Source organism: Mus musculus, chromosome 1 (genome assembly GCF_000001635.26).
Source record: "Mus musculus strain C57BL/6J chromosome 1, GRCm38.p6 C57BL/6J".
Classification (NCBI taxonomy): Eukaryota; Metazoa; Chordata; class Mammalia; order Rodentia; family Muridae; genus Mus; species Mus musculus.
The window spans coordinates 86,422,242-86,492,855 of record NC_000067.6 but is presented as its reverse complement, the minus strand read 5'-3'; the positions used below and the strand labels follow the sequence as shown (position 1 = coordinate 86,492,855).

General features: G+C 48.1%; 1 protein-coding gene, 3 long non-coding RNA genes and 1 pseudogene across 5 annotated transcripts; 3 read left to right on the top strand and 2 right to left on the bottom strand.

The window, feature by feature from the left end:
• Positions 18,836–19,294, bottom strand: Rpl30-ps6 (ribosomal protein L30, pseudogene 6; annotated as a pseudogene).
• Positions 19,990–27,120, top strand: Gm41907. Of its 2 annotated transcripts, none has more exons than XR_878335.2 (3): positions 19,990–20,272; positions 26,620–26,763; positions 26,872–27,120. It is a non-coding gene; the product is annotated as a predicted gene, 41907 (long non-coding RNA). The 2 variants fall into 2 exon arrangements; XR_878336.2 differs by lacking the exon at positions 19,990–20,272 and adding an exon at positions 25,720–25,885.
• A 1,324-nt stretch (positions 27,121–28,444) lies between these two features.
• Positions 28,445–36,204, top strand: Gm32758. Its single transcript, XR_878334.3, has 5 exons — positions 28,445–28,607; positions 28,763–28,932; positions 29,043–29,128; positions 35,353–35,506; positions 35,608–36,204. It is a non-coding gene; the product is annotated as a predicted gene, 32758 (long non-coding RNA).
• Positions 36,205–51,330: 15,126 nt separating this feature from the next.
• On the top strand, positions 51,331–62,845 carry Gm32700. The gene is made up of 2 exons (XR_387214.2): positions 51,331–51,736; positions 62,661–62,845. It is a non-coding gene; the product is annotated as a predicted gene, 32700 (long non-coding RNA).
• A 1,961-nt stretch (positions 62,846–64,806) lies between these two features.
• Tex44 (testis expressed 44) lies at positions 64,807–66,527 on the bottom strand. The gene has a single exon (NM_027966.1). It carries the CDS (start codon positions 66,483–66,485, stop codon positions 64,893–64,895), a length of 1,593 nt encoding a protein of 530 aa, NP_082242.1. The 5' UTR covers positions 66,486–66,527; the 3' UTR covers positions 64,807–64,892.
• Positions 66,528–70,614: the final 4,087 nt, after the last annotated feature.

Below are 70,614 nucleotides of genomic sequence, written 5' to 3'. Positions count from 1 at the left end.
ACTGTCCTATATCCAGAACAGGCACAGAGAACCTGCAGTGGACAATCCCTTGCTGTGGGATAGAAGTCCTGCTAGCTTTGGCCTCTGGTGTGAAAAGCAGCCGAGGGCTGAAGCTGCAACAGACTTGAACAGAAACAACCACATCTCCATCCACGCAGCGTGCCCCACCCCCGCTTCCCATCTCAGGGGTGCCTGCCCAAGAGTCACCTTGTATCCCCAGTAGCCAAAAGTAGCTTCTGAGGATCTTAAAAAGGAGGTTCTGTTCTGTGCCTGGTGCCGCAGGCCTGAGAGCCTAACAGCCCATTCTCCACCCTGACCCTCTGACAAGACCTGTGGTGTCTGGCTGACCCACAGTCTCAGGAACACACCCACCAACACAGGGAGAAGTTGGTTTGAGAGCCTGGCTAAGCAGTGACCACTTCCTCCTGAAGCCACCTGTGAGGGCTTTAAGAAACCAGCAAGGAAGGCCTTTATCTGCACAGAGGGTGAGGGCCTGATGGGTGGGGCCTCTGCTTCTGTAGGCCAAGGTCACTACAACCATCCAGGGTATGTGCTTATAGCCTTTCTCAGACCCTTGGCTGCAGCCCCAGCCCTCTGAGGCTCCACAAAAGGAAATGTTTGTGTCACTGGCTAGCAGCCTCAGGGCAGACGGTTGACTGCTCTCTCTCTTCTTCCCTCCCTCCAGGCTAAGGAGGTTGGATCCAAGAGGAGTCGCTCAGAGGCCTGAGTAGGGAGGTCAGCCCAGCGTCAGGAAGGCCAATGGTCCTCCAGTCCTTGCTCATAAGCTGCCTGGTCTGACCAAGCTGGCCACTCCAGATCAGATCTCTAAGTTGCCACAGCAGGGATCTTGAGGGTGACCTGGCCGACTATTCCCAGAGGAAATCATCCTCATCCAGCCACATGCAGCCCCCAGAGGCAGAGCCCAGAGCAATGGTTTATTTCTCAGGGTTGCCTTTGAGGCACCCCACTCCCAGCTACTGTTTAAGGAAATGTTAAATATGCTGCCTTCTGTTGGGTGAGGCCAGTCTCCCTCAGGCTGCCTTCCTTCCGGAGTTTCCCATTAAATTATTTACTTACACACACACACACACACACACACACACACACACACACACACACACACAGAGCTTTCAGGGAGCCTGCAGGGACAAGGCAGCATTCATTTTTCAGCGCTCACTCACTCACTGCGAGGACCCTTTCTTCCTTACGCGTAAACGTTGGCAGTGTTGGCAGCAGCTGTGGGGCACCTTCTAGGTCTCTGCAGTTTACTTCTAGGGGCCAGAACAGCCCTTGCCAGGGGGTTCCTGGGCATAGAACCTAGCCCCGGGCAGTAGCTCAGTTGGGGGAACTGGAAAGGACCAAACACTGACTGGGGGGTGGGCACAGAGAAAGCACTAAACCTAATTTTGTGGTTTAAGATGGGGAGAGACAGGACGAGACCACCTAACCTACTTCCCATTGACTTTTGTTTGTTTGTTTGTTTTTTGTTTTGTTTTGTTTTTTCGAGACAGGGTTTCTCTGTATAGCCCTGGCTGTCCTGGAACTCACTTTGTAGACCAGGCTGACCTCGAACTCCAGAAATCCGCCTGCCTTTGCCTCCGGAGTGCTGGGATTAAATGTGTGTGCCACCACACCCGTCCCCATTGACTTTTTAATGTATTTCTTTACTTTGGTTTTTTAGAGACATGGTTTCTTTGTGTGGCCTTGGATATCCTGGATCTTGCTCTGTACACCAGGCTGCTCTCAGACTCATAGAGTCTAGCTGGCCTTGCTGCCTCTGCCTCCCAAATTCTGGGATTAAAGGTATGAGCCATCACAGCTGACCTCTCCACTAGGTTTATAAGTCAGGCTTCATAACTTGGCTTTCTGGGGCCCCAACCTTTGCCCCTGTTTGGTGGGTTCAGAGAGTGGCAAAACCTACTTGATGCCATGCCTGAGTGACATAGGGACCTTGGCCAGCTGGCAGGAAGTTCGACTGTCAATGCTCAACTCCCAGAGCTGCCCAGATTTCCTGAGTAGGATACTCCCACTATAATGGACAGCTGTGGTGGCTTGAGAGCTAGCTGGTGTTCTGGGAGCACGGTCAACATCCAACTTAAAGACACATTGGTGCATGCTCAAATCTGGAGCAACTGTGAAAAGACCAGGAGAGCCGGTTGGTCTATGTACCACTAAGCCATTCCTTTATGTGGAGGAACATCCCACTAGTTCATGCCCCACCCTACTACCTGACCTGGAACTCACTATATAGACCAGGTTGGCCTATAACTCACAGAGAGATCTGCTTGCCTCTGGAGTGCTAGGGTTATTTATTTATTTAAATGTTTGGGGTTTTTTTTTTTTTTGAGATACAGTTTCTCTGTGTAGTCCTGGCTGTTCTGGAACTAGCCCTGTAGACCAGGTTGGCCTCTGTAAGAGAACTGCCTGCCTCTACTCCCCCACAAGTGCGGGAGTTAAAGGGGTGCACCCAGCCCACCCTCCATGTTTTAATTAAGGATACTGAAGACCAGTACAGAGACAGAGACCTGTACTTCCTGCTACTAAGGTTGAGGCTGATGACCATTTGAACCTCTGTGGGAAACAGGGAGCCCAAAGTTTTAGAAGGAAACTTTGGACATGCTGCCTCAGACAGGTCTGATGGCTTACACCCGAAGGCAGGAGAATTGCCAAGAGTTCAAGGCCCAGTTACTTGGTAGGTTCTAGAACAGTCTAGGTAGGCTACAGAGTAGGTTGAAAAAAAAAAAGACAAAAACAAAAACAAAACAAAGCACCTTGGTAACAGAAAAGGATCCTCCCACAAGGTGACACAAAATTGGAGGAAAAAAAAAGCAACCTGAGCTCCCTGGTAACCTTCGTCCACGCCTAACAATCTAAGTCCAATCCCTTAGCCCGACTACAATGGAGAAGCAACCCCTGCCAGTTCTGGTGAATTCTACAGGGACACACACAGTGCATAAATGTTTTCATTTGTTGTTGTTTTTTGTTTTTCGAGACAGGGTTTCTCTGTGTAGCCCTGGCTGTCCTGGAACTCACTTTGTAGACCAGGCTGGCCTCGAACTAAGAATCTGCCTGCCTCTGCCTCTGGAGTGCTGGGATTAAAGACGTGCGCCACCACACCTGGCTTGATGTTTGTTTTTTAATGGAGGTAGGGATGGACAGAGTTGAGAACAGCTCAGCAGTTTGGAGCACTTGCCTTAGGCAGAGGACCCAGGCTCAGTTCCCAGCATCCACATGGTGATCTACGACCATTCCTAACTCCAGTTCCAGGGGATCTGATGCCTTTTTCTGGCCTCCACATGCACTTAGGCATGCAAGTTATGCACACACATATACACATGCAAGCAAAACATACACACCTGTAGAATAATCTTAAAGTAAAACAAAAACACTGGCTAGAGAGATGGCTCAGTGGTTAAGAGCACTGACTGCTCTTCTGGAGGTCCAGAGTTCAATTCCCAGCAACCACATGGTGGCTCACAACCATCTGTGATGGGATCTGATGTCCTCTTCTGGTGTGTCTGAAGACAGTGACCATGTACTCACATACATGATATAAAAAAAATCTTAAAAAACAAAACAAAAACTTCACTGTAGTTGTAAGTGACTGATACAGCCTACAATGGAGTCCTGTCCCTGAGACCTGCTCACACAGGTGCTCCAGGATACATTAGGGCTATCTGTGGACTTGAGACCTGCTCACACAGGCGCTCCAGGATACATTGGAGATATGTGTGGAAAGAAGGCCATCAGTTAGAAGCTACGTGAAAAGTTACACCTTTGTAGACCATTCAGGCTGGAACTCAGAGCTAGGCCTGCCTCAGCCTCCCAGTACTTTGATTCAAAGCATGTGACCCCACACCCATCTGTTTCCGGTCTCTTCTTAGGGTAGCTATTGTTAGGTATATGTGCACTATTTGCTGGGTGTGGTGTAATTCAGCACCCAGGAAGGATCAGCGGGATGCATTCAAGGTTATATTAAGGCTAGGGCTACCAGTGGGGTTAATGTTGAGAGAGAACACACTGTAGTAGTTATTCCTAAGGATGCTGGTCTGGGATGCACTCAATCTCACTTCACCTCTTGAGGCTTCTCTCCTCTGGAGATGCCACAAACCCGTGTCTTTCTCCACACACCCTCTATTCTATGACTGTCCCCACTGCTGGGCCTCCCATTAGATTCTTTCAATCCAAATATACGCTTGGCGACAACAGTCCACAAAAGAGCTTCCTCCAGAACACATTTTTTTGACCTTTTAAAAGAACCCACCTCCTTCCCAGGGTCATTAAGACATCCTTAGTTGAATATTCACCCAGGGGCCACTCTCCTCGTCACTGCATGCCTTTTGTGCAAAAGCTGTACCCAAAGAGAAGCTTAAACATAAGGAGAGGTACATCGGAAGTAGTGGCGCACGTCTTTTCTCGTAGCACTTTGGATACAGAGGCAGGCTGTTGCTATAGTTAGAGGCCAACCTGGGCAATCAGGGGAGACCCTGTCTCAAAAGTTAAAATAGAATCCCACAAGGAATGGGAACCGGGTGGTTAGGTTTTTTTTTATATTAACTCGTCAAGAACGATGGATTCTATGTCTCGAACGAGAGTTTCTCTCAAGACACAGAATAAGGTACCGGTGAATCTAGTCAGCTCCCCGAGACTCAAAAACAAGTTGAGTGCAGACCTTATTATAATCAGCCAGGAGGTGCAACCCAACTGAAGACACACTTAGGTCGAATACATCCTCCCAACGAATTCACACGATACGTGGAAGCCCGTCAGTCTCTACACTTAGAAGAAGAGGGCAAACACGACTCTGGCTGTGCATGTAGGTTAGGAGGGTGCAGGCTTCGAGGATGGACACAACGAGAAGGCGGCTGCGCCAAGGTTCTGCACGCACGGGCTGACTAGCAAACCCATGTCAGAGTGTGCACAGTCGCCCACTTCCCCCGTCCTTGGGTGCCGTGGCCAGAGGCAAGACACGCAGCCCGCGCAGCTCGAGCAACGACGGCTTTTGTTGTACCAGCTTCGAGGCGTCCATCACACAAACGCCGCGAACGTCGGCTCAGGAGAGGCGACGGAACGCGAAATGGCGGGCAGGGGCGGGGCAGAGCAGGGCGCCCATCCTCAAGTACGGGAGGGGCGCGCCTGTTTCTGCGCAGGCGTGCGACCTGCACGCGCCCCCTTTTGCGCAGGCGCCCGGTTGGGGGCGTGTCTTTCTTTGCGCAGGCGCCCAGCTCAGCGCGCGTTCCCGCGTTCCCAGAGGCGCGCGGGGACACAAAGGGCTTTAGGGAAAACGCGGAGCGCGGCCGGGGTTCGTGGAGCGGCTTCAGGTCTTGACGACCTGGAACGGATTTTCGGCGCAGGAGCCGGGCTCGCCGGAACCGCGGGCTTGGTCCCTCCCTACGCTCCCTTCCCTTCCTTTCCCTTTCACCTCCTTTGCCTGTTCTAACGGCCTTACGGGACGCATCGGGTACACAGGGCGCAGGCGCGGGTCGCGCCGGGAGGATGAGCATCCTCCATCTTCTCTCCTGCGACCTAAATGGCGCGGCTGGCAGCGTTTCTGAGCCTGTGGGGACCCGCACGCCTGCTGGGCAGCCCATGGCGCCTCTTGCTTCCCGAGTTCTCTACCTCTCACGGTCCCCTTGAGCACGGAGATGGTAGCTTAACCCTTTGTAAAGTGCCTGTATCGCGATGTGAGACTCCCATGGATAAGGCAAAGGCATAGAAGTTACCGAACTGACCCAACCTTTTGCAAGGTGCTATTTGCAAATTTGATTTGGGAATGCCTTTGAGCAACAGAAATACATTTTCTGTTAAAGAGACATTTCACCGAAGGCGGTGACAAACCATTTTTAAAAGTATTTTAACCATAACCTGTAAGTATTCTTTCTAGCAGTGGAGGCAAGAGAGTTCAGGGTCATTGAACCCTAGTTTAGAAACATGTTCAAAAAAGGAAATAAAAGCGGTCCGGAGAAAGATGGCTCAGTGGTTAAGTGCACTTTTTACTATTGAGGGCTAGCATACTATTCCCAGCACCCACAACCAACCATCTTGTTACTAATCCCAAGGGATCAGAGACTGCCTTCTGTTGTTTCCCTGAGCACCAGGCAAGAAAGTGGTGCATAGATAGGTACCTGTGCAGGGAAAACACCCATACACATAAAATAAAAAACATCTTTTAAAAATAAAATTAGGGGCTGGTGAGATGGCTCAGTGGGTAAGAGCACCCGACTGCTCTTCCGAAGGTCCGGAGTTCAAATCCCAGCAACCACATGGTGGCTCACAACCATCTGTAACAAGATCTGACGCCCTCTTCTGGAGTGTCTGAAGACAGCTACAGTGTACTTACATATAATAAATAAATAAATCTTCAAAAAAAAATAAAATAAAATTAGGCCAGGCAGTGGTAACACGCTCCTTTAATCCCAGTACCCGGCACAGGCAGGTGGATCTCTTAGATCTCGTAGTTCAAGGTTTGGTCTACAGAGAGTGGTCCAAACCTTGTTCAATCCCCCTTACCCCCCAAAAGATACAATTAGCTGGTATGGTTTTGTTTTTTGTTTTTTCCATTAATACAAGCGTTTAGGAAGCAGAGTCAGGTCTCAGGTAGAGGTCAGCTCAAAAGAAATAAAAATTGTTATTAGATACTCCTATAATCCCAGCACTCAGGAGACAGAAGCAGGCAGATCTTGGTGAGTCTGAGGACAACCTGGTCTACACAGCAGGTCTGTACAACCTCTACACACACACACACACACACACACACACACTCCTGGGCTAGTGGTCCTGGGTTGTATAAGAAAGTGGGTTAGGCTGGGCGTGGTGGCGCACGCCTTTAATCCCAGAACTCGGGAGGCAGAGGCAGGGGGATTTCTGAGTTCGAGGTCTGCCTGATCTACAAAGTGAGTTCCAGAACAGCCAGGGCTGTACAGAGAAACCCTGTCTCGAAAAAAAAAAAAAAAAAAAAAAAAAAAGAAAGAAAGAAAGAAAGAGAGGAAGGAAGGAAGGAAGGAAGGAAGGAAGGAAGGAAGGAAGGAAGGAAGGGGGTTAACCGGGCAGCGCATGCCTTTAATCCCAGCACTTGGGAGGCAGAGACAGGCAGATTTCTGAGTTCGAGGCCAGCCTGGTCTACAGAGCAAGTTCCAGGACAGCCAGGGCTACATAGGGAAACCCTGTCTCTAAACAATAGAACTTTAAAAAAGAAAAGGAGCCAGACAATGGTGGCACGCACCTTTCATATTAGTACTTGGGAGACAGAGGCATGTAAATCTCTCAGTTCAAGGCCAGCTTGGGGTACAGAGTAAATTGCAGGACAGCCTGGGCAGCACAGAGACTCCTGTCTCAACAAACAAACAAATCTGAAAAATCAATGACTCAGAACAAAATGAAGGCTCAATGCTATTTTTTTCCTATCAGTTATTTAGTACAGGCTTTCACATGCCATCTGTAGGTCTGAGCACAACTTTTGGGAACTGACCAATCTGTGGGGGTCTCAGTTTTTCAGGGTTAGGGCTCTACCAAGAACCTTTCTTGACTATCTCTGCCATCCTACAGACCCTGGTTTTTGTTTTCATTTTGAGATAGGATCTCTTGTATTCATGCAACTTTGACTGGTCTAGATCCCGTCTCCGTAAAGCAACTACGTGGGAGGAACTAGAAAGATGGTGTGGGGCTGGAGAGATGGCTCAGCGGTTAAGAGCACTGACTGCTCTTCCAAAAGTCCTGAGTTCAATTCCCAGCAACCATATGGTGGCTCACAACCATCTGTAATGTTATCTGACGCCATCTTCTGGTGTGTCTGAAGACAGCTACAGTGTACTCATAAATAAAATAAATCTGAGAAAGAAAGAAAGATGGTGCAATGGTTAAGAGCACTGGCTGTTTGTTCAGAGACCTGGCTTCAGTTCCTAGAACTGATTGACTAAAGTGATTGACTCTGTAGTTAGATCTGAGAGTCCTGACCCCCTCTTCTGGCCTCTGTGAGCAATTCACTAGCATTTGCATATATTTGGGCAAAAATCTCATACACGTAAAATTAAAAAAAAAAAAAAAGCAGCAACTACAGACCAGGCAGTGTCTGTCCCACCGTGCTCCACTTAAATGTGTTCTTTAATTCCCAATTACAGTAAGTAATTTACATTTGTGAATTGTCACTTTGACAATATAAAGGAACCCTAATGCTCATTCATTTTAAAAGTAGTGGGGGGCAGGGGAAGGAGATGTAACCAAAAATGAGAGTTCAAGTCTTATCACCCAGTCCCTTTATTGAATCAGAACTTCTTAATAAGCATCTCTAAGTTTTCCTAGGAAATAAAAATAAAAAGTGTTCTCTACAGCTATAAACGCTATCTAGAAAATTGCCTTTTGTTATATTTTATAAAACCAAATACTCAAACACTTGTTAGCTGGGACTCTGCCAAGTTGCTCATCTGATTTTTTCTATTCATCTGGAAGATTTGGATAATGTCCTGGGCTCAGTTGTAGAACACTTGTCTATCTTGTGTGATGTCCTGGGTTCAAGTTCTAGGACTGTAAAAAGAGGAGAGCGAAGCCAGGCGGTGGTGGCGCACGACTTTAATCCCAGCACTTGGAGGCAGAGGCAGGAGGAGGATTTCTGAGTTCAAGGCCAGCCTGGTCTACAAAGTGAGTTCCAGGACAGCCAGGGCTACACAGAGAAACCCTGTCTCGGAAACAAAAAAAAAAAAAAAAATGAGGAGGTGAAAGCAAGAAGGCCCAACCTTGGCAGAATTTCAGGGGAATGGTTGGAGGTAATCATTGTAAAGTGTCTACATCATAGTAGGTGCTTAGTAAATTAGTGATAGGGATTGTGGCAGCTTCTGAACCATGATGGAAGGAACAGGTCAAGTACTTGGTTGCATTAAGAAAGCCGCACATTCATGTCGATCACTGAAGATACTTACATCCTTGCCCAGTCCACAGAGCAATGAGTTTTGTTTTCTTCTGATGCTGCAATGGATCTCAGAGCAGGGAGCAGGCCCTGTCAAAATGCTTCCTTTTGGGGGGACAGAGTGTTCTCTCTCTCTCTCTCTCTCTCTCTCTCTCTCTCTCTCTAATACAGAGACAGGGTATACTGGCTAGTTTTGTGTCAACTTGACACAGGCTGGAGTTATGCCAGAGAAAGGAGCTTCAGTTGAGGAAATGCCTCCATGAGATCCAACTGTAAGGCATTTTCTCAATTAGTGATCAAGGGGAAAGGCCCCTTGTGGGTGGGACCATCTCTGGGCTGGTAATCTTGGGCTCTATAAGAAAGCAGGCTGAGCAAGCCAGGGGAAGCAAGCCAGTAAAGAACATCCCTCCATGGCCTCTGCTTCAACTCCTGCTTTCTGACCTGCTTGAGTTCTAGTCCTGACTTCCTTGGTGATGAACAGCAATGTGGAAATGTAAACTGAATAAACCCTTTCCTCCCCAACTTGCTTCTTGGTCATGATGTTTGTGCAGGAATAGAAACCCTGACTAAGACACAGGGTCACCCTGATTTTCCTGGAACTTGCTCTGTAGACCAGGCTACCCTTGAGCTCAGAAATCTGCTTGCCTCTGCTTCTGGAGTGCTGAAATCACACAGAACATCTTATAGTCTGCACTGGCCCTCTTCCTGCTGCCTCTAAGTGTTCTGTGTGTTCTGTGTGCTAAACAAGCACTCTACCAATGGTGCTGAGTCCCCAGCCCTGATTTCATGATATTTTTAATTAACATTTATCTTTATGTCACATCTAGTGTTAAGTTTGTCTTTCTTATCCTAGTACAGGAGAAAGGAGGGCCCCTTAACAAAGGGATTTTTTTTTTTTAAGACAGAGTGTCTATAGCTCAACTAGATGGGGGAGGCATACCCAATGAATAGAAACTGTATTGCAAGAACCTGGGGAAACTGGTTTTATGAGCAGGTTGGGAAATTCAGGCTTGTCTAGGCAGCTGAGGCACTTCTTTAAAGGGGAGGGGAGGGCGGGCTGGCAGGGCTGTTCTACCCCACCAGGACCCCTCTGCAGTGCCAGGCTTTGATGAAAAGCTCCCTCTGGGGGTGGGGGTGGGGGTGGGAGACAGGGTAGAGGAGGTTTGCATTAGCAGCTAGTGAGCCTGTCACCAACCCCTGCTCCTCTTAGCTGCAGTGACAAGAATTTAAAGGATTAACTGGTCCAGTTGTGTCTGGCAGCTACATTTTGTTTGTCCTGCTAAGTAGCCTTTTTTTTCCCCTTTTAACTGTATTTTTTGGGTTTTTGTTTGTTTTTTGAGACAGGGTTTCTCTGTGTAGCCCTGGCTGTCGTGGAAATTGCTCTGTAGACCAGCAATCCACCTGCCTCTGCCTCCCAGAATGTTGGAATTAAAGGCGTGCCCCAGCACCATCCAGTTTAAACTGTGTGTGTGGGCGTGTGCTCGAGAGCGCGCACATCTGTGTGTGCGTGCGTGTGCGTGCATGATCACTGCCTGTTCTAGGCCTCCAGCTCACGAAAGTCTGAAGACAATCAACAGGACTTAGTTTTCTCCTTCCATTCTACCATGTGATCCTGAGAGTTAAATTCAGGTCCTAGACTTAGCAGAACGAACCTTTACCTGCTTTGCCTGTGTGTGTGTGTGTGTGTGTGTGTGTGTATGCACCAGTGCATATGGAAACCAGAAATCAGTGTCAGGTTTTTCTATCACCTTTTTTTTTTCTCCACCAGATAGGATCTCTCAGGGCTGGAGAACTCACCCTGTAGACCAGGCTGGCCTTGAACTCAGAAATCCACCTGCCTCTGCCTCCCAAGTGCTGGGATTAAAGGCGTGCGACACCACCGCCTGGCTAGATTGTTTTTTCAGACAGGACTTTACCATATAGTTCAGGTTTGGTTGGCCTAGAACACTAAATGCTTCTGCTCCTTCCTCTTATATCTCACATCTTGGGATTACAAGTCAGGGCAATTATGGCCTACTGGGTACCCACACCTTGATGGACATTCACAGGCCAATCAGAAGGGACAGATTACGAGCTCTTGATGGCATATTCTAGGCACAATCTGATTAGTGAGTCCCAAGAGCCCCACATTTCCCACCAACACTAGTTAGAAATGTCAGGGGACAGGGGGCACAGCTCAGTGAGTACAGACACCTCTGGCCACGCTTGAATTCAGGCCTCTGTAAAAGCTGATCATGCATGCTAGGCAGGTCTGTAATCTGAGCACTCTACAGCGATGGAAGGCAGAGATGGGAGTTCCCAGAAGCTCAAGGCTCACCCCGCCTGGAGTACACAGCGGTAATCAAGAGGCGCCTGCTCTAAGCAAGATGTGAGGCAAGGGTCAATACCGGACATGGTTGTCCTCTTACCTTCTTTGTTCCTCTTACCTTCTTTGTGTGTGTGTGTACACACACACACACACACACACACACACACGACAAATATTAAAAAGAAAAAAGCAGTGCAGTCTCCCACCCCTCTCCAACCCACTGAACCGCCGTTTGTGTTTTAACAAGGGCCTTGACATTCTTTTACCCAATCACACTGAGTTAAGCGCACTGAAAGTGTGGCCCGGAGGAGAACAGACTTCAGTCCTGGAAGTCCAGCAGTTCAGAGTGGGCCAACCCTACTCCAGCCCTTTGTGTATAATGTAGAGTTGCCCTAAGGGGACAGAGCAAGACTGAAGACTGTCTCAGCCACCCTGGACACTTTGCCTTGGTTGGAAGGAGGCCTGTCTGTAGTATACATGGATGGCTGCTCTATCCGGTGCCTCTAAGCCCTTGGGTGATAAAGCCATGCAAGAGTGGCAGACTGGGCTCTTCTCCCAGATGTCCAGGGTCATTTCACATTAGGTGACTGACCATGAGTCCCTGCGATCAGAAAATATCCCAGGGGCCTCATCTTTCAGATTGCTTCACCTGGTGATAGTCAAGAACACCGGAGTGAGCTACCTCCTCCTCCAGGACCTTTGACATATCAAGAAGCCTCCAGCTCTGCTCTGCCCGGACTTATCTCAAGGGGCTGCTCATACTATGTTTTCTTTCTCAGTGTAGTTGGTTTTTGTGTGTGTGTGTGTGTTGTTACACTTTGTTACAAAAAGATTATTTTTATATCTTGAAAATGTATTATTATTGCTGGGCATGGTGGTGCACATCTTTAATCCCAGAACTAGTAATGCAGAGACAGGTGGATCTCTAAGTTCAAGGCTAGCCTAGTCTATAGAGCAAGTTGCAGGTCAGCCAGGGCTACACAGAGAAACCCTGTCTTGAAACCTGCCCCTCCTTAAAAAAAAAAAAAGCCATCAAAACAAAAACAGTTATTATTAAAGATCATTAATGGTGTGCACACATTTCTGTGCGTGAGCGTGTGCATGTGTGTGTTCATGCCACAGCTTGATGGATGAAACTCAGGTTATCAAGCTCGCCCAGGAGGCCTGACCTCCCGAGCCACCTCACTGGGCCCCCTCTTTCTTTTGAGGCAGAATATCACTATTTCAGCCCAGGCTGGCCTTGAACTCCTGATTGTCCTGCCTCGGTTTCTCTTGTGCCGGGATTGCAGGTGTACAGCACCACACCTGACCTATTACAACTCTTTTATTACCAGCTACTCAGGGAGCCAAGATTCAAGAATCACTTAAACTCAGGAGTTAAGGCCAGTCAGGGCAACATAGCAAGACCATGAATTAAATTCAAATTTAATTTGATTAAGGAGCTGGGGAAATAACTCAAGTCAATAAAATGCATGCCACACAAGCATGAGGGTTGTATTTAGATTGCCAGCACCCACATAAAAGCTGGGTATTGATGGTACACATCTGTAACACAGCTGGGGGAGAAGGCAAGAGGTAAGGAGGGGCATGGGAGACAGCCAAATCCTTGGAGCCTGCTGGACATCCAGTTTAGCCAGTTAGTGAGATCTAGGGTCAGTGAGAAACTTATCTCCAAAAAAGTAAGATGTAGGGAACTGGGAAAAACACCTAATATCAGTCTCTGGCTTCGAATTCAAGTGTGCACACATGTGCATACAAATACACTACCTGAACATATACAAAAATAAATAAGAAACAATTGAAAACTAGGAAGAAACTAAAGTACTGGCGGGATCCGATGGCTTGCTCCTGCTATCCCAGCACTGGTGAGGCTGAGACAAAGAATGGCTGAGAGCCCAGGGGTTGGACCAAGGAATAAAATCTAGTCCAACAGGAAAATAAAAACAAAACCCTAAAAAGCAGAAAAGTATTGAAAGGATTCATTAACCCACCTCACCCAGATTTTACAACTTTCAACCTTTGACCACCCCAGGATTTCATGGTTTTCTTGTTCCTCTCAAGAATAACCATTAATTAGCACTGGCCTCTTTTATCCTAAGTCCTAGTTGAACAACTTAATGTCAAGTTGGACCCAAGACCAGTTCTTGCACTTATAGCAATAACATAAAGTAGGAATGCTCTTAAGCACGAGGGCTTACGTTACGCTTTAAGTTCACATTTCTGTTCTTGAAAGATCTCTATACCAGAAATGCCTCTAACCTGCAAGCCCCACTTGCCCAAGGACAGATAACTTCCTGAAATGCTGGGGACTGTTGCTCAATTAAGATAACAAGTCACATGTTTTCGCTTCTGTAAACAAGGCTGGTTGCCCCAACTGCACAGTCTACGCTTGATCACACTTAGGTGGGAGGTGCACAGGCAGGAAGTGTGTCAGGATGGATGCTTGCCCTCCATTGAAGGAGGTGGGAAGTGTGTATGTAGCCTTGTGGGCTTTGCCTTTGTAAACAATGGACTAACATAATTCATGACCGTTCTCTGGGGATCCTGGGAATGGACCTGACCAGTGTCCATTATCCTGGCCAGCATTTAGTAAAGCTTGCTTTAAATTTGGCTCAAGTTTGTGGTAGTGGTCTTATTCTTATCCAGTGGGATTAACATTAAGGACAGCTGTGGATTGATAGATCGAGCTGCAAAAGAGTATTACAGGTGCAAGTCTCGTGTGAAACTTAGGCGTGTTGAAATAGATTTAAAACTGGTTAGATCTGGTGGTGAAGCCTAGTGGTTAGGACTCAGCATGTGTCTTAGGGTTTTATTGCTATGAAGAGACACCACAACTATGGCAATTCTTTTCTTTTCTTTCTTTTTTTTTCTTTTTTTTTTTTTTTAAAGATTTACTTATTATATGTAAGTATACTGTTAGCTGTCTTCAGATGCACCAGAAGAGAGCATCAGATCTCATTACAGATGGTTGTGAGCCACCATGTGGTTGCTGGAATTTGAACTCAGTGCTCTTAACCTCTGAGCCATCTCTCCAGCCCCAGCAACTCTTTTTGTTTGTTTGTTTGTTTTTGTTTGTTTGTTTTGGAGACAGGGTTTCTCTGTATAGTCCTGGCTGTCCTGGAACTTACTCTGTAGACCAGGGTGGCCTCGAACTCAGAAATCCACCTGCCTCTGCCTCCCGAGTACTGGGATCAAAGATACACGCCACTACGCCCAGCTCCCAGCAACTCTTTTTTTGTTTGTTTGTTTGTTTGAATTTATTTATTATTATATCCAAGTACACTGTAGCTGTCTTCAGATGCACCAGAAGAGAGCATCAGATCTCATTACAGATGGTTGTGAGCCACCATGTGGTTGCTGGGATTTGAACTCAGGACTTTCAGAAGAGCAGTCGGCACTCTTAACCACTGAGCCAGCTTTCCAGCCCCAACCAGCAACTCTTATAAAGGAAAACATTTCATTGAGGCTGGCTCATGGTTCAGCCTTTTCATCTATCATTGTTATGGTGAGAAGCCTGGTGGAGTGTAATCAGACAGGGAGCTGGAGAAGGAGCTGAGAACTCTTCATCTTGATCTGTGGGCCGCAGGAATTGACAGTGACACCCTGGCCAGGCTTGAGCATCTGAGACCTTAGTGACACACTTCCTCCTACAAGGCCACACCTACTCCAACAAGGCCACATTTCCTAATCCTGCCTTTCTCTATGAGCAAGCATTTAAACACATAAGTGTATGGGACCGTGCTTACTACCATGGCACGAGTGAGGTCTTTGGGTTGGATCCCTCAAACAGCCACAAAGTTGAAGGCAGGGGTATAGTTCAGATGGTGGAGTTCAGCATGTACAAGGCCGTGGGTTGGATTCTCAGTTGGGCTGGAGAAATGACTCAGCAGTAAGAGTTTGCTGCACACTGGGCAGTGGTGGGACTTGCCTTTAGTTCTAGCACTTGGGGGACAGTGGCAGGTGGATATCTGTGAGTTTGAGGCCAGCCTGATCTACAGAGTGAGTTCCAGGACAGCCAAGGATAAACAGAGAAACCCTGTCTCAAAACAACAAACCAACAAACAGCTTGCTGCCCAATCACGAGGAGCAGAGTTCAGGTTCACAGAACAGCCTGGGCTCCTGCAAGCATGCTTAGGAAAGATCTGATGCCCTTTTCTGGGCTTCATGGGAGTCTGTATGCACGTGTGGGCACACCCACACTCCACACTCACACCTACCTGTGTGTGCTTTCATGTAGACACACACAACACACAATCTAGAAAAAAGAAAAAAAAAGAATAAACCACAGTGGCACAGGTCGTAGTCCTAGATAAGGGGGAGTTCCAGCTTATTGTAAGGACAAATTCAGGGCTAGCCTGGGCTACATTGTGTGTGTGTGTGTGTGTGTGTGTGTACAAGCTTATAATTCTAGCACCCTAGAGGGGGAGGATGAAACATTCATTGTCAAGAGTTTGAAGCCAGCCTGGGCCTCAGTCTAGGGTCTGTGAAAATTCTGAGGTCTAAGAAAAAGCTTGGCTGAAATTTAATACAGCCATTCATAAGTTCATCAGTGATCAGACTGGAGAACACACAGCTCACAGCCACCTGTCACTTCAGTTCCCGGGGATTGGACAAGGTATTCAAATCTTTTTATATTTCCCAAGACTTTATCCAAATGGCCTTTTGAGTTTCTTGCCTTTTTGTTTTGTTCTTCGTTTTGTTTGCCTGTTTCTGAGTACAATTGTGTAGTTCTGGCTGTAGACCAGGCTGACCTGGAACTCAGAGATCTGCCTGTCTCTGTCTCCCAAGTACTGGGAATAAAGACCTGTGCCACCACTGCATGGCCAAAGACTTTTTAGTAATTTTTCATGCATATGTGTGTGTGTGTGTTTAGTTATTTTTCATGCGCGTGTGTGTTTTTAGTAATTTTTCATGCATGTGTGTGTGTGTGTGTGTGTGCTGAGACCTGTTAGTGCTCAACTGCTCAAGGCCCTCTGCAGTCACCTGATGTTGCTTTAGTAGAAAAGGATGGATCCTTGCAAAAAACCGCTCTCCTTGCATTTAAAAAGACCACATGCCCCCTCTGCAGGCTTCTGGAAACCTCCCTCCCACCTTCATCTAACCTCTGTTTTCTTTTTTCTTTCTTTCTTTTTTTTTTTTTTTTTTTTTTGTTTTTTTGAGACAGGGTTTCTCTGTATAGCCCTGGATGTCCTGGAAGTCACTCTGTAGACCAGGGCTGGCCTCGAACTCAGAAATCCGCCTGTCTCTGCCTCCTGAGTGCTGGGATTAAAGGCGTGCACCACCACCCCCCAGCCAACCTCCAGTTTTCTAAGCTTTGCACCTTTGCACTTTCTTCCTAAGTGTGGTTGTTTGAGGAACTGCCCTCTCTTGGTTAGTGTGACAAGTAATGTCCAGTTCCTAGGGGGGTCCTTAGGGTAACAGGGTTAGGGGGTGCACTGTAGGCAGCCACAATTCTGTGTGGCTCATTAGTCCGCAGGGCACCCTATATTGTGGAGGAGGAAAAGAAGGGAAAAGCAATGTAATAGGTTTGCCTAAATGGATCATAGTGACGGGCAAGGTAGAGGCCAGAGTTCCAGATCCTTTCCTAAAGCTCCTGCCAGGCCTGGTGGCACACATCTTTAAGCACTGCACTTGGGAGGGAGGCAGAGGCTGACAAATCTTTGTGAGTCCCTTTGTGAGCCTGAGGCAAGGCTGATCTACTGAGTGAGTTCCAGGACAGCCAGGGCTACAAAGTGAGACCAGCTTCAAAAATAGATAAATAAAACAAAATTATTTTTTGTTTTTTTTTTTTGTTTTTGTTTTTGTTTTTTTTTTTTTTTTGAGACAGTATCTCATTATGTAATAGTAGCTCTGGCTATCCTGGAGGGCACTATATAGTCCAGGCTGGTCTCTGCCTGCTTTGGCCTCCGGAGTGCTGGAATTAAAGGGATTAAAGATGTATGCCAGGGAACTAGAGAGATGGCTTAGAGGTTAAGAACACTAACTGTTCTTCCAGAGGTCCTGAGTTCAATTCCCAGCAGTCACATGGAGGCTCACAACCATCTGTAATGGGATCTGATGCCCTCTTCTGGTGTGTCTGAAGATAGCTACAGTGTGCTCATCATATATATAAAATAAATAAGCAAAATCTTTTTTAAAAAAATGGTATATGCCATTGCACCTGGCTAAAAAAAAAAAAGGCCCCTCAGTCACATTCTATGTCCTTGTAGAGTCTGCATCACTGCAGTCCCTGAAATATCTACGTTTGGACTGTCTCCTTTCCAGAGGGGGCTTTGTGACTCCATTGCTCTGTACCTCAGATGGCTTCCAGCAAGGCTCCTTCTAGAAGCTCCACAGGCCTCACACAGCCTGGCTCCCAGGCTGTGCACCCAGCTCCATGGCTTTCTAACTGGGTGGTCTGAGAAAAGGTCTTTGAAGCTATTTACAGTGGCACGGGAAGAAGATTTAGTCTCCTTGGGTTTTGTTAAGTGGAAGAACAAGTCACACTACACTGTTAGCATGTGTCAGGATTAGGAAAGACTGTGTGTGCATATGTGAGCATAGTGTATATAGTATATATATTGTGTTTGTGTAAGTGTGATGTGTGTGTGGTGTGTCATGTATTGTGTGTATATGTATACATAACGTGTGGTGTGTTTGTGTATGGTGTGTGTCATGTGTGGTATGTTTGTGTGGTGTTTTCGCATTGTGGGTATAGTGTGTATGTGATGTGTGTGATGTGTGGGTGTGAAGAGCCAGGATGCCAGCAGGCACAGCCAGCATGAGCACTGCTACCTTTATATGCATTACGAACCTTTGTTTCCTTTGGACCTGATACCTACCCACCTGATGTTCCAATGATGGATTATTTTTATCTTAAATTTGTATTATTTTTAACTAATATTTAATTATTTTTATTTTAAATTTGTAAATGTATTTGTTTATTTTATGTACATGCATTTGTACCACATTCATGCCTACGGGGGCTAGAAAAGCACACTCCATCTCCTGAAACTGGAGTTACCAACGATTGTAAGCCTCCATGTGAATGCTGGGAATTGAACCTATGTCTTTAGCAAGAATAACAAGTGCTCTTAACCACTGGGCCAGCTCTCCCAGCCTCTCATCCAAAGTTGGTTTTTTTGTTTGTTTGTTTGTTTTTGTTTTGTTATTCAAAATGAGCTCCTGCAAAGTTTTATTAAAGAAAAACTTTTTTTCTTCCTTCCTTCCTTTTTTTTTTTCTTTCTTTCTTTCTTTTTTTTTTTTTTTTTTTTTTAAAGATTTATCCATTTATTATATGTAAGTACACTGTAACTGTCTTCAGACACTCCAGAAGAGGGCATCAGATTTCGTTATGGATGGTTGTGAGCCACCATGTGGTTGCTGGGATTTGAACTCCGGACCTTCGGAAGAGCAGTCTGTGCTCTTAACCACTGAGCCATCTCGCCAGCCCTCTTTCTTTCTTTCTTTCTTTCTTTCTTTCTTTCTTTCTTTCTTTCTTTCTTTCTTTCTTTCTTTCTTTCTCTTCCAAGAGAGAGTTTCTCAGTATAGTCCTCTGTAGACCAGACTGGCCTCGAACTCAGAAATCCACCTGCCTCTGCCTCTGCTTCCCAAGTGCTGGGATTAAAGGCGTGCACCACCACCGCCCAGCAAACTTTCTTGTTTACTTCTCACCAGTGTCTTCTGGCATGCTTCTAATAATATCAGAATCACTTGGGTCGATGCTAGCCAGTGTGCAAACTCTGTAGTATTTTCCACATGCTGTACCCAATTTCATATTATTGCCTCTGTAGTGATGGACCCCAGTTTTAGCCAACATGGCATAGTATTCTATTTCAGATTTCCTCCAAGCTGGGCAGCTGTCGGCGAGGATAACCAACTTTGCTTTGCCTTGTCTGACCATCTTCAGAGTCTGTTTGAACTCCCGCAAGTACTTTCCACTTTTCATAACAAACTGGAGCCTAGAGTTGATCGACTCCAGAGACTCTTTCATCTTCTTTGTGGCCACCATCTTCCTGCCTTAGATGCGGGACAACCCCCAACCAAGACAAGCCGCGGGACAACCCCCAACCAAGACAAGCCGCCAAGATGGCCTGGGAGCGAGAAAGCCATCCAAAGTATGTTTAAAGTACTCCGATTGATAAACCGGGCGTGGTGGCGCACGCCTTTAATCCCAGCACTTGAGATGCAGAGGCAGGCGGATTTCTGAGTTTGAGGCCAGCCTGGTCTACAAAGTGAGTTCCAGGACAGCCAGAGCTATACAGAGAAACCCTGTCTCGAGAAAAAAAAAAAAAAAAGTACTCGGATTGATGACTTCCTTTTGTTCTGTTACTAAATCAGGAAGGAAATGCTATAGTGTTGAAAGGTGGCATTAGGGCGGGACCTAAATACCTACCTATTCCTGCCGCTACTCTTATTCAGTAACAGAAACCCTGTCCCAAAACAAAAGAAAAGGAATTGTCCAGCAGACAACTTTTCTACCCCTGAGCTCCATCCACAGTCCAAGAGTTAGATTATTTTTGGAAGCTCTGCTTTTAGATCGGGGGCTCTCAGGTGAGAAATGGTTCATCGTAAGATATTCCGGACCCAGGACTGGGAATGTAGCTTGCCTAGCTTACTTTAGGCTTTTAGGTTCAATCCTCAGGGAGGCATGAGAGAAAATGACTATGGGGAAACAAGAAGACGTTTGATAGAAACTGCCTGGGCCAAGCCCAGAGAGGTGTGTGTGGGCCGAGGCCTGGGCTGGACCTGGAAGAAAGGCAGAAAGGCAGGTTCCAGGGAAACACTGAGAGTAGGAGGCCGTTCTAGAATCTCCCAGACATGTGGCACCACACCCACTTTTGTTTTCATTTTCCGAGTCAGTCTCCCTCTGGAGCCCAGTCTGGCCTGGTCCTTGCCACAATCCTCTTGACTTAAGTCTCCCGAGTGCCAGGATTCCAGGCATGAAACCCCCATGCCAGCACGTTGTGCCTTTGTTCTTTGGAGTGCCCCTGTACAGTGAAGGGGGCCCTGGCTCCCATCCCGTTCTGTTAAGTTGACTGACTCTCCACAAACATCCAAGGGACAAATACTTTTCGATCAGTGAAGTGAGTAGTGTGTGCATACTGGGATCGGGGTTTCGAAGCATGTGAGGGCGATGGGCTTTTCAGGCTGTGATCTCTGCTTCTCTCTTCCATTCCTTTCTACTTCTACCGGTTGGCTCCAGGGCAAGGGCCGGGCAGAGACCGGAATAGAAGAGCTAAATTTAGCCTGGGAGCCCGGGCGTGGCAGCAGCTCTGGCCGCCCGGCCTGGATGAAGGCGGCGCCCAGCGGCCGCCTCCCTAGGAAATGAGGTCTCACCGCGGTGGAGGAGCTGCCTGCTGGAATTTCCCCGCAGCGCCGCCCTGCTAGGAGGGACCTGGAGAGACCCACCCGAGCTCGGTGTGCAGCCCGGGAGACGCCCGAGTCCCAGAACCAAACCCCTTACCAGGACCCTCGTTTCACATCTGCGTTTAAGATTTTTAAAAAGATGTATTTTACTTAAGGGGCGGGGGGAGGCCAGTGCCACAGCGCACCTTTCTCTCCTTTTACCATGTCTGTCCCTGGGGTCAAACTAGGGTGGTCAGGCATGGTGGTTTATTCCTTTACTGGGTAGCCATTTTGCTGAACCCCAGTTTTTTTTTTTTTCTCAATGCTGAATATCCAACTTAGGACGAATCCACCAACACTGAACCGCACCCCATCCCCTAAAGACAATTTATTTGAGACAGGGTTTCATGTAGGCCCCAAACTGGCTATGTAGCCAAGGCTGACTTTAAAATCAAAATGGGGGTCTGGAGAAATGGTTCAGTACTTGCTGAGAGCACTTGCTGCTGCCGGGCGTGGTGGCGCACGCCTTTAATCCCAGCACTCGGGAGGCAGAGGGAGGCGGATTTCTGAGTTCGAGGCCAGCCTGGTCTACAAAGTGAGTTCCAGGATAGCCAAGGCTATACAGAGAAACCCTGTCCAAAAAAAAAAAAAGGCACTTGCTGCTCTTCCTGGGGAACCCGGGTTTGAATATTTGCACCCAACCACGTGGTAGCTGCCAACAATCCAGAACTCCAGTTTCAGGGGATCTGACGCCCTCTTCTGGCTTCTTTGGACAGTGCAGGCAAAACATTAAACAAAAGTGTACAAAAATAAACAACAAAAATCAACATGGAACAAAACTCCAAGAGAACCCAGTTTTAAAATTCCTAAAAACAGGAAAAAAAAAATCACCAGACATGGTGTGGAAGCAAAGAAATCCTCCTCTGGGTAGCAGTCTTATGCAATTTTTGAAAGAAAGGTTGGGCCGCACTCCCTCACCCAGGCACCTTGTGAGGATAAGTTATTTTCTCTAAAGTCCGTCGCAGGCAGGGGTGACTAGAGCCCTCCACAGTCAAACTTTCAGGTTCGAGGAGGGCTCGCTTCCGAGGCTAAATGGAAACTTCCAGTTCTAACTACAGCCTGCCGATGTAGCAGTGTAAGAGAATACAAGCCTTGCACACTAAGACCAGGAGAGAGTTGTCACAGGCTGGGGGCGTGGCTCGTGGTAGTGTACTTGCCTAACAAGCGAAAGGCCTTGGCTTCCATCCTTAGTATCAACCAACCAGGAAAGAGGAGAGTGGGAAGAGTGAATGAGAGAGCTCGCTATCTCTTGAGGACATTACCAGCCAGGAACACAGGCAAAGCAGGCTATGCATAAGCTACCGAGTTGGAGAGAGCCTTAAGGGACACACCCAGATACACTGCGTTGCCTGGCAATGCATCAGGCATGACGCACTCTTACTGTTTGGGCACAGGCAAAGTCAGGGAGGCAGCTGCCCCCATGTAGTTTCTGACTGTGCACTTGTCCCCTGGGAAAAGCCTCCCAGTCACAGGTCACAAGCTGCTGGGCTGCTAAAAATGTCCACTAGCCACATCCAGATATGGACTTTGTCCGCACAAAGGCCCCACCCACCGATGCTTGGTATCACTCACACACACACACACTTCTGAGTGGTCAGTCTAGACTCCTTGCCTCCTCTTGTTTCCTTTTGGAAAACCTTCAGCTTTTCCGTTTTAATCAGGCAGTGACGCAATCGTCTATTTCTGTCATCTCTGAGTGTTAGCCAAAAATTGTTCTTTTGAAATATCCACAGTAAGTTACAAATAATGCCTCTGACCTTTGCTTTGTGGGTTTTTTTTTCTTTTTTCTTTTTTTTTAATGCTACTACAAAACACACACGGTGTAAATGCTTATAGGGCAATTTTGTTTGTTTGTTTTGAATTAAGGTCTGCCTGTAATCTGGCCTGGAATTCACTGACATCTGCCTTCTGAGAGCTGGGGTCACAGGTGTGCATCACCTTGTCTGTGGTTCCTTTTTTCTTTCTCTTTTTGCCTTTTCTGAGATAGGGCTTCTCTATGTAGCCCTGGCTGTCCTGGAACTGGAGCTTGTAGACCAGGCTGGCCTTGAACTCAGAGAGCTGCCTGCCTCTGCCTCTCGAATGCTGGGATGGAAGGCGTGCGCCACCACCACCACCCAGCCCACCTTTTTTTATGTGCTATTTGGCACTAAACCCAGGAATCTGAGCCTGCAAAGCAAGCACTCTGCTAACTGAGACCCATCTCCAGCCAGGCCTCTGTCTTGAGTCAGAGTTTCAGTATGCAAGGTCTTACTGGCTTGGAACCTGATATCTAGACTGGGCTTTTACGGAACTCACATAAGATCCTAGATCTGCCTTTAAGTGATGAGATTAAAGCCTTGTGCCACCACACCAGGCCACCCCACTTATCTCCCCCCAAAATATTTATTTATTTTATGTATATGAGTACTCTATCCACATGTATGCCCAAATGCCACAAGAGGGCACAGAACCCACTACAGATGGTTGTAAGCCATCATGTGGTTGCTGGGAACTGAACTCAGGACCGGGAAAGAGCAACCCATGCTCTTAACCGTTGAGCCTTCTCTCCACCCCTCTCCTTTAAGACAGAGTCTCAGTGTGTACCCCTGGCTAGCCTGGAACTCAGTTTATAGACCAAGCTGGCCTCGAACTCAAAGAGATCCACCTGCTTCTATGTAGGGAGAGGAGGAAGCCCTGGGTGAGCAAAGTCCTGAGTGAATGTGCATTGTTGACACAGGTGCAGCCATGTGGAGGGCTCCAAGCCTGGGACCCATAGGAAACTGACATAGCTTTGCCCATAGAGTAGGCTGGAGAGAGATAGCGCAGCTTTCCTAAATGGTCTGAGTAGAAGTGAGTGACCAGTGTATACAACTGGTACCTAATTGCAGCTTCCTCCTCTGGGATGTTTGTACACAGGCTTACTAACAAACCACTGAGCAGCTTGTAGGTGCCCTCTGGGTGCCTGGATTAGAGCACACACTCCCACCTGATCTCAGTTTGCCTGCTGTGCCCGGTCTTCACTCACTTGTCCTCTCTACTCAGCATTCCAGGTTCTCAGTGGACCAAGTACTTCTTCGTCCTCCGTGACACTGCTGGGTGATGTTAGTCAGCATGCCTGGCAAGTTTAAGGATTGATAAAGGGTACTTGAGGTACATTGGGTTTAAGCAACCGGCGGGCACATCAGGTTTACAGTGATTAAAAGTCTCCGGGGTAGAGAACACTGGCTGCTTTTCCAGAGGACCTGGGTTTCTTTCCCAACACAAACATGGTGAATCACAACTGTCTGTAATACTGGTACTAGGGGAATCTCAAGATCTCTTCTGAGCTCCACAGACACCAAGCACACGTTGTGCACAGACTTACATGCAGGCAAAATACCTATACACATACATTTGTAAAGGATAATAAAATTCTCACTGGTATGGCCTGCTTCCGAGGAGATGGGAAGGTAGGAGGGAGAGAGTACAGAGGAAGAGAGGGAGGAGGGAGACAGAAGGAGAGAGGGAGGGAGGAGAGAGATGGAGAGAGACAGAGGGAGGGAGGAGGGAGGGAGAAGGCAGGTTTTCTCACTGATTTGTTTAAGTAATTGGACAAGGAAATTTATGTATTTGGTTATTATAAAAAGTATCCTTAATTCTATTCATTGTTAGTGCTCTCAGGCATGCTCACACATGAATGAAGGAATGAACAAATGAATGAATGTGACTGAGTGAATCTGCGCAGGCCTTTGTTCTCAGGCTCATGTGGAGGTCAAAGAATAATGTTTGGGAATTTAGATTTTTAGATGGGGGTCTTATGTTTTCCAGAACAGCCTGGAAATCACTATGTAGCTTATACAAAATTCAAGAACACCTCCTCCTGTCTCCACCTTTCCAAGTGCTGAGGTCACAGTCTTATGCCACCATACCGTTTTCGAGGTTCTAGGAATCAAACCCTGGGTCTCCTCTTTACACCAGGAAGGGCCCCTACCACCTGAACTAGACCCCTACCCTGAAGGTGACCCCTTTAGGGGAAACTTCCCATATCCCCGAAGGTGATACTTGCCAATTCAATAGCTCCACCCCTCTGTTTTGTTTTGTCTTTTTTGAGACAGGGCTTCTCTGTGTAGCCCTGGCTGTCCTGGAACTCACTCTGTAGAACAGGCTGGCCTCAAATTCAGAGATCTGCCTATCTCTCTGCCTCCCAAGTCTTGGGATTAAAGGCATACCACCAGCTAAATTCATTATTCTTTTTTTTTTTTTTTTTTTTTAAAGATTTATTTATTTATTTATTATATGTAAGTACACTGTAGCTGTCTTCAGACACTCCAGAAGAGGGCATCAGATCTTGTTATGGATGGTTGTGAGCCACCATGTGGTTGCTGGGATTTGAACTCCGGACCTTTGGAAGAGCAGTCGGGTGCTCTTACCCACTGAGCCATCTCACCAGCCCAAATTCATTCTTCTTAATGTCCACTTGTTTCCTAAAGCTGCCCAGACCTGTCCAACTTCCTCTCTGCAACAAAACAGCTTGAACTCAGGCAGCTAGGACAGCAGACCCAGACTAGCTGGTCTTGACCCCGGTGTTCCAAGTACCCCTTTATTTCCCCTCCCTTAACAGCCTTTTATGGTGCACAGCCTCTGGGAGATCTGGTAGTGCGTACAAAGGAATCACTTCCGGGTTTTGAAGACCCACCAATCACTGAGCTCAAAAATCCACCAATCCCTGAACTGCCCAAGCTCAGGACCTGAAATCCCACCAATCCCTGCCCTGGAAATCTCTGTCCCTGCCTTTCACTCAGAGAGGCAGCCGCTCTCATTTGTCTGTCTTTGACTTTTGCGTCGGGTTTGTTTTGCCGCGCTTCTTTGTGGTATTCCTTACCTTCCTCTTCAGAACAGCAACACTTGACTGGGGAAACCTTTCCCCCTCAGAACTGTAACACTTACATTCAATGCGTTGACGGTTTATTTCCCCCGATTCTGCCCTGAAAAATATTTTCGTCGGGCGTGGTGGCGCACGCCTTTAATCCCAGCAGTCGGGAGGCAGAGGCAGGCGGATTTCTGAGTTCAAGGCCAGCCTGGTTTACAAAGTGAATTCCAGGACAGCCAGGGCTACACCGAGAAACCCTGTCTCGGAAAAAAAACAACAACAACAACAAAAAGAATACTTTCCCCTCCCCCAGAACAACTTTTTTTAGAGCTTAAAAGAAAATCCCCAAGGTGGACAAGGTGTAAGTTTCAGCAGCTACCCTTAGGAGAAAAAGCTGTTAATATGGCGGCCAATCAGCCGCGTGGCAGACAAGCATGGTGAGAGGAGACACTGTAGAGAAATGGTAAGGAAGCTCACAGTGGTGGCCTGAAGGACATATATCCCCTAAAGACTCGGATATTTGAACTCGGGGCTCCAGCTTGTGATGCTTTTTGAGGAGGTTGTGGGACTTTTGGAAGGGGGAGCCTTGCAGGAGAAGGCTCTGAGTGTTTATAGTCTTTTTTTTTTTTTTTTTTTTGAGGCAGGGTTTCTCTGTAGCCCTGGCAGACCAAGCTGGTCTTGAACTCAGAAATCTGCCTGCTCTGCCTCCCAAGTGCTGGGATTAAAGGCATGTGCCACCACTGCCTGGGGAGTGTTTATAGTCTTAACCCATATTTTTGTTTTTAGTTTTTTTTTTTTCTCTTTGACTTTTTCGAGACAGGGTTTCTCTGTGTAGCCCTGGCTATCCTGGAACTTACTCTGTAGACCAGGCTGGCCTTGAACTCAGAAATCTGCCCGCCTCTGCCTCCCAAGTAGTTTTTTTTTTTTTTTTCCAATTGCTGTAACGAAATACCATGACCAAGGCAATTTATAAAAGAAAATGTTTAATTTGAAACTCACAGTTAAAAAAAGGGTTAGTGTCTATGACTATCATGGTGACAAGCAAGGCAGCAGGCAAGGTGCTGGGGCAGTAGAGGACCCACAGGCATGAGGCAGAGAGAGCTAACTAGGAAAAGCAAGGCTTTTGAAACCTTAAAGCCCACTCCTAGTAACTCACCTTTTCCACCAATGCGACCCCTCTTGATCCTTCCCAAACAGTTCCACCATCTGAGGACCAAGTATTCAAACCCGAGGTTATGGAGGCCACATTCATTCAAGACCTCACATCACACGCACATCATGTTCTTAAGCTGCTTCCTGCTTCTGGACGAGAACTCTCAGGTTCCTGTTCTGGCCACCCTGGTATGATGACTCTTACCCTCTGGAGCTATAAGCCTTCCTTCTGTGAGGTCACACAACTTTATCATAGCAACAACAACAAAAAATAACTAATACACTTATTTTTTTCAGAGAAAGTGTGCTGAGAACCAGAAGAAAACAAGAGCTGGGTGTAACAGCACTTGGGACGCAGTGAGTTCCAGGCTAGCCTGATCTACATAGAGAAAGCCTACCAAGAGAAGAAAGAAAAAAAAAAAAAGAAGAAGAAGAAAAAGAAATATTTTGGTGGGGCAGTGGTAGTGCTCGTCATTAATCCCAGCAATTCTGGAGACAGAGGCAAGAAAATTTCTGAGTTTGAGCTCTGCTAGCCTGGCCTACAGAGCAAGTACAAGGGCAGCCAAGGCTACCCAGAGAAAGCCTGTCTCAAAAAACAAAAATAAACAAATCTAAATATTTATTTGTGTGCAAAAACACATGTGTGTGCCATAGTACAGGTATGCAGGTCAGGACAACTTGTTAGAGATCTCTTTCCACTGTGTGGGGTCTGGGGGATCCACCTTAGGTCATCAGGCTTGGTGTTCAGCACCTTTACCAGGCATCTGCCCAGCCCCAGACAGCATCTTGCTATGTAGGCTTGCCTGGCTTGGCACTGGCTGTGTAGAGCAGGTTGACCTTAAACTTGAAATGACCTTCCTACTTCTGCCTCCTAAGTACTGGGATTACAGGAAAAATCCCACAGTACTGGGCCCTTCTTCTTGCCTTTTTTTTTTTTTTTTTTTTTTTTTAAACCCTGTCTCTTCGGACCAGCTGCAGAACCTTAGTTCCAAACAATAGTTTTTCTATAAGTTTTATTAAAAACATAAATGCTGAGATGCCCTGGCTGGGGCGGGGCAGTGAGGCCTGACACTCCCTCCACATGGCCACCCCTCATCCCCAGAGCTCCTGCCAGGCCTCCTGCCCTGGAATCTGCTTTTTGATAGATATCTTCTCCTTCCGCCCTCCGTGCTTTGCTTGCAGATGGCCACACCGGGTGAAATTCCACTCCTGCTCTCTCTGCAGTGGCTACCGCCCCTACTTAGCCCTTGTCTGGGCAATTGAATCAGATTCCCCAAAGATAGACTTTGACATGTTGGGAGGCCTTAGAAGCCCCTGTCTGAGCCCAGGCCCCTCTCAGTTAGGGGACTCTTTGTTCTCCCTTCTCCCAGCACAGGGACAGGCTGTTTGCAGGGTTCCCTGTTTGCCTGAAGCCTGAACCCTAAGGAGGAAAACAATTGCCTTGGTCCCTTTCCTGAGTTCCCAGTAATTAAATTCATATGGCAGGAAGAGCGTCTGAAGCATGTCGGCACACCATTGTCTCCTATTTAAGTCCCGTCGAGAACCATGCACAAACCATTGTTGTTCTGGGGCCTAGCTGACTGTCCTGATTTGTTGTGTTGTCCAAGTCCCACTGAGTCCTCTAAAAACCATTACTGCAGGGGGAAAAAAAACAAAAATAAACAAAGAAACTTTACCATGGGCTGGAGAGATGGTTTACCATTGCGTAAATTTCCTCCCAAGCTAGTTAGGACTGAGGAGGTTCTAAAGAAAAATTTAGGAGAGAACAACTCAGCAGCCCCAGAAACCTAACCCCAGGCACCAGGCTCCTCCCTCCCCAAGTTTATTTAAGTGGAAGAGACCTCCGTCTCCTGCTGCCAGCAAAGCCTGCAGGGAGCCCCCGAGTTCCAGAGTTCCAGCTCTTCTGAGGCCTATCCGCCAGAGAAGACTGCTCTACTCCAGCATGGGTTTAAGCCAATAGAAAGTCTTCATTAGCTGGCTAGCGACTGCTTTGGGTGTCCAGGATCTCAGTGAGGCACCAAGCCTTTCTCAGGGTGAGCCTTTAAACACAAAAAACCATGTTCTGGGTTGACATACTTCAGTTAACAAGAACAGTTAGCCAGAAGCAGAACTACAAATGCCAACAAGAAAGGCTAGAGGTTTTCCCAGAACTATGGGATGGTTTACTTCTTCATTTTCCCTTTGGCAGGTGGTGCTGTCTGTGTGTTGAGTGTTCTGGCCTGAATGGTACTTCCATCATGGAGTCAGTTGTGCTAAGGTCTGGGGTCAGTTACAGCTTGCTACCTTGCTCGGATTTGGATTACATAGCTGTCTGTGAATCATCCGGGCTTCTCTGAGTAACCCCTCACCCACAGTCCTGTAAGTAACCCCAATAAAATCCACTGATTCCCTAAGTTGGACTGGCGTGGTGCTGTCCTTTCTGTGGCCTGTCATCTGTCTGAGTAAGTAGTTTGTTTGTGTCTCCTCAGGAACAGTGTCACACGCATACCTGTGGCTGAGTCAGAGAGCCTGAGACCCATCACAGGACCTGGAGGGTGGAGGGAAAGACACCTTGGTAAGTTATTCTCTGACTGCCTCATACAAGCTCATACATGTATGTACACACCTAACCTCCTCATACATGCTCAAACATGTATGGACACACCTACACACCTTCCAACTCCCCTACACAATATATAAATAAAATGTAGAAGAAAACTAAATTGTCCTTTCAGAATTGCCTACGTTGCCCTGTGTCCTGTCTACACCTCGGGAGTGTAATAGATTAGTTTCTGCATCATTCTAGGCCGGTAGGTACCTTACTTGTGGGTTCTCTTGGTCTGGTGAAACTGCTTGGCTCCTTCATAGACACACACACACACTCCTACTTAATCTGTCACTTTCCAATCAAATTTCACAAGAGAAATTCCCTTTTATCCCTACAGTATCTTTTTTTGTTTGTTTGTTTGTTTGTTTTTTGTTTTCGAGACAGGGTTTCTCTGTGTAGTCCTGGCTGTCCTGGAACTCACTTTGTAGACCAGGCTGTCCTTGAACTCAGAAATCGGCCTGCCTCTGCCTCCCAAGTGCTGGGATTAAAGGTGTGCGCCACCACGCCCGGCTTAGAGTATCTTTTAAAAGGTTGGTTTTTTTTTTTGGTGTTTTGTTTTGGTTTTTTGGGGTTTGTTTTTGGTTGTTTTTTTGTTTTGTTTTGGTTTTTTGTTTTTGTTTGGTTAGTTTTGTTCCTTAGGGTCCTTGGTTGGCCTCAAACCCAGAATCATCATCATCATCTTCTTCTTCTTCTTCTTTTTTTTTTTTTTTTTTTTTTGGTTTTCCGAGACAGGGTTCCTCTGTATATCTCTGGCTGTCCTGGAACTCACTTTGTAGACCAGGCTGTCCTTGAACTCAGAAATCGGCCTGCCTCTGCCTCCCAAGTGCTGGGATTAAAGGTGTGCGCCACCACTGCCCGGCAACCAGAATCTTCTTACCTTAGCCTCCAAAGTGATTTCCGGTGAAGACTATGTATCTATAAATAACCTTGAATTTCTGAGCCTCCCTGTACCTCCTTTTTATTTTTATTTTTTCTGAGACAGGGTCTATGTAGCCCTGGCTCTCTGGGAACTCACTAAGTAGACCATGTTGGTCTCATATTCAACTCTGTCTCCCAAGTGCCAGAATTAAAGGCATGACTGTCATGTCTAGCCTCTCTACCTCCTGAAATCTGGGATATACAAGTATGTACCTCTACACCAATTTACAAGGTGCAGTGTAAGACTAATTCTATTAGTCAGTCTGTTGCCCTTGGCTGGCTGGCTGTCAATGGAAAGTCCAAGAATCCAGTAGATGCTCAGTCCACAAAGCTGGCTGGCTCAGCTGTCTTCAGGATCATCTGGAATCCTGAAGAAGTCAGGCTCTAATGCCAGGGAAGGAGTGGACTTCCTAGTAAGGCGGGGCATGCAGGGGAAGAACAAAGAGCTTCTTTCTTCCTTGTCTTTATAAAGGCTTCCTACATAGAGTGGGACACAGATCAAAGGTGAGTTTTCCCAGCTCAAAAGATCTGGATTAAGGATGTGTCTTCCTAACTCAAACATCCAGATTAGAAGTGGATCTTCCCTTTTCAGTTTAGGCAGAAGTCCCTCACAGGTGTGCCCTCCAGTTTGAATTTAGTTAATTCCACATGTAACCAAGTTGATGGCCAAGAACTCCATCAACTGACGTGCATCCCCAAACGTTATTTACTTAGTCTAGTCTATTTTAAAAGTGTGTGTGTGTCTGTGTGTGTCTGTGTGTATCTGTATAAGCCAGAGGTCAGTCTTTCCTTAGAAGCCATCAGCCTTATTTTTTGAGACAGATCCTCTCACTAGTGTAGTGAGAATTTGGATTTCTTTAAAAATAAAGAAATGTGGGTTGGGGAGATGACTTGGTAGTTAAGAGCACTGACTGCTCTTCCAGAGGTCCTGAGTTCAATTATCAGCAACCACATGGTGACTCACAACCATCTATCTGTAATGGGATCCAATGCCCTCATCTGGTATATCTGAAGATAGCTGCTGTGTATTCAGATACATACAATAAATAAATTAAAAAAAAAACAGGGACCTCGAACCCTTTAAAAAATAGAGAAATGTTATGGAAATATGTTTTTGTTTTAATCCTAGGTGTGGGATATGGGGCTGCTTCATATTATCTACAGCAGCTGACTATGATTTGTCTAATACTCTGGCAGAGGCGTGACTTTGCCAGCTGAAGATAGTTTGCCTTTGGAATTCTGGGGACTCTTCAGAGGATATATAAATGCTGGAAGCCAGAGAGGTGCCAAAGCTGCTGGTGCTTTTGCTGGTTGCTGGTTGCTGGTTGCTGGTTGCTGGTTGCTGGTTGCTGGTTGCTGGTTGCTGGTTGCTGGTTGCTGGTTGCTGGTTGCTGGTTGCTGCTTGCTGGTTGCTGGTTGCTGGTTGCTGGTTGCTGGTTGCTGGTTGCTGCTTGCTGCTTGCTGCTTGCTGCTTGCTGCTTGCTGGTTGCTGGTTGCTGGTTGCTGCTTGCTGCTTGCTGCTTGCTGCTTGCTGCTTGCTGCTTGCTGCTTGCTGCTTGCTGCTTGCTGCTTGCTGCTTGCTGCTTGCTGCTTGCTGCTTGCTGCTTGCTGCTTGCTGCTTGCTGCTTGCTGCTTGCTGCTTGCTGCTTGCTGCTTGCTGCTTGCTGCTTGCTGCTTGCTGCTTGCTGCTTGCTGCTTGCTGCTTGCTGCTTGCTGCTTGCTGCTTGCTGCTTGCTGCTTGCTGCTTGCTGCTTGCTGCTTGCTGCTTGCTGCTTGCTGCTTGCTGCTTGCTGCTTGCTGCTTGCTGCTTGCTGCTTGCTGCTTGCTGCTTGCTGCTTGCTGCTTGCTGCTTGCTGCTTGCTGCTTGCTGCTTGCTGCTTGCTGCTTGCTGCTTGCTGCTTGCTGCTTGCTGCTTGCTGCTTGCTGCTTGCTGCTTGCTGCTTGCTGCTTGCTGCTTGCTGCTTGCTGCTTTTGAGATATCCTGACAATGAGGATCAACCCTGCCCCAAGGAACTCGACATCCTAATCTGTAGGGAGTAATCTAGCAGTATCATAAATCCTCTTTCTTCTCTAAACCTTCGTTCTCTCCCACCTAGTGTTGGGGGGTTGAAAATGGTAAGGGTGGAGGCGGGTGGTAGAAGAAAGAACCCAGTGAAGTAGCTGAAAGCCCAGGTCCACACTAGTACAGCAGTTCTCAACCTGTGGATCTCAACCACTTTGTGGGGGAGAGGTCAAAGTTTCACCCTTTCACTGGGGCCTCCTAAGACAATTGGAAAGCATGGATATTTACATCACAATTCATAGCAGTAGCAAACTACAGTTATGAAGAAGCAACAAAACAGTGTTATGGCTGGGAGTCACCACAACATGAGGAACTATACTTAAAGGGCAGGAGCGTTAGGAAGGTTGAGAACCACTGAGCTAGGACCTAGGGCTGCTGGTTCAGTTAGAGTGGCTTCCCAGTGAAGCCCAGTGATCTTTCTCTGTCACCTTAGAGGAGGGATTCCAAGTGCAAGCCACCACACGCAGAGGTTTACGAGGCTGCTGGTGACCAAAATTCAGGCTCTCTACTTGTACCAAAGTCCTTTACTGACTAAGCTATCTCCCTAGCCTTATTTTTAAAAACAAGCAAACACCAGGATTTTAACATGTATCCTGGCTGGTTTTTAACTCCAACTCAGAATAATCCTCCTTCCTCGACCTACTGCATGCTGATTACATGGACACTGCCGGGCCTGACCTCTTTAATTTCTTTTTGTTGTTTTGACTTTTTTTGTTTGTCTTTCAAGGCACAGTTTCTCTGTGTACTGTGGCTGTCCTGGAACTCTATCTGCAGATCAGGCTGCCTTCAAACTCAGAGATCTACCTGCCTCTGCCTCCCAGGAAGCAGAGGCATGTGCTGGGACTAAAGACATGCACCACCACTGCCCAGCTTTAATATCCCAAGCAGTGTATGGATACATCTTTGATGAACAATAATTAAGGTAGTCCAGGTGGAGCAATACCAGCTTCACCCTCCCCTTAGCAGAACCCAGTCCCTTACTGCATTGTCCTGAACAGGGTTGGTGTCTGGCAGGCCCTGGACTGCATTTCCTGTCAGTTTCTAGATCTGGGAAGGGAAGCACCATCTTCTCTCCAATTTGAAAATCCCGTTAGCTCTGAGTCATTACGGGCTCTGCAGTCCTCCTTTCCAGCTATGGCCTTGACTCCCCACAGTCTGTTGCCCAGGGCTCGCGTGTATAAACATGCTGTCTTCATTAGGTTCCTATAGCTGTGATGAAACACCATGACCAAAGCAACTTGGGGAGGAAAGGGTTCATTTGGCTGGTGCTTCCATACCACTGTTCCTCATCCACAGAAGTCAGGACAGAGGCTCAAACAGGGCAGGAACCTGGAGACAGGAGCTGAGGCAGAGGCTGTGGAGGGTGCTGCTTACAGGCTTGCTCCCCACAGCTTGCTCAGTCTGCTTTCTTTTAGAACCCAGAACCACCAGCCCATGGGTGGGACCATCCACAATGGGATGGACCCTCCCAATCACTCACTAATTAAGAAAATGCCCAACAGGTTTGCATGCAACTGGATCCTTTGAGGACACTTTCTCTATTGAGGCTCCCCTCTCTCAGATGACTCCTGCTATGTTAACAGAAAACTAGCCTACATACATACATGTGGTCATAAATGTGCCCATGCATGCACATGTGCACAAACACACAGGCACGAACACTTAAACATAACCTTTTCTTATCTGCAGCCTGGACCTATACAAGTGTTCTGCTGAACACAGCAGCTGATTCGAAGTCCTCTTTCCTGTGTCCTTCCCCCCCCCCTCCCCCCAAGAGCCTTAGCAAGCATCAGCACTTCACTCTCCTTATGGCTTTCTAGTTGTGATCCTGAGCCAATATCTACCACTAGGAATAAATGAACACATATATCTTGCCTTCTAAAATTCCTGTTGTTGCCGGGCAGTGGTGGCACACGCCTTTAATCCCAGCACTTGGGAGGCAGAAGCAGACAGATTTCTGAGTTCAAGGCCAGCCTGGTTTACAGAGTGAGTTCCAGGACAGCCAAGGCTACACAGAGAAACCCTGTCTCGAAAAACAAACAAAAACAAAAACAAAAGCAAAAAATTACTGGCAGGTCTAGTGTCTTCACTTGCCGAGCCATCTCACTGCCTTTTATATTTTTCTTTCTTTCTTTGATACAGGGTCTCATGTAGCCCAGGCTGGCATAGAACTCATTGTAGAAGAGGATGTTCTTGAATTTCTGATCCCCCTGCCTTTCTGTTCCTGGTTTTTGTTTGTTTTGTCTTCTTTGAGGCAGAATTTCATGAACCCCACACTGACCTAAATTCTCTATTGAGCCTATCAAGGCTGACACTGATCTCCTGACCTCCTGACCTCCTACCTCCATCTCCCGAGTGCTAGGATTTGAAGCATGCTTGCCTTGTCTGAGACAGGGTCTTACCTATACTGAAGTCTGGTCTGTAAATCAGTAATGTAGTGCAGGCTGGCTTTGAACTCATGAAGATTCTCTTGCCCCACCCTGTTGAATGCTGGGATTACAAGTGTGTGTTTCCATACCTGGCCACAACAACAGCCCTTGAATATTAAAGAAAGGGGCAGAGGGAAGCTGGAGAGATGGCTCAGTGGTTAAGAGTGCTTGCTGCTCTTTCAGAGGTCCCCAGTAACGATCCCAGCACCCATGTGATGTGAGTCACCTGTAACTCCATCCAAAGGACCTTGAGCCCCCCTTCTGGCATTCTGGGGTTACCCCCCCCCACACACACAGTGCATATATACATACATACACACATGCACACATGCACACATGCACACAACAAGGCTGTGCAGAGCTAGAGCCGAGTGCTTCTCTTCCTTTGCTTTCCAGAGGTAAAGTGCTATTCTGAGGTCGGTGCTACCATCCTGGTTATGTTCCTTTTCTGCATATTAGAAACACAAGTCTATTGTAAAGATTTATTTTATATTTTTAATTTCAATTTTATTTATTTATTTGGTTTTTCGAGACAGGGTTTCTCTGTGTAGCCCTGGCTGTCCTGGAACTCATTTTGTAGACCAGGCTGGCCTCGAACTCAGAAATCCGCCAGCCTCTGCCTCCCAAGTGCTGGGATTAAAGGCGTGCGCCACCACTGCCTAGCTATTTTATTTTTAAAATTGTGACTTTTTTCCTTTTTTTCACTTATTTATTCACTTTCCATCATGATCTTGAAGCCCCCCTTCCAGTCCCCAAAATATTGACTTGTTATTATTTTAAAGAGAAGAGAAGAGAAAAGAAGAGAAAAGAAGAGAAACAAGAACAGGAATATGCAGGGAAGTATTATACAGGGCACCCACGGAACCCAGAAGCGACATCTTCCTGGAACTGGTCTGACAGGCGGTTACCACCCAGCGTGAGCACTGAGATCTGAAGGTGGGTCCTCTGCAAGAGTTCTTAACCCAAAACTTCTCCACCCCCTAAGCTCATGTTTATATACTTATTATTTTATATACTTAATATTTTTGTTTTGACAGAATTATGGCGTACACCCTTTCCTAACTGTTCTCTCAGAGACTCGGGCTTCTGTAATTAGCCTCGCCGAGACATGAAGAGCCTGTTTGTTCACGTTCATGGCAGAACAGAACACCTCCAGGAGTTGAGTTCATTCTGCTGTTTATTTCACTGAGCCTCATTTCCCGACAGTGCCCCTTCCCCCACCCCTTTCCTACAGAGAAAAGGGAAATGCCCCAGTAAGTATCCTGGCGCTCGCTCTCTTGAACACCGTTCCACAGCCTTGGTTATTCAGAGGAGCAGCCTGTGTTACCTGCATGCATTCTTAAGAGGTACTGCTAAGTCCTGCCAAGCAATCACCTTTGGGAGGACACATTTTGGTGGGCGCGGTGGCAAAGGAAGGTAGAGGCCTGAGGATCAGGAGTTCAAAGCCAGCTTCAGCTATAAGAAGTGTGGGGCCAGACTGAGATATAAGCAGCATTGTCTCAAAGAACAAAGCCAAGAGAATTGACTCCATGCCCTAACTACTCGCATGCTCACGAGCATCCAGTGTTTTCAGACTTAAGACTTTTTACCTCCTTTTTCTTTTCCTTCCCTTCCCTTCCCTTCCCTTCCCTTCCCTTCCCTTCCCTTCCCTTCCCTCCCCTCCCCTCCCCTCCCCTCCCCTCCCCTCCCCTCCCCTTCCCTTCCCTTTCCTTCTTTGATTTCTACTTTCTTTCTTTCTTCTTCCTCCTTATTTATTTATTTATTTATTTTGATTTTTCAAGGCAGGGTTTCTCTGTATAGCCCTGGCTGTCCTGGAACTCACTCTGTAGACCAGGCTGGCCTTGAACTCAGAAATCCGCCTGCCTCTGCCTCCCAAGTGCTGGGACTAAAGGTGTGTGCCACCATGCTCGGCACAACTTTTATTTTGAATTTTCTTTTTTTTTTTAATTTTAAATTTTTATTTTTTATTTATATGAGTACACTGTAGCTGTCTTCAGACACACCAGAAGAGGGCATCAGATCTCCATTACAGATGGTTGTGAGCCACCATGTAGTTGCTGGGAATTGAACTCAGGGCCTCCAGAAGAGCAGTCAGTGCTCTTAACTGCTGACCATCTCTCTAGGCCCCTATTTTAAATTTAAAATTTTTGTACTATTGCCTGATTCTCATGTTTGCAAGTAAGCTATTGGTGAGCTATATGCCAGGCCAGAAAAATTTTAATTGACACATTGTCTTAGGGTTTTACTGCTGTGAAGAGACACCATGACCAAGGAAAGTCTTTTTTTTTTTAAATAATTAATTTATTTATTATATGTAAGTACACTGTTGCTGTCTTCAGACACTCCAGAAGAGGGAGTCAGATTTTGTTACGGATGGTTGTGAGCCACCATGTGGTTGCTGGGATTTGAACTCCTTTTTTGCTGGGATTTGAACTTGACCTTCGGAAGAGCAGTCGGGTGCTCTTACCCACTGAGCCATCTCACCAGCCCCACAAGGCAACTCTTATAAAGAACAACATTTAATTGGGGCTGCCTTGCAAGTTCAGAGGTTCAGTCCATTATCATCCAGGCAGCATGCAGGCATGGTGCAGGAGGAGCTGAGAGTTCTATATGTTGTTCCAAAGGCAAATGGAGAAGACTGGCTTCCAGGCAGCTAGGACAAGATTTTTGTTTGTTTGTTGATTTTTGTTTTGTTTTGTGTTTTGTTTTATTTTGGTTTTTGGTTTTTTTTCAAGACAGGGTTTCTCTGTATAGCCCTGGCTGTCCTGGAAATCACTTTGTAGACCAGGCTGGCCTCAAACTAAGAAATCCGCCTGCCTCTGCCTCCTGAGTGCTGGGATTAAAGGCGTGTGCCACCACATTTTGTTTGTTTTTTGAGACAGGGTTTCTCTGTGTAGCCCTGGCTGTCCTGGAACTCACTTTGTAGACCAGGCTGGCCTTGAACTCAGAAATCCGCCTGCCTCTGTCTTCCCCCCACCCCCACCAAATGCTGGGATTAAAGGCGTGTGCCACCATGCCCGGCTAGGGCAAGGGTCTTAAAGCCATGCTCACAATGACACACTTTCTAACAAGGCTCTACCTACACTAACAAGGCCACATCTCCTAATAGTGCCATTCCCTGGGCCAAACATATTCAAACCACCACACATATTAATTGTACATATTTATGGAGTCCAATATGATTGATATATATGGTTAAGAACACTGGCTGTTCTTCCAAAGGACCTGGGTTCAATTCCTAGCACACACATGACAGCACACAACTGTCTGTAATTCCAGCTCCAGGGGATCTGGCATCCTTACACAGACAGACAGATATACATGGATGCAGAACACCAATGTACATAAAATAAAAATAAAAATATAATAGCCGGGCAGTGGTGGTGCACGTCTTTAATCCCAGCACTTGGGAGGCAGAGGCAGGCAGATTTCTGAGTTTGAGGCCAGCCTGGTCTACAGAGTGAGTTCCAGGACAGCCAGGGCTACACAGAGAAACCCTGTCTCAAAAAACAAAACAAAACAAATAAATAAATACATAAAATTAAAAATTAATAAAAATAATAAAAATAAAATAAATTATAAAACTCTTAAAAAGTAAAAAAAAAAAAAAAGCTATGTAGATAGACAGATACCACCTAGTTGCTGGGATTTAAGGTATATGCCACCATGCCTGGCTCACTTTATTTATTTTTTTATATTTTCATACTTACATGTTGTGTCTTAATCATATGCACCCAAGATTTCTTTTCTTTTTTAAAGTTATTTTTATTTTAGGTGTATGAATGTTAGATGCACTACATGCCTGCCTTGTACTGAAGGAAGCTAGAAAGGAGGACCAGAGAAGCAGGCGGATTTCTGAGTTTGAGGCCAGCCTGGTCTACAAAGTGAGTTCCTGGACAGCCAGGGCTACACAGAGAAACCCTGTCTTGAAAAACCAAAAACCAAAACAAAACAAAACAAAAAATAGAAAGGAGGACCAGAATCCTTGGAAGTGCAGTTGTAAGTATCCCTGTGGGCACTGGGACCTAAAGCTGGATCCTCAGAAAGACTAGCCAGTGCCTCCACCCGACCCCGACCCCGACCCCGACCCCCACCCCCACCCCCATATAACAGCCCTGGCTGGCCTGGAACTCAGAGAGTGCCTGACTCTGCCTCCTGAGTGCTGGGATTAAAGGCATGTGTCACCACCCCAGGCTTCTGGCCAGTCTTTCCAGTCCCCCAAAGATCTTTTTCTGTAAGATCAATAAGCATATTTGTCTCAGTATGAAATTTTGCTTATATCTTTATTTTATGTGTATGTATGTTTTATCTGCATCTATGTCCATGTAGTGTGTCTGGTACCTCAATCAACATTTAAAATAAATGTCTTGTTGATTCAGACAGTGTCTCCTTAAGGAGCTCTGGCTGGCCTGAAACTGGAAAAAGAGAAAGAAAGCTGGCCTTGAACTCAGAGCTCTGCCTACCTCTGGCTCCGGAGTACCCCTGTGCCCTGCTATAGAATTAATTAACTAATTCATTCATTCTGAGCGAAGGTTTCTCTATGTAGCCTTGCTGTCCTGGGGCTTCCTTTGTATACCATGCTTGCGTCAAACTTACAGAGACCCTCTGGCCACTAGTTCTTGAGTGCTGGGATTAAAGATGGGGCTACCACACTCTGCTTATTTTTAGGTTTTTGTGGTTTTGGGGTTTTTTTTGGGGGGGGAGGCTAGCACACTTGGCTTATTTTTAGTTATTTATTTTTGACAATGAATCTTAGTATATAGTCCACAATAGGCTTGAAGTCTCAATCCTCCCCCAGCCTCCTCATACTGGGCTTACAAAACTACCACACAAAATGGAGGTTACAACTCCTTACTCTTTTGAAACCCGCTGATATGTTTTACTAAATATGCCATGGGGATCGTTCCTCCATCTTCCTGCTTGAATGACAAATTTTCCTCACCCTTGAATCCTTTTCTGACACCAGACTGCCCGGGCCCACTCGGTTTCATTGTTCCCAGTCTCAGAGCCTCACTCCATCGGAACTGAAGCCCTCTGCCCCTGCACAGACTGTCTTGGAATAGGCTGTGCTTTTCCCTGAAGGAGCAGCGATGTTTTTTGAGTAACTGCCTTTAGCCCAAATGTATTCAGCAAGTCTTCCCTGATGGTGTTGAGTGCAAACACAACTGTCCCCAGGAGTGTTCTTAGTCTCCTGCCAGTGAGCTCAAAGCCATATCATGGTGCAAACAGAAGGACGGTCCAAAGACAGGACAGGACCTCAGGATCTTCCTTTCTTCCAAGGGCCAGCCTTGCTTTATTCCCAGTGTGCCTCGAATAGCTGCTCAGGAATTCTTTTGTCTCTTTTAGAGACAAGGTCTTAGGTAGCCCAGGTAGGCTTTGAACTCCGACTTCTCCTGTCTTTGTCTTCAAAATACCGTCATTAGAGGAATGTGCGTGCAACCATACCTGGGTCCCAATCCCACTCTCTGTTTCTGGTTGGAGAGTCCCTTGAACTTTGTTTATCTTGAGCTAAGTAGTTTGATATCTCCAGGCACTCCCTACTGATGTTTTCCCAGGGAATATTCATGGGAGAGAATACCTGGGGACTTATTTCTTCTGGGCCACTTTCAGGGAATTGGAGAGGCTGATTGTGAAGCCACGCCTGAGCTCCTGTCACTTAGCAATGGTCAGTATGACAGTATGAAGCAAGGTTTCTCTTTTACATTTTTCATTTTCTTTAAAGATATTTTTACCTTTTTTTTTTTTAGGTTTTTCAAACAGGGTTTCTCTGTGTAGCCCTGGCTGTCCTGGAACTCACTCTGTAGACCAGGCTGGCCTCGAACTCAGAAATCCGCCTGCCTCTGCCTCCCAAGTGCTGGGATTAAAGGTGTGCACCACCACGCCTGGCACCTTTATTTTTAAGTATATGGGTGTTTTGCCTTCATATGTATCTATGCACTGTGCCTGGTGCCCAAGTAGACTAGAAGAGGGAGTTGGATTTCCTGTGGTTGTAATTACAGATGGCTGTGAGTTGGCATGTGTGTGCTGCGGACCCAGGCTGGATCCTTTCACAGAGCAGACAGTGTTCCTAACTGCTGAGCCACCTCTCCTGCCCTACCTACTTTTTGTGGGTCTTTTAAATTTTCTTTTGTTTTTGTATGTTGAGACATGATCTCAGTACATAGCCCTATTTGACCTGGGACTCACTACATAGACCAAGCTGATTTTAAACTCACTGACACACACACACACCTCTGCCTCAAGTGCCAAGCTACATAAGTTTTTTGAGCCTGGGTCTCTAGAGGACTAAGCTGCACTTGCTCTTGAGAATCCTTGAACATCAGATCCTCTCGTCTCCACCTCCCAAGGACTGGAGTTCGAGACTGCACTTCCCTCTTTGGCAGAGACTGGGTTTCTCTGTGTTGCCCTGGCTGTCCAGGAGCTTGGCTGGTCTCGAACTCAGAGATCACTCTGCCTCTGCCTCCCAAATGCTGGGTTATTACCAGCTGCCTTTAAGTTTTAAACTGAACTTGTATGAAGTCTTGTTTTCCTTCCCAGCAGAACATTTTAACTCTCATCCTGGTCAGACACAGGGACAAAGGCCAGTGACCCCAGCACTTGGGAAACTAGGCAGGTAGTTAACACATTTGAGGCCTGCTTGAGCTACATGGCAAGCCCCACAACCCTGCCCAGGAAAGAGGCCTCCAAGATCTGAAAGCAGAACACAGTTTCATCAGAATTCACTCCCATTAGGGACACGGCTCACTTAGTAGACAGAACATTTGCTTCCCATTCACAAATTCATGGGTTCAGTCCCCACTCTCAGAGGAGAATCAGGAATTCAAGACTCATCTTCAGCTACAGCTTTCAGATCAGCCTAGGCTTCATGAGGCCCTGTCTCAAAAAAGAGGGGGGGGGGTGTTGCCTGAAGAGAAGACTTAACAGTGAAGAGTGTTGGCTGCTCTTCCAGGGGACCCAAGTTTGGTTCCCAGCACACACTTTGGGCTGCATAGTATTTCTGTTAAACTCCAGTTCCTGGGTATCTAGTTCCCTTTTCTGGCCTCTTCAAGTACTGCAATCTTTCTAACACACACACCACCACCACCACCACCACCACCACCACCACCACCACCACCACCACCACCACCAGAGAATAAAAGATATATTTGAACCATAGTTTTCATTAGGCTCGTTCCTTCCTTTTATTTATTTTTAAGCTTCTATTGCATTTACCTCGCTCAGTTGGCCTAGGAACTACATTACATGGATGTGGATGGCTTTGCTCCCTAAGTCTTTCCTGTCTCTGCCTCCCAAGTGCTGGGATTCCAGGCATGTACCCCAGTATCAGTTCATTATGTTGTGTTATGTATTATAAGTGTGTGTGGGTGTTTTCTCTTTATGTATGTCTGTGCACCATTTGTGTACCTGGTGCCTGTGTAGCATCCTTCATGAGGAACAGGTGGGTTGGGCACCTACCTTGCCTTATACTTGACCTCAGCTTGACCTCTTTTCATGGAGAGGTCAGGGCAAGAGTGGTATCAGCAACGAGGTGCAGATGTCTTCTGTGTGTGTGTGTGTGTGTGTGTGTGCCTGTGTTTACTGGTCTGTGGCATCACAGTGGCCATAGGGTCTTACCTTCTAGCCACCTGGTGTGCTTCCCTCAACTCCATAGTCATTCAGCTCTGATGGGAGCAGTTGTGTTGATAAAGGGTCCCCTTAGGGGTTCTTAGTCCCATAAGATAATTTAAGCCTGGACTCATGGACACACAAGGACAATTTTATTAAACCTTAAAAGAAAACCCCCATGACAGGACAGCTGTGAGCACCAGTGGCTGCTGGAAGGAGGAGAATACAGAGAAGGGGAAGAGGCTGGCATGGAGGGCAGACACATGGTGGACATGTGGTCACTCGGCAGGGAGAGAGGTAAGGAAGAATAAAATACTGGGGAAGGGGCAACGTGTGGAAGCATGCTTAGGAAAGAGAGAGGGAGAAGAAAAAGAAAGGTTATACAGGCAGATGGAACCAACGTGGGTGTGGCCTGGATGCTTCTGCACAGGGGGTAGGACAGAAGGAAAAGTGCAGTGTCTCATTGAGGACTAATTATTCCACCTATCTCCAGCAGGGCTTGAGGTGAGCCTGCCTCCCTAGGGGGAGGCTCCCAGCTAAGCGATTGAACCAGCCCAACTGGAATGGTGGGTCTCCACTCAGGGCAGAGCTTCTATTTCTGTGACTAGGAGCTTTTTCTACTCTAACAATGCCAGGAAAACTGGCAAAACAACAGAAAAAAAACGGTCACCTGTGCTGAGGGGATGGAGGAGTGCGACTGCCTTATGGTTCCCGTGGGTTACTTTGTTGGCTGGGTTTTCTTTCTCTCTTTTCTTTTCCTTCCCTCTCTTTCTTTCTTTCTTTCTTTCTTTCTTTCTTTCTTTCCTTCCTTCCTTCCTTCCTTCCTTCCTTCCTTCCTTCCTTTCTACCTGTCTTTCTCTCTTTCTCTCTCTCTCCTCTTCCCTCCCTCCCTCCCTCCCTCCCTTCCTTCTTTCCTTCCTTTCTTTTTTTTTTCCAGAACAGGGTTTCTCTGTATACAAGCTGGTCTTGAATTCACAGAGATCTGCCTGCCAAGCCTCCCAAATGCTGGGATCAAAGGTGTGTTGTGCCACCACCAAAAGTTTTAACTTTCTTTATCATAATGATTTTTAAAGAGTTTTTGCAGGTCATGCTGGCACACACATTTACTCTTCTAACACTTGGGAGGCAGAGGCAAGTCCGGTCTACATTGGGACTTCAAGGCTAGCCAGAGCTACACCAAGATCCTGTACAGCACCCCCCCCCCCCAACAACAACAACAACAACAAAAGGACAGGTGGTAGTAGGGCATGTCTTTTAATCCCAGCACTCAGGAGGCAGAGGCAAACCAATTTCTGTGAGTTCGAGGCCAGTCTGGTCTACAGTGTGAGATCCAGGGCAGCCAGGGTACACAGAGAAATCCTGTCTTAAGAAAACAAAAAACAAACAAGCAAAGAGGACTGGAGAGATAGCCCAGTGGTTAGGAGTACTTTCTGCTCTTCCAGGGGACCAGGATTCAATTCCCAGCATCCACCTGGTGGCTCATTCCAGTCCCAGGTTATCCAACAGTGCTCAGACATACATGAAAGCCAGATACCCATAAAAATTAACTTAAGAAAAAGAATTTGAAAAGGGGGTTTAGGAGCTGGAGAGATGGCTCAGTGGTTAAGAGAGAGGTCCTGAGTTCAATTCCCAACAACTACGTGGTGGCTCTGTAATGGGATCTGATGCCCTCTTCTGGTATGTCTGAAGATGGCTACATAGTATGTATGTATGTTGTGTGTGTGTATATATATATATATATATATATATATATAATTTTTTTTTTTTAAGAATTTGAAGCCAGGCAGCCACCCAGCACTTGGGAGGCAGAAGCAGGCAGATTTCTGAGTTCGAGGCTAGCCTGGTCTACAGAGTGTGGTCCAGGACAGCCAGGGCTACACAGAGAAACCCTGTCTCAAAAAACAAAAACCAAGCCAAAAAAAAAAAAAAAAAAAAGAATTTGAAAAGAGATAAAGAGAGTTTGGGATGCGGCTCCGTGGCAGAATGTTTACCTAGCAAGCTTTAACATCCTAGGTTCAAAACCCAGCATGGAGGAAAAAAGAGTTTTCCCTTCCTTCTCTCCCCTCCCTCTCTCCCTCCTTCCTTTCCTTTCTTCTCTCCCTCCCTCCCTGGCATTCAGCATCATGAATCACTCCCCAGCTGCTAGAAGCCTGCAGAGGAGTGCATTAGCCCGTGAGCTGTGTCCTGTACTGAAGCCAGGGGCCCCAAGGAAATAGTGTAACCCAGTCGTCCTTCTAGAATGGCCTGCCAAGTCTCAGAGGATGAGTGAAACACCACCCTCGGCCTAGAGGTCAGATCAGAGCTGGGAGTCACCAAATCTCGAGGATTCAACAGAAAAGTGAGAGAATGAGGGTTTCACAGAATCTGGGACATTCTAGACTCTAGACAGGGGAAAGGGCAGTTGTATGCTCCCAACCTCCACTCCCCACATGTTCTGGGATATTTCTCTTCAACCTAAATGAGAAGGAAACATGGGTTCTGCCCAGAAGACCGGGAGAGCAAACTGGAGTGGAGGAACAAACACATATACAAGTTCCCTTGCCCTCGGGATGAGGCTCCCACCAGCCCCAGGGGAGAGACTGCAAGCTGAAGTAAACAAGTTCCAGAGAAGGAAGCAAAACTCCAGGCAGTCTTCCAGGAACCCTGTCAGACTTGAGAGGTGCCTGGAGGCCTTCTCCTCGCTGCCCAGATGCTGGGTGGGGGCTTTCCATTGGCGGATTTCAAGCGCCCTGGAAATTCTGAGTGGAGATAGCGGAGGCCCCAGGTGCAGAGCTGAGCCCGAGCAGAAAACCCTTCCGCGATGGAGCCAATGAGAATGCGCGGTGCAACCCTGGCCAAGTTCCAGGCTCCTCAGCTGGGGGCGCTGGGCAAGAGTTGTACCCCTTTCTTGGAAAAGGGGACTACCCAGAGAAATGAACACAGGGTTCACCGGGTTTGCCTATGATGGCCAGAAGTGGGGGCGGGGTGGGCTGTTTTCCATGGCAGTACTCCTTGAGGTCCTATTGGGTGGGACTATCAACAGTCACTGAACAGCCTATGTAATCAGCTCTAGATAGTGGGGGACAGCAGGGTTCAGGGTAATAAAGCCCAGTTGTATGTGCCCATAGGGCACTTGCTTTGTACCTTGTTGCAAAAGTCCTCCAAGGTTCAGATAAATCAGATGCTGAAATCTGTGATCACTGGCACAGGATTCCCCCCACCCCACCCCACCCCCAGTTCAGACATTTGACTGCAACATATAACGCTAGCCGACATTAACCATCACAGGCTGCTGAAGCTTCGGCTTAATCCCAGCACCCCATCCCCAAAGCCTCCGCTCAGGACAGGTAAGCCAAGTCAGCCGATGTCCTCTTTAGACGAGAATGTCAAGTTCAGGGGACATCACTAAATCAGATACCCCCACAACTTTGTGGCTTTTGCTCATATATATATATACATACATACATATATACATACATACATATAATATATATACATATACACACACATATATAATATATATATAAATACACACATATACACACACACACACACATATATATATATATATATAGTGTGTATGTGTAGGACTGGGGGGCTATGTTTTAAGTTTGTATATTTCCTAACACCTGCCTGAACTCACGGCAAGCATTCATTTCATAAACAGAGACCTTTGACGGCTGCTGTGGGTCCTGTTGAAAAATAAGGACAAGGAGGCCTGGTCTTGTGTGAAGAGGGTGGGTCCATATCTCTGGTGATGTCATCAGACTACTGGCCTCCAAGAAGCATGCTATTCTGTGTTGTCCGCATCTTACACCTAACAGGAGACCTGGCACTTAGTCAGTAGGCAGTAGGAACATAGTGGGAAATGACTAGCCTTATGATTGACAACTGGGAATTCAAAGACGAAGTGGTTGAACTCTCGTTCCAGGAGGAACCAGTGCCCTCTTGTGACCTCCACAGGTTCCAGGCATGCATATGGTACGGTACACATATGTACATGCAGGCAAAACACCCATATACATAAAATAAACATACCTATAAATAAATAGGAGAGGAAAGATCTGGGCTAGGTATTTTGCAAGGCTACAAAGTATGGCCAAGGCTGAGGTCCTAGCTAAAGATCCACTAGAGAGCTGGGTGGTAGCACCTGCCTTTAATCCCAGCACTGGAAGGTAGAGTAAAGGCAGGTGGATATCTACGAACCTGGTCTACAGCTAGTTCCTGGACAGTCAAGGCTACAAAAAGAAAACCTGTCTCGAAATAACAATAAAAGATCCTCTGGGGAAAGAAAAGTTTCTAATCTCAGGACTGTAGGCAGAATTTAGTACAGGCTTTTAGGCTTTTGTTTGCTTTCTTCCCCCCAAGCCCTGACCTCCTTTGGTTTGTTTGAGACAGGGTCTTTCTCCATAGCTCTGGCTTTTCTGGCACTCACTATGTAGAACAGGCTGGCTTTAAACACAGAAATCCATCTGCCTCTGCCTCCCGAGTGCTGGGATCAAGGGAGTGTCACCACGCCCAGCTCCTGTGAGCCACCTTCCAAACCCTGGACCCTGGGCCAGTTTCCTGTCTGGTGGTAGCTGGACCTTTATTAACATGACTACATTTTGTTCAAAGACCAAGCCTCACGTCTCTGTCCTCGATCTCACTCTGTAGCCAAGGATGACCCTGCACTGTTGAATTTGCTTTGTCTTCCCAAGTGCTGCGATTGTGCGTCTTTGCCACACTGGCTCTCTAGCTGGTGTTCTGGTGTCTTTGCCACAGGGCCTTCAGCACACACGAGCAGCTTGTTCTTTTAACACAAGCAGGGACGAAGGTAGCCTAGCAAAACTGTCCTCACAGTCTAGTAAGTGACACAATCACCTTTGCAGTATTCTTTTTTTTTTTTTTTTTTTTTTTTTTTTTTTTTTTCCTGAGACAGGGTTTCTCTGTGTAGCCCTGGCTGTCCTGGAACTCACTTTGTAGACCAGGCTGGCCTCGAACTCAGAAATCTGCCTGCCTCTGCCTCCCGAGTGCTGGGATTAAAGGCGTGCTATACCACTGCCGGGCATCTTTGCAGTATTCTTATTAGTTGGCAAGTCACAGGCACTCCCTTTTGTATAGGAGGCTATACAAAAGCCTGAAGAGACCCATAAGTATAAAGAGACGAAATAGGACCGGATCCACACTACAGCTGATAGGACCCGGAGCAGACTTTTCCATCAACAAACAACTTCACTATTTGAATCTCATAAATTTCTGGGCCGGTAGTTGTAATTAAAATAAAAACCCATAAAGCAAATTAGTGGTCGCAAAGTGGGAACTGGGCTGGACAGCACCGTTTCAAAGATGTCTCCTCTGTTATCCAGCACATAGCATCATCTTCCCTTCCCACTTTACACAGGAGCTACGGACATTAATTCCCCACTGGTTTCAATAGCACACAAGTCCACAAGCTTGGAATCAGAGAATGACTTCCACAGGGTGCCTGAGCCACATCAGGCATATCTCCTTTTTTAAAAAGTTATTTGTTAATTTTATCATGTGTGTGCTTTTAAAAAAATATTTAGCCGGGCGTGGTGGCGCACGCCTTTAATCCCAGCACTTGGGAGGCAGAGGCAGGTGGATTTCTGAGTTCAAGGCCAGCCTGGTCTACAAAGTGAGTTCCAGGACAGCCAGAGCTACAGAGAAACCCTGTCTCAAAAAACCAAAAAAAAAAAAAAAAAATTATTTATGAGCCAAGTGATGGTGCACACCTTTAATTCCAGCACTTTGAGACGTAGAGGCAGGTGGATCTCTATGAGTTCGAGGTCAGCCTGGTCTAGAGTGAGTTCTAGGGCAGCCAGGGCTACACAGAGAAACCTTGTCTCAAAAACCGACAAAACAAAACAGATAAAAATTATTTATTTGTGTGTGTGTGTGTGTGTGTGCGCGCGCGTGTGCGTTACCACATGTGGAGGTCAGAAGTCAATCCTTAGTCAATCTCTCCTTCCTCCCTGTGGGGTCAGGGGTTGAATTCAGGCCCCTGCAGGGCTCTGCTCAGTGAGCCATCTTGCCTGCCTAAGTGTAGTTTCTTATTGTATGGTCAAGTTGCCTAACTCCGAGCGACTCAATTTTGTCATCTCTAGCATGGAGATGAGAGTGGGCCTAGTAGAACAGGGTTCTAATCTCAGCAACCCTTCAGACTGACATCGGAGTCTGGAGAATTCAAGACCTGCCTGGGCTACAGAATGGGGCCCTATCACAAACCCGAAACCAACAAATAACAAAATCTTCACCCGAGGAGATGAGAGGTGTTGGAACAGGACGCCATCGGTACCAGGCTTCATCTCACAGACCAAGCCTAGTTAGTTTGCCTCCTATAGGAATCAGGCATAGGCCCTTCTTTTCTCACTATGACGGCCTCTAGGCAGAACAGGAAGAAACCACCCAGGAGCAGGGTGCTGGAGGAAGCATGCAACTAGATGCCATAGTTGAGAGAAAACTGGTTTGGAGCTTGCTTGCAACTTCCCTCAGCCCAGTGTTCTAGGTGTGTCTAAGAAGGCCCTGCTTGTCCAGTTCCTGTGAGGAGGTGTCACTGGATGAGGACAGCGGTGGGGACAGGGGTGGGAACTGACCTCGGGCAGCTCCTATCTAGGTTCAGGTTCCCTTTAGGGCATGGGCTGGCCTGAACCGGGGACCTCTCTCAGTCTCACAAAGGAAAGGATGTGAGAGTTAGCCTGTGGGCAGCAGGGAATCCAGCTGTGTGGGAAGGAGGCTTTCCCACACCAGGATGAGGGCGTGCAGGGGGTGGGTGGGTGAGTGGGTGGGATTTAGCCTCTGGGAACAAACAGAAGAATCCAGAGGGGAGGGACCCTAGATACAGACACCCCAAAGATGGACTTGAAATGATCTTCCTTCGAAGCATGGTGGCTGGGGTCACTCTGAGTAGCATATTTCTGGCTGTCCTGGGACTCACTTTGGAGCCAAGTTTTTGGCCTTGGAACCTACAGAGATCCTCCAGCCTTGGCTGAAAGGCTGGGATTAAAGCCACCACACTCTGTTCATTGCCGTTTCCAAAAGAAAGTAATCTATAGGTGTGGTGAGGGTGGTGCAGAGACCAGTCGGTACCCACAGGGCTGATCCCTCCCGCCCTGCACAGGAGGGCAGTTCTGGGCTTTTGTGTATCTGAGTGACCTTGGCCTACAGCTGCCCTGCAGGTTGATGGAAGGGACCATGGCCAGGACTGCCTCTTTCCCCTGAACAGCCCCTACTTAATCCAGGGCTCTTTTCTTTGCAAAGACACCTTCCTCAAACTGGTTGGCAGCCTGGAAGCTGCCCTGTGAGCCTCCCTAAGAAGAAACAACATAAAAAAAAAAAAAAGACAAAAACTTTTCCTGTCAACGTAACTAGCTAGGGTAATAAGAAACGCCGGTTAGGTTACACACACTGAATTCACCTTAGTGTAAGCAGGCTTTGGCTACGGAATCAATTCCTACAGAGCACAGTAGAGACCCATGGGCCCAGCCACCCTTGTCCACTGCCCTCCTCCCCATAGCTCCATGTCCGCTCTCTTTTCCCTGACATCCCGAGGGTCTCGGGATCACGAGATGTTGCATCTAGCCCGAGTGTGCCCATGCCGTTTTCCACCCATGAGCTTCGCCCACGCCACGAACACAGCATGGTCTCCCTGTTGTGCAATGAGCACCCGGATTCCTCAAGCGGTCGCTGGGCTTAATGGCCCAGCCGCAGCCCTTCCCAACCCGGAGGCAGGTGCGCACCCTCAACCTTTGTGAGTCCTTGCAGCCTCCCAGGGGAACTAGTAGCGCGACGAGCGCCGTTGCGCAGGACTGAGGCGCACGGGTCAGGATGATCGCCAACTTTGTACTCAGTCATAAAGGTTTCTGAGGCCAGAAACCCTGGGGACAGGACAAGAATGGGGCACAGAGCTGTGTGTACTCAGAGAGCTCGGCTCTCGGAGAGGGGTCCTGGGGATCTAAGCTGGAGCGCGGAGGCGGCTCCTCCATGCTCCAATTGAGCCCTGGAAAAACCCCGGCGCGCGGGCAGGCCAGGGACGGCGGGAACAAAGGAGGCCCGGGCCGGATGCAGTCATGGAAAAACCCATCGGGGCGCCGGCGCGGGGGCGGCGCGCCTGGCAGCCACAGCTTCTAGCCGGCCGCACGGGCGGGGCCACCCCCTGTTAGAGTTACCGCGAACAAGGGGAGACCTCGGGAGCGCGAAAAATGCGGGACGGGTCACTCGACCCCGGAGTCACCACGCTCCGGGTACCGCCACGCACCGCGGGCTCACGATGTGTACCCGGCTGGTACATGCGGGGCCTTGCGCATGGCCTCTTGATGGGTGGACGAAACCGCAGCAGCGGGTCGCAGCGGCCACGTGGGGGGCGCGCACAGGCCCCGCACTGGCGCGACGCGCCCGCACACGCTCTAGTATGCATATGATCACTTACACGCACGTGCACCCAGACACGCGAGCGGCCTACAACTCCCAGGGCAGAAGGAAGGAAACGGTTGGACCGAAGGGAGGAAATGAAAGAGGCTCGTTAGGGCGCCACGGCTAGACACAGGAACCTCAGAGATGCGGGAGGCGGGGGTGGGGAGCCTTTGAAGAAGCGATTTTTAGTGCACCCCCCTCCACCCCCCAATTTTAGAGATGCCGGCTCCGGGCCTCCCACAGCGGGACGTGCCCAGTTCCCGCCTCCGGGCTAGAGTTTCCCTCTCGTGCCGGCCGCTGCCCAGCCTAGTCTGGTCTTGTAAATTTGGCTGAGATCTGGAGAGGCAGCGCCCCAACAACCACCCCTCCTCTCCCATAGAAAAGAAAAGTGTTGGTGTAAGATGGACCCGTTGACTCTCAAACCTTTTCCAATTTGGATTTTTTTTTTTTTTTAATGGAGGAACTGAACTCGGTGGTGGGAGGTGGCAGAGACTGGTCTCGGTTCATATATGTCCTCTTGTTTATTTGTGCTGCTGCCTCTGCCTATTATGGGGTGAGGGCGCTGGGCGGGGTGGGGGGTGAAGGAAGAAAGGGTCACACAACAGCACGTGGCTATGGTGGCCTAGAGTCTGCTTCTAGAAGCAGAGAAACCCATGATTTGCCTAAGTGAAGCTGCGTGTGTGTGTGTGTGTGTGTGTGTGTGTGTGTGTGTGTATAGGAGGAGGGTGTGTGTGTGTGTGTGCGCGCGCGCGCATGTAGGAGGAGGGTGTGTGCGTGTGTGTGTGTGTGTGTGTGTGTGTGTGTAGGAGGAGGGGGCGGTTCCTGGGAGGCAGAGGATATAGAAGTAGGAACTCAGGGCTTCAAAACATTTAATTAAAAAACAACTGGGTAGTGGTTCGTTATCTCAGACCTTGGGGTGCAGGGGGATCGAGGAATTCAAAGCCAGCCTTCCTGACAAAGCCTGAGCCTAGCTTAGGCTGCAAGAGACCTCGTCTTAAAAAACAAAACAAAACAAACAAACTCAACCCCCCCAAACTAATCAAATAACAAAAAGAGGCTGCAGTTGTTTTGCGGTCAGACTCCACTCTCGGGAAGACTGTCTGGTCAGTTCATGGTCCAGTACCACAGAAACAGACAGGTGCACCCGACCCCATCGGATCCAGCGAGTTGGTAATTTACTTGTGATCTTTGAAACTGACCTTCTTGGTGTTCTCTCCCCAAAGCCCCCCCCCCCCGTCTTTGAAACTGACCTAGCGTATCCCGTATTCTCATATTCGCTCTCTGTCTTTTGTCTCTGTCTCACGTACGCGCGCTCTCGTGCCTCCTGTGTAAACTAATTTTGTCCAGTCTCAAATTACTCATCAGTAAAATGGGTCCAGCGTTTATGGTACTGAAAGCGGGTGTCAGTTTTCCTTTGGCCCTGCTTTACCTCTCATTGGGACAGGGATCAATAATTCTCACTTCCATGGCTCTTCCCTGATCACTCCTCAAAGTCCTAGGGGCCGCCTCCTCCCCCATTCCGGTTTCTTCTGTGCAAGGGCGGGAGTGTGTTTGGCGTGGAGTTGCGGTTAGTGTAGCCAGTAGAAGGAAAGGCTAGGGGAGTAGCGCCCTCTGCTGGACAGTTATAGTAGGGTCTACTCAGTCCCTGAAGAGAGGCCAAAGCTAACCTCATGCGTGAATGCTGGAGGGCTTCAAGCACAGTAGGGCTCCATTGACCACGTCCCTTGTGCCTCGGTTTTCTCTCGAGCAGACCGAAAGAATGCTGGCTCCCCAGAGCAGCGTCACCAAGATCAGTGAACTTGCTATTTATAATGGGCTTTACAGTTTACAAAGGTTGCTGCCTCTGGGCGGGACGGCAATAAGACAGGGAATCATTTTGTCTTGTTCAGGGGTGGTTTGGATTCTACCGCCTTCATCCAGCTGTGTAACCAAGGCAACGTTCAAAACACTGAATAACCAGTAGGACAGGCGTCAGCCAATCAGAACAGAAAGAAACCCAGATCTCTGTACCTGCTCAAGTTCTGGACTAACGTCAGCCTTATTGATTCTGACTTCTCCAGTCTACTGTATGGGATTTAGATGGTAACAGTATCTAGGGCTTTTGAACACTAAATGCTTGTAATGGCTTGCCACAGTGTCAGACACACCTAAAGCACCTAGTAGGGTTTAGCCTAAGTGATTATGCCTCCTTTCTGTGAGTGGTGAGTCACTTCGGAGTCAGACTCAGGGTGATTGCCACTCTCGAGGGAGATTTGCCAGCTGATTCCACTGTGTGCGTTCAAGGCCCAACCTCTGCCTCCCCCACCCCTGCTTCACGCTGAGAACATCTCCCTGTTGCCCCAAACACCTCTGTAATTGAGCCTTTCCTCCTGATTCTGCTCCTGTCCCTCTCCTGCTTGGCTGTCCCTGCCCCCACCTCATCAGCTAGCCAGTCACTTCCCATAGCCCATCTCTCTCAGATAACTCTCCCAGGCTAGAAAGCTCAGAGCTATCTGGATTCTTGTATCCCTTTGGTTCTAAAAACAGCTGCCCTCCTCTGCTTGCCTGGATAAAATAGTTTCCTATCTGCCTGTGGCCTCTGGCCATCTGCCCATTCTCAGCACTTCTGCGGTATTCATCCCTCTACCTTGGAGGGAAGCCTTCAGCGCTTCCTGCTGGTAGATCCAACAGAATCATCACCGTTAACATTTCCTAGTTGCTCCTCGCAGTAACTCTGTAATAACCCTCCACTAAGTGAGTGCTATCTCAATGATTCATCCCAAGATTCTTTAGGTACCTCTGCCATTATCCACACTTTGTAGAGGACACAAGCTGGAAGCTTCAAGAGCTAAATAACTGGACCAGAGTCCCTCAGCTAGGAGGAGGCAAAGTCCTTCTCTCAAAAGACTCACCTGTCCTAATTCAGCTGTGGTGGACAGTCCCTGGTAGAGCCTCCTGGTGTTTCTTATAACCTCTAAGTCCAATTTTCACTGTATCCAAGGACTCCGTTTCAGCCCTTTGGTCCTCTGTCTGCGTCTTCCTTCCCATCCTTGTTTTAGCTTGGGATGTATCTTCTACTCCCAATCAAAATCTTGCTCTAGCTTAGCTCAAGGGCGACTTGCCTTTTGCCCCGATTCCTACATCTGTTGGACGGTGGTGGTTTTCTCTGGGGCCCTTGAGCAGCTCTGTCCTCCAGAGCCCCTGATGCTGCTTGGAGACAGGGTCTGTTGTAGTCTTGGCTGGCCTGGAACTCAGAGATCTTCTTGCCTCTTCTGAGTATTAAAGGCCTGTGCCACCATACCTGGGCTTCCACCTTGCTTTTGAGGCAATGTCTGTCTTGTTTTTGCCCCTGCCCTTTGGATGTGAGCTTTCCTTTGATGAGAGATACTGTACCACCTCCCATCTCCCAGCAGGAGGGCTGGAATTACAGATTCAAGCCACCCCATCCAGCTTTTTCTATGGGTTCTGGAGATCACACTTAGGTTGCCAAATGATTTTTACCAGCTGAATCATCTCCTTGGTCCCCTTCCTTTCTATGTGTTGGTGTTTTGCCTGCATGTCTATGCCTGTGTACCATATGGGTACCTGACTCCCACAGAGGCCAGAAGAGGGCATCAGATCCCATGAAACAAATGGAGTTTCAGACAGTTGCGAACCATCATGTATGCTGTACATGGAAACAGGGCCCTCTGGAAAAGCAGCCAGTGCTCTTAACTGCTGACCCATCTCTCTACCTCTTTTTTGTTTTTGAGATCGATGTCTGCAGTTGGTGTGGAATTTGCTATGTAGACCAGGCTGGCCTCAAACTCACAGAGATCCACCTTCCTCTCCCCCCTCCCCCCAAACTCTCCTCCCCCTCGGTGCTGGGATTAAAGGTGTTCACCACCAAGCCACCATGCCCTGCCCACCCCCGGCTTTTTCTCTTTTATTTTTCTTTCTGGTATAGGAGATCGTGTGGATTCCATGGCCTCACAGATGCCAGGCCAGTGTTCTACCACAGAGCTGTCTTTTCATCAAGCATGGGAGATTCTCGGGGCTCTTATAAGTGGTAGGATTCTGATCCAGTGATCTGGGTGGAGGCTGAGAGTCTTTGTTCCGTTGAGTCTCCCAGGCAGGGTCGATGGATCTGTGAAGACCACACTTTGAGAGGCACGGCTCTGGGTTTGCAGAAGCATAAATGTCAGCTGATGGGTCTGTTGACAGTGACTCAGCACAGGAGTATGCAGACATTAAATAAGCCCAAGGACTGGACTGTATAGATTTCAGCTCGAAGCAGCAGAGGTTGAAACCAACGGCCAAGCTCCCCAGCACTACCAGAAATGCTTCTGGATGTACTCTTGGGCCAAGCAGTGTGGACACAGTGATCTATCCAGGCTCTCTGCCTCAGCCCTTGCTGCTTTAAGTATCATCATCTCAGGGGCTGAGGGTGTGGCTCCTCGGCTAAGAGTATTTGCCTAGCATGTGGGAAGATTTCAAGAACTACTTAAAGTATGTCTGGCGGTGCTCACCCGTGATCCTAGCACTCAGGAGGTGGAGGCAGGAGGATTAAGAAGTTGAAGGTCAACCTTGACTACATAGTGATTTTTGAGGCTAGCCTGAGCTATGAGAAACACAAAATACCCTATTGTCTCGTATTTGGCCCATGGAGAGCTATCACATAGTTCTCAACTTCCCTCAGAATTTGGTCCCCACTTCCTTTAGAAGGGAAACTCCGTCCTTGAAGACTTTGCACCGTCTGGCCCCGCCTCAGTCATTTATTATTAAGCTCATCCCCCACTTACCCCTTGAGCCTTAAATTCAGTGCCTTTCTTCCCCTCTGAAAGGCTGTCATTGTACATTTTCAAGAAGTTCAGTGCCTAACCCCACCCTCACCCCCGTTGTTTTTTTTTTTTTGGGGGGGGGGGCAGATTGCTGCAGTGATACCTTTTATCTGATTCAAGCTTGGCCAGGAACAGCTAGTTTTTCATAGTCATGATCAAGTAGTCTGTGTTGTGTCTTCATTCCGTTTGATTTTGGGTTTTTTGTTTTTGTTTTTTTTGTTTTTTTGTTTTTTTGTTTTTAAATAGTACTCTCAGGTTCACTGTTACTGCCTTATCTTCGGGGCTGCTTTTTCCATGCCCCTCTGCAGTACTGAACTCCTCTTGGACGTGTACCTGTCCTACTATGCTTCACTATTTCCCACCTAGAACAGTTAGTACTCAGCACATAGCAGGCCTGTTCAGTGACTGTTACAGAATAGGTATTTGAAAAGGCAAGAGGTACTCAGAAGTGTCTAGGTAGGTAATCAGGGCTTCAAGGAGGTCATCTCTAAAAGGGGGGACAACACCTAACCAGAAGCAGCAGCCTCAGTAGGGAGTGTTTCTGGGGTTGGTCTTCCTGGAGGGCAGAAGAAGGTATCAGGGACTGGCAGAGGAGGGAGGACGGGACTGTGATACAGTCTATGGGAAGCACCAGAGACATCACGGACCTTTCTCATAGTCCTGAATTGAGACTGGATGTTTCTATACCCCTGAACAGCAGTCACTGGGCACACCCATGAAGGAGGTGTGACCTCAGGCAAGGCATTTTCCATCATTATCTATCTCCAGAGGGAGCCGATAGCCTAAGCCATCTATGGCCAACAGCTCTAGCAGGTAAGTCCCTCTTCAGTCTTGCAGAGGAATCAGATAGCATAGGATAGTGCCTATCATGTGGGATCTACCCAGGATGGGAGTATGCCGGGCCGGACGGGACCGGACTAAGAGGAAGATGAGCTCCCACCCCCACTCCCACCCCCACCCCAGGGTATGTGCAGAAGACCAGAGGGAAGAGTCAGATGAATCAGAAAGAGGACGATGGCCTTAGGAAGCTACAACCACATAAACATGTAGCCAAGGATGGTCTTGAATTTCTGGTCCTTCTGCTTCCATCTCCCAAGGGATGGAAATACTAGCATGTGTCACCACAATGCCTGGTTTTATGCAGTGCGGTAGACTGAACCCAGGGCTAATCCCTACCCTCTTTTATTTTTGCTAAGTCTCTGTTTGCTGGGTTCAAATGATTCTCTATCTTAGCCTCCTGAGATGGGACTACAAATGTATGCTATTACACCTTGCCTAAAACTATTTTTTTTTCCTAGACAAGGTTTCTCTATGTATCCCTAGCCATCCTGGAACTCTCTAGGTAGACCAGGCTGGCCTCAAGCTCAGAGATCCTTCTGCCTCTGCCTCCCGAGTGCTGGGATTAAAGGCATGCGCCACCATTGCCCAGCTCGAATAAAATTCTTTTTTTTTTCCCCGCCTAAAATTCTTAATCGTCTGTCTGAACAAGGAACCTTGGATTTTTTTTTTCTTTTGCATAAATTACATAGTCCTGTTCTCCAGCTCTGGATACTGAGTCAGGGCTGATCTCTGAGAAACTGTCAGGGTGACACTGTTAAGGGTGGGCATGGGCCCAGGTAGGCCTCAAGTTGTGTAACATGGGAGTAACAGTGCCCTTGTGTGTGTGTGAAGCCAGGATCGTGGTGAAGCTCCAACTAGAGGGAAAAAGATAACCCCAGTCTAACTGTTCCAGCCGCAGATCAGTCTGCCCTAGAAAGGCAGCCCAGAGGCCTCTCAGTGAAAGACAGCTACCTCCTGCTCTCAGAACCTCGTGCGTCTATGTCATACAGCAGCTACTGGCTGTTGAAAAGCAGCCAAGATGCCGGGAGTTTACAGAAACCAGTAGGACGGCTCCTGGAGCAGACTGAATAGCAGACAGTCTGGAAGTCAGAGCTAGGCCTATGAGGCTGAGGGTGTGGAGGGTGTAGGGTGTGGGGGTTGGAGGTTGGAGATGGTTGGTCCCTGAAGACAGATGGTGAGGGACCTGGATGAAAAGGCTGCCAGTGGTAGGGAGAAGCCTCGGAGAAGCTTGGATTACTGTGTAACCTAAACCAGAGACAATAGTCACGGCACGCTGAATATAGAGCCCCTGGCACCGACGGGCTTTGTCCGGCTTTAACGCCCATATTTGGGTCATTGCTTTATTTTTGCATGCCTGTTTTTCTGCTCCTGACATACTCACTTCCTCTCCAGACTCGAACCATATTCTTTCTCCTCTGACTGATGCTATCTGCCTCAGTTTACCGCGTACTTGGTACACCTGTAGTTCACCCGCAGTGGCCCAAACTGGGTTTATTTCGTACATGGTGAATCTTTTCTGGACCATCGTTTTATTTTCCCATGAAGGTTTCCAAGCTCTGTTAGCCCATCTGCTCACCAAGACGCCTCACTCAGGCACTGCCCAGTAGCCGAATACCAGAAACTGACAAGGGGTTCTGATTCTGGCAGCTTGAAAAGGGTAGAAATTGCCTTCTGGGAATGTCAATGCTGGGCACCTACTGAGCACCACCGATACTGGGTCCTGGCCAAGGTGGACGTGTGGACTGGGATGCCACAAACAGAAGCCTCTTTCTTCCAGGCTTTACGCAGGAGAGCGTTTAAAAACAGGACAAAGCCAGGCGGCCCAGGGGCCTCCCGGGCAGCGGGAGAAAAGCAGGGTGCAGGGAGCCAAGGCGGGGCGCTCCACGGGGGCGCAGACCCGCCCCGCCCGGCCTCGCAGCCTGAAAGGGCCTCTGTGTCGCGGCCACCGCCCGCCCGAGTCCCAGAGAGCGCTTCCTCAGCTGCGCCAGACCCCGGAGGCTCCGCCGCCCCTCTAGGGACAGACACAAATAGTTCCCAGCGCAGCTGTCCGGCCAGTTGCCTGGGGAACTAAACTCAATGGACTGACGTCACCCGGCCGTCGCGTAGCAACTGGAACAGACTCTGGAACGCCCCGGCGTTGAGGTCACGGTCGTCAAGGAGACGGCGGGGCGGGGCCTGGGCGGGGCTGCTGGGCCTCTGGTGGCCTGGCTCCAAGTTGGGAGCCTCCGAGTTTTGCGGGGTTGGGGGGCGGGGGTGGGGTGGGGGGAGCGGTGCCCCCTGGCCTGCCGCAGCCAGACAGCCTTGCCCTCGGCTGGCCCGGCCGGAGAAAGCTCTTTGTAGCCCGATGCGCCCAGCACTCAGATATTTTTCTGGCAGACAGAGCCTTTGTTGTCCTCACCCCATCTTACTGCCCAGTTTCTGTTCCAGCCTCGTTTCCTCACCAGGCCCCAGCCCGGGCTCCAGTTCTACTAAGGGGAGGCAGCACAGTGTTTTTCTTCTCCCTCCTCCCTGGTCACCCAGGAAATGCGGGCAATTGGCCACCAGCCTCGGGAGAAGAGACACAGGGCCCTGCTCCCTGCAATTTATCAAAGTCTTGTTTTTTCCTTCACCCCTGAGCCTGACTTAAAGCGTTTGTGCAAGTGACACCCACCTCCACAGCAGCTAAGCCAGGTTAGGCAAGTGGAGGAACAGGACTTTGTACTTATAATGCCGCCCCCCCCCCCCCCCCCCGTGTCTCTTCCACATCATGGCGGAATACAAAACCCTGAAACCAGGTGTGACAGACCCAGAACCTCTTGGCACCAGCCTTCCAGTTACTCTCCCAGGCTGGGGCACTCCTGTTTCTAGTTAGTCTTGTTCAAGTCCGGTTGAATTCATGTGTGGAGAGATATTTTTCCTCACCTATAGCTGCAGTTTGAAAGTATTAATACTAGAAGTTGGTAGACAACCTGTTTCCTCATTGGTTGACATATAAAATTCAGATGTAAAGTAATATTTTTTTTTAGTTCATGGAGTTGGGCAGAGCGATGAAGAAGATCCAAACGTCCTGTCTCCAAAGCACACTATCGAAGGAAAGCTGTGGGAGGGACTCACAAGCTTATGTGGTGTGGCTGGCATGCTCTAGGGTCCATGCGTGGGCTGCGCCTGGCCTTGGACCTACATCTGGTCCCATGTATGGCCCTGGTCCTGCTTGTGAGAAAGCTGATTTTTTTTTTGGGGGGGGGGGGCGTGTGTTTCAAGACAGAGTTTCGGTGTGTAGCCCTGGCTATCCTGGAACTCACTTTGTAGACCAGGCTGTCCTTGAACTCAGAAATCCGTCTGCCTCTGCCTCCCAAGTGCTGGGATTAAAGCTGTGTGCCACCACTGCCGGGCTAGGGAAAGGTGATTTTTGTCTGCTGAGGATCATTTCATGAGGAGGTGTGAAGGGTAAGATGCCACCTGTCTGCAGTGGGGGACATAGACATGAATACATATACACCTTGTAGCTGCTTGCAGGAAAAGCAGAATACGGTGGGAAGGGAGAGATCTAACCCATGAGAAGGGTGGTAACACCAGATGTTCCCATTATCCTTTCCTAGATCAATACAACTCACCAGTCCTGTTTTTGCCCAAAGTACATCATATGACACCAAGGTCACATCTACTGAAGGATCCTGATAAATACACAGCACAGGAAATCCCAAGAAGGAAGAAAGTTGACTTTGTGGGTTTGTTTTGTTTTGTGTGTTCTCTTGAGATAAAAGTTCCCGAGAGCCGAGGTTGGTCTGGAATTTGCTACGTAGAACAAGCTGGTCTTGAATTCTGGTGTCTCCTGCTCAGCTGCCCAAGTCCCAGAGTTCACCACTGCTAAATAGTGATTCAGTTTGTTTTCTGTTCTTCCAAGGGAAATCTGTAGAGACTAGACACCTGTTCTAGGTGCAGTTCTAGACTCTGGGGAGTCCACATCCATGGAGCCTGCTTGCTTCACTGTGATGTGAGGGCTAAGTTTGAGGACAAGCCTATTAGCTCAGGCTCCTTTTCTTAACAAAGCGAGACAAACGTAAGGCTGGAGGTGGTGGTGTCGCACACCCTTGATTCCAACTCACAGAAGGCACAGTCAGGCAGATCTCTGTGAGTTCAAGGCCAGCCTGGTGTACATAGCAGTTTCTGGTCAGCCAGGGCTGTGTAGTGAGACGTCACTCAACAGATAAATGACAGTGAGACTCCCATTGCCTGGTTGAATCCCAGTTACATATCCAAAGTCCCAACTCTAAATACCTTTATTTTTGGAGATTAAGTTTCTGGTAAATTGTAATTTTAGTGTGTTGGATTTTTGATGTTTTGGTTTTGTGTGTGCCTATGTTTCTTAAAATTAAAATTTTAAATTACTAGCCAGGCAGTGGTGGCACACGCCTTTAATCCCAGCACTTGGGAGGCAGAGGCAGGCAGATCTCTGAGTTCAAAGCCAGCCTGGTCTGCAGAGTGAGTTCCAGGACAGCCAGGGCTACACAGAGAAACCCTGTTTGAAAAACCTAAAAAAAAAAAAAAAAAAAAAAAAAAGTAAAATCTTAAAAGAAACAAACAAAAAATGCATTTTATATATTGTTTTTTTAAAAAGATTTATTTATTCATTATATGTAAGTACACTGTAGCTGTCCAGACACTCCAGAAGAGGGCGTCAGATCCCGTTACGGATGGTTGTGAGCCACCATGTGGTTGCTGGGATTTGAACTCCTGACCTTCGGAAGAGCAGTTGGGTGCTCTTACCCACTGAGCCATCTCACCAGCCCTTATATATTATTGTTGTGCATGTGTGTGTGTGTGTGTGTGTGTGTGTGTGTGTGTGTGTGTGTGTATGTGTGTGTGTGTTTCAGTGCTGGCACTTGCTTGTCACATATGTGGAAGTCAGAGGACATTTGAGTGTGTTCTCTTCTTCTGCCATATTGAGGCAGGGTCTCTCTTGTTGCTGTCGGGCTGTGAACTCCAGGTGAGCTGGCCTTTGAGTGGCTGTTCTGTGTCCACGCCCCGTGTCCTCCACAGGAGAGCTAGTATTTCAGACACGTGCCACTGCATGTGGCTATTTTATGTGGGGTCTGGAGATTCAGCTCAGGTATTCAGCTTTTTAGGCAAGCACCTTTATCCACAGAGCCAACTTACAGCTCCTGATTTGATGTTTTTGAGGCAGGCTCTCCTGGAATCCAGGGTGGCCTTGAACAGGATGGCTATGTTACAGCCAAGGGGAGCTGTGAGATTCTGATCTCTTTGTCTTTGCCTCCTGAGTGTGGGGATACCCAGGATGCGCTATCAGTTATTAATCACAGTATCTCAGTGAGGTAAAGAGGAGGTTTGCTTCAGTTAGGGTTCCTGTTTTCATGATGAGACACTGGGTTTATTTGTCCTACACTTCCACATCATAAGTTTATTATTAAAGTCAGAGCCAGAACTCAAGTAAAGCAGGGACCCAGGAGCAGGAACATACAGAGACTAGGGTGCTACTTACTGGCTCGATTTCCATGGAATCCCGTTGTTTTCTTATAGAACCTAGGACCACCATCCCAGGGGAGACCCCACCCACAATGCACTGGGCCCTTTCCCATCAATCACCAATTAAGAAAATGTTCTACAGGCCTGCCTATAGCTGATTTTTATGGAGATGTTTTCTCAATTGAATTTCCTTCCTTCCAGATGACTCTAGACTGTCTTGTTGTCATAACACTAGCCAGTACAAGATCTGTCTTACAGTTGAAGAAAATTAAATCAGGAGATATGAAAACCCTGTCCTAAGAGCAAGACTGTACTCTGTTTGGTTTTAGACTTGGGTTTATCCTGGCTCTTCCACCAAATCCCACATCTTGACCTGGATGGCCCGTTTGAAAGACTCTGGCCTAAAGCAGTCTGTGTCTCTGAGCACCGACAGCCTTAGCTGTTTGGCTGCCGTGACTCCTATTGGAGAGTCTACGACCCTTTGTCTCTATTAAGGTGTGTGTGTGTGTGTGTGTGTGTGTGTGTGTGTGTACCACATGTGTACCTGGTGCCTAAGGAGACCAGAAAAGGACTGGCGATACAGATGTTTTTTAAGCTATGATGTGAGTGCTGGGACTTGAACCCTGATCTTTGGGAAGAGACGCCAATGCTCTTAACTGCTGAGCCATCTCTCCAGCCCCAAGGCAACTCTTATAAAGGACAACATTTAATTGGGGCTGGCTTACTGGTTCTGAAGTTCAGTCCATTATCATCATGGTGGTAAACATGGCAGTGTCAAGGCATGCTTGGCGCTGGAGGAACTGAGAGTCCTACATCTTGTTCTAGCTAGAAGACTAGCTTCCTGGCAGCTGGAAGAAGAGTCTCAAAGCCCACCCCCAAAGTGACACACTTCCTTCAACAAGGCCACACCTCCTAATAGTGCCACTCCCTGGGCTAAGCATAGTCAAACCACCACACTGGGCTATCTCAGGCTTCCCTGTTTCTCTTTTAAGTGTCAAGGATTGAATCTGGACTCTGCTGGTGTGGAGCAGTTCTGTCATGTCTCCAGCAGAGGGCGCATTCTGCATTCTTCAGAACTCAAGAAGCTCAAGTGTAGCAGACCTGAGAAACTGGGCTACCCTTTGAAGAGGAGAGATGCAGTCTTTCAGTTCAATAATTAAAGGTCTATTTAAAAAGCCATGTTCATTTTAGCTTTATTATTTCTGTGCTTTTGTGTGGATTCAGACATGTGTGCTACACTCCTAGCCCAAACTTCCAGTTTTTCTTTTTTTGACTTGTCAAGCCAGGGTTTCTTTAGTTCTGTCTTAGAACTGGACCTGTAGGCCAAGCTGGCCTCAAACTCAGAGATCCACTTGCCTCTGCCCTCTCTAGTGCTCAGATTAAAGTCCTGTGCTACCACCAGCCAGCCCATTTCTCTCCCTCCCCCTCCCATTTTTCTCCCTTTTCTTCCCCCTCCTCCTTTTCCCCCTCCCCCTCCTCCTCCCTTCTCCTCCTCCTCTTCCTGCTCCTCTTTGTATGTGTGTGCAGGCACGTGTGCATATATGGTGGAGGCCAGAGGTGAACTTCACATGTCATTCCTCAGGACTTGTTTTTTAAATATATAATTTTAACTTTGTGCTCATTGGTAGTTTGCTGCTTGTATGTCCATGTAAGGGTGTCAGAAACCCTGTAACTGGAGTCACAGACGGTGTGAGCAGTCATGTGGGTGCTAGGAATTGAACCCAGATCCTCTGGAAGAGCAGCCAGTGTTCATGACCATTGAGCTATCTCTCCAACCCCAACTTACTTTTTATTTTCTTTTGACAAAGTCTCACTATGTAGCTCTGGCTAGAAATTTACTGTGTAGACCAGGTTGACCTCAAACTCACAGAGAGATGCCTGTCTCTGCCTCCTGGGTGCTGCTCTTAAAGGTGTGGACCACCACAACCTGCTCATTTTGGTTTTAAGGCAGGGTCTCTCATTGGCCTGCCTAAGAAGCCCCAGGGATCCTTCTGTCTCCATCCAGTGCTGGAATTACAAGCATTCACTACCACACTCTGTTACAGCAGAGTCCCGACGCAAGTCCTCAAGTTTATAAGCCCTATTCTTTTCTTTACCTGGGCTGAATTTATTTATTTATTTAGGTTTTTCGAGACAGGGTTTCTCTTTATAACCCTGGAACTCAGAAATCTACCTGCCTCTGCTTCCCGAGTGCTGGGATTAAAGGCATGCACCGCCACGCCTGGCTTGGATTTATTTTTATAAATTTTTAATTTATTTATTAGTGTGTGTGTGTGTGTGTGTGTGTGTGTGTGTGTGTGTAATTTGAAAGGGCTGGTTTTCTCCTACTGGAGATGCTAGAGATTAAGCTCAGATTGCCAGCCTTACTTGCTGAGCCATTTTGTTAGCCCTTGGGCTGGCTTTGAACTTCTGAAGTTCTTCTGTCTTCACCTTCCAGGCCTTGGAATTACAGTAATATACAAGTAGCCCGGCATGGTGGCACACATCTTTAATTCCAGCACTTGGGAGGCAGAGACAGGTGGATATCTGTAAATTCAAGGCCAGCCTGGTATAGCAAACTCCAGGCCAAGGCAAGGCAACATAATGAGACCCTGTCTCAAAGAAACAACAACAACAACAAAGAACCCATAAAACAAAGACAAAAAAACAAAACAAAACAAAACAAAAAACAAGAAGAAATGTAGAGGCCTTGCCCTGGAGAAGCCAGGAGAGTTAAACACAGTTTATGTCTAACTGGAATGATGCAGTTTTACAGCCTGGTGATCCTTTGCTGTTTGATGAGACAAGCTCTGCCCGTATCTCCCAGAGTTTATGTTTGTACTTATCCCAGGCCCTTTCCCCTAAATCTCCATCGCATTTAGACCACAAGCTCATTCTTAGGAGGGATGTCACTTGTGTTTCACAACAGCCTAAGTGACAGCTGTGTTCTGTTAGGGCCAGCCTAAGTGTGTGCGCATCCCTCCTGTGAGGCCTGATATTGTACCCTCTACCCCCAAACCCTCTCCTACCTTCCAAAACCTCAATCGGTAGCTTGGGCATGGGGCTGAGCAACAGGCAGGTACATGTCCTCGGTTTACCTGTGGGCCCCATCGGTCCTTTTACCCTGTTGTCCCACTGCATGGATAAGGGCAGAGCTTAGAAAATAAACGCTTGTGGTTATTTACTGAAAGGCAGGGGACAGTTACCTAGTGCAGGGTTGGGGAAGAAGTAGGGGGCTTGCTGGTCTAGTTACCACTGGGGCCAGTGCGGGCCCAGCGTGAGGTGAGATGATGGGCCAGGTAGCGCATAGCTGAACGGATGCCTTCCATAGTCCGTCTCTCCACAGACTCCAGCAGGTGCGTGACAGAGTGCAGGGCTGAGCCAGTTCCAGACATCACCCCAGAGGAGAAAGCTGACCTGGCGCTGCGCAAGAGGCTGGCGACAGTCCGCAGGCGGGGACCCTCGTCTTGTAGCCGGTCAGCTGGAGAGCTGCAGCCCGAGGCCAGAATGCCCACAGCCACACCCATGCGTGTGGCTGTGTCTGACCACACCAGGATGTCTGTGAGGGAGCTGATGGAGCCCTCTCCACAACCCAGCAGGCTGGTCATGGAGCGCATGTAGTCGTTCTCCACATCAGGTCTATACAGATTGGGGTCCAGAAGGTTCCTGCCCAGGGCCACCTGGTAGAAATCTGGAGAGTGGGGTGGGCTGCCACCTGGGGAGCCTGGGTCAGGTGGATCCGGTGGGATACCTGAGTCAGCAGCTGAATCCTCACTGGTCAGCCCTGGCGATCTAGCTTTGCTCCCAGGGTTCAAGGCCTTGAACCCTTCAGCTTCCTGCTTGGCCGAGTTGGTGGTAGGCGTGGGTTCTGGGTCGCGACCACTGGTATCGGAAGGGGGTGGGTCAGCAGCTCCCACCGAAGTCTGGACATGTTCAGGCAGGTTAGATAGCACGTCAGCATTTGGAACTAATACTGGCTGCCCTTCTGGAACATTCGGGTTTCCCAGTGTCTTTTCCTGGGTCTGGGAGTCACTCGGGGAAACCGTCCGGCTCCGACTTGTACGGTTGTTTTCAGCTAGCCTGTCCCACACTGGGTTCTGGAAACCCACAAACACTTGCAGGATACCTGGGTCTTGGGGCAGCAAAGATGTGGTCTCTTCAGGATTGTCCTGGCCCTGATGTGGAATATCTGGGCTCTCATCTTTGACTGCAGAAGTTGCTGTATCTGTGGAGATGGCTGGCTCTACATCTTGCCCTATGGAGGTGTCCATCTGCATGGAGGGCTGATCTTTATTCTGTCCCACAGAAGTGGCAATCTGCAAAGATGCCTGGTCTTCATCCTGTCCCATCAAGGTGGCAGTCTGTATGGAGGCCTGATCTTTATTCTGTCCCACAGAAGTGACAATCTGCAAAAATGCCTGGTCTTCATCTTGTCCCATCAAGGTGGCAGTCTGTATGGAGGCCTGGTCTTTATCCTGCTCAAAAACTGTGTTAATCTGCATGTACGCCTGGTCTACATTTTTCTCCGTGATGGTGGAAATCTGCTTGGAGAGCAGGTCCTCATCTTGTCTCATGAAGGTATCAGTCCGAATGAAGTCCTGCTCTTCATTTTGCTCTGTGGTGATGGCTTTCGCCTCAGAGGTTTGATCTACATCATGTTCAGCTAGCACTTCGTCGATGTCTCCTGGTGGGACGTCATCGGGCAGGGAGTCTGGTCCTTCGGACTCTCCGGGTAAATCTGCAGAGTTTTCATCAGCTGTGTTGTCCGAGGAGGCCTCGGGAAGATCATGTGTAGAACTGCTGCTGGCTTCAGGGTCTTCCAAGGGCTCAGCGGTCATCTATGCCCCCTGCTACTTATGGTGGTTGGGAAGGAGTGGCTTGGCCCTGCTAGGCTCAGTTGTCCAGGTGGTGAGGTCACAGCAGGTTGTGGGCAGCTGATGATGTCACAGGTACTTGTAGAGCAAGGGTCCTGAATGTCCTGAGTCTGCTGAGTGGCTGTCCTGGCGAGCTGACTATAGGTGGTGTTGCATAGCCAGAGTAGTGGGTACAGAGGAAATGAAGAATAACTGTCTTGGTTTAAGATGGAGATACGTAGGTAGGTGCAGATGCAGCCGCAGGGCTGTGAGTGGTTTCGGGAACTGTACTTTGGGGCATGATACAGGAAGGTAATGCTGAGTTTGAATTAGTAGGTTTTAAACTTATTTTGGGGACAGGGGATCAGTGCTCTTGTTATGTAGTTGAGGCTGGTCTCCCACTCTGATCTTCCTGTCTTAGCCTCTCAAGAGCTAGGATTACAGACATTTGTTATACCAGGTTATCCCTCCCACCATCTCTCTATTCTATTGGGCTACTTCAGGACCCCAATTTCTTTCTTTCAGGCCGGTCTTTCTTTGGTAATTTTTCTAGCAATGAGGAGGAATAGTGGAGGCCAGGGCCTGGGCGGCATCTAGGCTGGCTATCCTTAGTGCTAGAGTTAACCTTTTGACACAGGACAATCTACCTGCTCATCTGGGCTGGGAGGGCAGGGCACCACTAATGGGTACAGACTCCAGGGCAATCCTAAGAAGAGCTTGGTCCCCAGATAACCCCACTGTATGAAGAAGGTAGCCGGGGACTGGGTTTGGCTGAGTGTAGCGCACTTGCCCAGCATGCTCTGGTTCCATCCCCAGCATTGGAGTGGATGGTTCTATTTGTGTGTTTGTGCTCACCCTAGTTGCCAGGTTAGGTGTAGTTCCTGCTCCTGGGGATAAGAGGAGATGCAACCATCTGATGATGCCCCTAGGGACCCCAGCATCCCTAGGGAGAACTGGGTCTATGTTTATATCTTCTCTCCTAGGGGCAAGGCTGTGGGTCCATGACTGCCCCACTGCTAGGCACAGCCTCTTGGGGAAGCGGAACGCTGGGAGTTTGACTGCCTTTATTCCATGCCACCGCCACTGTGACTGCTGCCGGGGCTGAGACACCTCCCGGGTGGGAAAAAGCTGGAGTTGGTTCAGGGGTCCCTGGGCCTGCAACGAGGCCTGGGCCGTGGGGTTCTCAGACTCTTAGACATCCGCTGGGAGTTTCAGCAGAGCAGAAAACAGAGTCGGGCTGTGGGCTGGGGACAGTGTCTAGCCTGGGGTGGGGGGAGGGGAAGGGGGAGGAGCTCCGGCTTGTCCCAGGGGGTGATATTGTCCTTAGCTTGGTGGAGGCAGGCTTGGTGGCAGTTGTGGCTGAGAGCACAGAGAGACCTTCTATGGGAGAATTAAGCTGCGGCTCTGTAGTTGAATGCCTTCCCCATGGCTCCCCACTGTGGCTCTTGTTGAAAGAGACAGTCCACAGTTCTAAACAGTTTATTGGCTGTTCATGGTGGAAAATGGATGTGTACTGTATCCACTTCTCCGGGTGGACCTGAGGTTAAATACCTTTTGCAGGGAGGAATGTCTGGGAAGGGAAGCTTATTGGCTAAGTCCTCCAGGCCTCTAGGTACCTCATTAGCATGGAGAACTCAGTTTTGGGGAGGGGGGAAGGAGGGGAGAGGGGAGGGATGGAGGGAGGGAGAGAGAGAGAGAGAGAGAGGGAGAGAGAGAGAGAGAGAGAAAGAGAGAGAGAAGAAATGCAATTATACTCTTGGGCCAGGTGGTGGTGGTGCAAGCTTTTAATCCCAGCACTCCTGAGACAGAGGCAGGTGGCTCTGTGAGTTTGAGGCCAGCCTGGTCTACATAACAAGCTCCGGGACAGCCAAGACTACATAGTAAGAAATTTTCTTTAAAAACAACAAAAGATAATCAATGGTCTGTGGTGGAGGGATGCTGGCCAGTATGGTAACTGACTTACCATGCCTGTAGATGCAACCTAATGGCAGCTCTGGGTCACACTGTAGTAGTTCCATCACAGAACACAGGCTTCCCCCTCTATCCTTCCTGTGTTGTCTCCCATTCTGCCTCTCCTGGTCCCCTGTCCCTGGCTCCTTCTCTGAAGTGATGGCTTAAATTGGGGCTGTTCCTTACAGGCCTACGTATTTGAGCACCCAGTCCTCAGCTTGTAGGGTCGTTCTGAAGTCTGTGGAGCCTGAAGGAAGTGGGGCTTGGCTGGCAGAACTAGGTCCCTGGCACAGGGTCTTTGTAGGTCATGCTTACCCTGGGTTCCAGCCATGCTCTCTCCTTCCTGTTTGCTGTGATGTGAGCAACTGTCACCATGCCACCTGTCATGATACACAGGCGACATGTCTCTAAAGCACCAGCCAGAACAAGCTTACCCTTGAGTTGTTTCTGTCGAGTGTCCTGTCCTCCAGTGTCCCCCTCTTTACCCTCCCTGGACCCTCGGCTTTCCTCAGCTCCCTCCACCTAATTTCCTGAGATAGGCCCCACATCATGGGAACTGAGTGGAACTGTATAAAAAACTCTTCAACGAGATGTGTGTGTGTGTGTGTGTGTGTGTGTGTGTGTGTGATATGATGTGTTGCACACAGGGGTGTGTAACAGTGAGTACACACTTCTTTGTACACACAGAGGCTATAGGAGGATCTGAGGCAGGGTCTCTCCCTGACCCTGGAGCTGTAGCCACAAGCTCCAGGGACTCTCTTGCCTCTTCCTCACTGTGCCAGGACCACACTTGTGCATATGCAGCAGTGCCCTGCTTTTTACTGGGGTGCTGCGGATTCAAACTTAGGTCCTCATCCTTAGCAAGCACTGATACCCACTGAACCACCTCCCCAGCCTCAGGCCTGATTTTATGAGGTGCATTTTATGACCGTCAAACCTAAGACTAGTAGCAACTAGACCACATCTCCTGACTCATTTCATTTCAAATGCTATAAAGATCTATGTGAAAGAAAAGGCTGGGGAGGGGAGTGTAAGTATTTGAGAGAAAGAAAGAAAAGGGGAGAAAGAGAGAGAGAGAGAGAAAGAGAGAAAGGGGCTGGAGGGGATGGCTTAGCAGTTAAGAGCACATGCTGGTTTTCCAGCGCACTGGAGTTTGGTTCCCAGCATCTGAGTAGAGCAGATCATAGCTACCTGTAACCTAGTCTCCAGGAGAGGAGATCTGATACTTTCTTCTGCCTCTAAGAACACTTGCACCTACGTGGCCCATGAGTTCATAAACACACACACACACACACACACACACACACACACACACACGAATTTAAAAAAAAAAATCTATGTGCAGCCAGGCATAGTGACACACAAACTTGTAATCCCAGTGTACTGGCTAGTTTTGTGTCAACTTGACACAGCTGGAGTTATCACAGAGAAAGGAGCTTCAGCTGGGGAGATGCCTCCATGAGATCCAACTGTAAGGCATTTTCTCAATTAGTGATTGATCAAGGGGGAAAGGCCCCTTGTGGGTGGGACCATCTCTGGGCTGGTAGTCTTGGTTCTATAAGAAAGCAGGCTGAGCAAGCCAGGTGAGGCAAGCCAGTAAGGAACATCCCTCCATGGCCTCTGCATCAGCTCCTGCTACTTGCCCTGCTTGAGTTCTAGTCCTGACTTCCATTGTTGATGAACAGCAGTGTGGAAGTGTAAGCTGAATAAACCCTTTCCTCCCCAACTTGCTTCTTGGTCATGATGTTTTGTCCAGGAATAGAAACCCTGACTAAGACACCCAGGATGTGGAAGGTGAAGGCAGGAAGATTAGGGGTACCAGGTCATTCTTGACTACATTTGCAGTTTGAGAAAAATCTGTGCTACCTGAGAGACCCTGCTCCATCTCAGCAAACCAAGGAGCTAGCTACCTCAGGAAGACTGCAGCAAACAGGAGGCTAGCCCGGCCTGTACGGCTTACTGTGTCCAAGAAGCAAACAAATAAAAAGGATAGAAAATAGGATAAAATAGAAAAGCAGACTTCAAGCCTGTGCCTTAACACCTGCAGGATTCATCTTATAAACTTATCGCGGGCCTGTAGCTAAGTTAGAGCAGGCAGGCACACAAGTTAGAGCAGGCGGGCACACTGCTTCCACCTGCCAGTGTGAGCATGGTTAGGGCACAC

What these genes read in the sequence shown, in the direction of transcription:
- Tex44 (NM_027966.1), bottom strand. Translation starts at nt 66,485, where the DNA reads ATGACCGCTGAGCCCTTGGAAGACCCTGAAGCCAGCAGCAGTTCTACA.